Below are 70820 nucleotides of genomic sequence, written 5' to 3' on the forward strand. Positions count from 1 at the left end.
ATAACCTCCTTCCATTTTATCTTTATTCTGTAGATATCTTTCTTTATATGCCGACCCAGGAAAAAGACCAGAAGTATGCCAGGTGCCATTTGTACTTATTTCTTATAAGAGAAAATTTGGGTCAGCTTTGAGGGCCATAAGAGAAATGCACATGTCACAAGATTTATCCCTATAGGTTTAAATATGAATTAGAATATTTTAAGCCTCAAATATATGATCTCTGCTGTACTTTTCCTCTTTTAAGGTCAAGAATGTGGCATTTGGAGAACAAGCTCTTCAGAATATGATTAGGGAGAGCAGAGGAAGTCATTGTTCCCAAGAGACATTGTAGAGGATATAGCTTCATTTGGTCAGCAGAATGTTGCTTTGAACTTATGACAGAAGGAGGAAGTATTTAATTGCATAAATAATATTGAAGACACAGCTTGGATTAAAAGAACATCAAGCTGAACCATGAAGCAAACAAGCTCATAACCCTTTTCATGGATCACTGAAGGAAGAAAAACAATTTATTTTGCAAGATTTCATGCTTGTCTGCCCAACACTGTATAGGGTAGCATTTCCAATAGCTATGTTTTAGCTTTCCAGTATTTACTGCCATGGACATCCCCCATTTTGGATTTAGTTCTGCATGTTCCAAGGGAATTTGAACATCTGTAAGTTACATCAGAGTCTAGCTAGTTATATTCCCCCCTGTAGTTCATCACTCAAAATATATGTATCATATCTTTTCATGAATGCAAATTCATTTACAGCCAAGTGCTTTCACTGTAAGGTAAAAACATAACCTGCTGTAGAAACTGAGGCGGGTTACAAACCGCCATAAAGTCCGTGCTCCGTGCGTACTAGGGTTAGGAAGGGCCGAATTAGGGTTAGGAAGGTTCTTACCTTTCTGACGGCCCTTCCTCCCAGTACGCGCGGAGCGCGTACTTTTTTGCGGTGCCCATCCACATGGGCGCCGCCATGTTGACGTACTGGACGCTGTGCGTCCAGACGTGTCGCGGCGGAAGTGACGTCGCGAGGGCGCACTCCACCCCTCGCGGCGCCACTTCCGCGTTCAAAAAAGGAGCGGCTTTTTGCTGCTCCTTTTTTGCTGCGCAGGGAAGCCTCGCGGTCTGGCAGCTGGGGCTTCCCTGCGCAGCGAATGGCGGAGGCGGGAAAACGGCCCCATGAGGGCAGTTTTTAACCCGCCTGAGATTGTGACTCCCAAAACCTGTTTTGTACAGCATCCTTTAACAATCAGATGGCTACACATCATCTCAAAAATTACAAGGAGATGCAGCTAATTATTACAGATGATGACCAGCCAGTGAATTATGCTGCTGACTGACTAATGTTTCAAGATGATCAGATGATGTTTTGTTGGAGGCAGGGACCAAATAGTTCAAGAGATTTTCCTAGAAGAAAATCTGTTTCCTGCAAAGGAAAGGAAGAGTGCACACTCTGCAGTGAAATTCTTTTATCTTTCTAAATAAGCAGTAAGGAATATGGACCACCACACATTTGCAGTGAACTAGAAGAAGCCTCCAGGAGGAGATATGATTCAGTGTTGAAAGGAGGTTATGGATCAGAAAGTGAGGAACTCAAGGATTTATGGGTATAAACACAGGAATTAGTGTGATCTTCTAGCTCTTTGGCCTAGATCTCAAAGGGAGTTTAGTTTGTTGTTGCCAACTGACATGGAAATTTTATTACTTGGCTTTTACTGCCTTCCTCCTCAATCCACATGGCTATGAACAAGTGGTGTGCCTATCTGCCTCAATCCTCTATCGTGGCCACCTTAAGCACCATCTTAAGCCCATATGATAAGCAAGGTACATGTCTGCAACTCTAATCCCATCACTTTTTTTCTCCTGGGGAAGAGGCAGGGAGAATTTGAAAACTTGTTTACAATGGGGGGGGGGGGGGGGTGGGGGGTGTTCTAGTAAAGGTATATGCATGATGTGTAACTTGCATTGTACCTTGTAGTCTAAAGTTTATATATTGGAAGAAAGGTGGGATATAAATAAATTGAGGAGGAGGAGGAGGAGGAGGAGCGGTGGATGCAGCAGAGGCAGGAATGGCAGCATGGTCCAATAATACATTCTTTATTAGATGAGCTTGAAGGTCAGGAAAAGTAATTAGAGAAAATGACTTAGGACAGAGTGGGCAATTCTGGTGGATGTTCTGCACCCTTTGACACACACACACACCATGACCATTGTTGTTGTGATGGTTGTATGCCTTCAAGTCATTTCTGACCTATGGTGACCCTATCATGGAGTTTTCTTAGAAAGATTTGTCCAGAGGAGGTTTGCCATTGCCATCCGACAGTGTGGCTTGTCCAGCATCATCCAGTGGGCTTCATGAGCTGGGAATTGAACCCTGGCCTCCAGAGTTGTAATCCATCCCTCAAACCTCTATGCCACACTGGGTCTACTGAGGCCTTACACAGTGTCAAAAAATGAAACCTCCCTCCCCCAAAACAGAAGTGTCCAAAGGTCCACTTCTGGCTCTGAAAAATCAAAGTTATCTTCTTTGTTTAATTTAACACAAGCAATGGTGTTTATCAGACGAGCTCTTAAAGAGGTACTACAGTGGTGCCTCGGGTTACGAAATTAATTCGTTCCGCGGCCGCTTTCGTAACCCGAAAAGCGTTCGTTAGAAGAATTGGCAAGAGAAGTTCAGCTCCTTAAAACTGCCAATCCCAGCATGCAACAGGAGGCTGCTAGAGGAGTCACACTGGAATAGTACCTCTTTAAGAGCATAGTGTGATAAACATCAATGACAGAAGTCCTTGCAACCTATTTCAAGGGGGTATTGCCATTGCTGGAGACTTCCAAGAAAGGCAGTCTTCCAGCTGAGATCCTGCATCAAACACCTAGCCACAATGGCATCAGAGTCATCAGAGGTGGGGAACCTGGACTACATCTCCTGTCATCATTGATCATTGGTCATGCTGGCTGGGGATGATGAGAGTTGAAAACATCTGGCATTCCACAGTGTGTCCCTACAGTGCACAGCTATTTTCAGTTCCTCTGAAACAGCTGCTAGTCATCTATCACCCCAATCTGCTTTTAATACATGTTTTTGAAACAGCTGGACAAATTTGGAACCAGGTTTAGAAGGAAAGGAAATGACCTACAATATTTCCACCACAATACATGTTCTTTAATTTTTCTCCAACAATTCTCTCCCTCCCTCCCTCTTTCTGTATGTTATTTGTGTAAATTAAAACTAATTTTGGGGCAAGAAAATTCTTCTTGAGAAACCAGAAGTGCCTGGCTGGTCGCTTCCTGTTTCTTACAAAACACCTGCTTGCCTTTCCTCATAGAAAAATCCTGGAGAAAATGCATATAGAGAGCAGATCACCTTATCAGATACTTTTGGTTGCATGGTATGCCTCAGTTTTCCCCCCAGAGATGGAGTGAAGTCTGCAGAGCTACAAAGGAAAGTGAAAATAGTCCCTGAATATTTTGATGTTTCCCACTGTAGTCCAAGATCGCAGCAATTTAATGTGCACAAATTTACTGCTCTTGATGCTGATCATTTCTGCTATTCATTTGAATAAAATTCCAAACCTTAGAATGTTTTTCCTAGCTTAGAAACATTACCTTCCAGAGCAATGAAAAGTATCCCTTTGGAAAATTACTTTTTGGACTTCAACTCCTAGAAAGTTTCCAACTGTTGTAGTCAAAAAACATTCCAACTTATGGACTGTGACCATTTTCCTAACAGCACTTCCTTCACTTGCTATAAACAAGGAATTTCTCCTTGGCCAGCAGCTTCTGATTCTGGCTAACTCACTGCTTAATTTCACCAGGCAAGAATTGCCTCCAATGAAAGGTCACCCAGCACATGTAAAAACTATCCTGAATTGAAGGTACCCCTCTTGCTTTCAACATTATCATGCCGACTGATCAGAAACAACAGATAGAGAAGAAAAGAACTGCTGTGATTTACTTCATTCCTGAAGGCCAACTCAATATGAAAAGCAAAACAGAACTGTAAATTACCAGTGAACCAGATAGAGAAATCTCAGTCCCAGACCAAAAAAAGAAAGGAAAGAAAAGGTCAGTCATCCACTTACCTTAGCTGAGCTGAGCTCTCAGTGCTATCTGTGGTTTGAGAAATCTTTATAAGCCTAGTCCTTTAAAACTGTGAAGAGCTTGCTAGCACGAGAGCTTCCAAAAAAGAAGAGACCTGCCCTTTTGCCAAATGCATGATCCATTCTAGTATCTACATAACTTCCAGTAAGTTCCACTGGAACCAATGGGACTCACTTATAGGTTTCCACTAATATACAGGACTGCATTGTAAAGGAAATATCCCAGGGCCAAAAAAAGGGGGATAGTTATCAAGCCCATTCCAATTTGCTTCCAAATGATAACCCTTAGAAATTAATAAGATGACTCCATCTGACAAGAAATCTGACTGTATTTTATATCACCCACCTGCCTATGATCACCACTTTTGGAGCATTTGGGAATACAAGACTTGCATCCTCAAAATTAACTTTTTGGGTTTCTTCTCAGAACATTAGTGTGGATTAATCTCCCATCTTCTGCTACTGTGAGAGGCGTCTGGAAAATCCTGCTCCTATATTTGAGTATTTTGATGAGAATGAGTCTGCATGCGTGTGTGCATGCTGCTGAATTCACAGGTGTCAATGACATAGAGTATATGGATATGGGTTCACAGTGGTTTATGCCCTTAAGTGCATGGGCATCCTAATTCTACAAGTGATGTGTGGTTTTCAGGGGGTTTGGTGATTCTCTAGGTTTGGTTGGCTTTGGAAGTAGGTCACAACAGTATAAATAGATGAAGCTCACTATATACACAAAGAGCAATTCCACTAGCAATCACTACCAACAAGAAAACTCCACTTGTAAATATGAGGCTATATTTCTGGCATCCACACATAGTGCTTCCCATGTCAATGGGACAATTAATTTACTCTGGTTTTTGGTTAAACTTTAAAAAGTTTATCCATGGTTCTGAATCTGTTTGGGGGATAGGCTTCAGAATCTTGACTAGGTCCATTAAAACTAAGAGGATTATCGCATTGGTTATTAAAGCGATTTACCTCTATTTGGTTTAAAACTAAATTTGGGCGGTATCCTGATCTTATCAGACATTTTTTTGCCAACAAATCTGCTGCTCGAATACAGCCAGGATCTATCCCAGCTTCCATAGCGGATCCTCCCAGCTCTTTTAGGATCTGATTGTTTTCTGACTTAAGAAAATGGCCAGTGGAGCGGCTCTGGCAGCAGGGATGGAAATGGGCTGTATTCGGGCAGCAAAAAATATCTTATAAGATCAGGATGCTGCCCAAATTCAACTTTAAACCAGATAGAGGTAAATTGATTTAATAACCAATACGATAAACTTATTATTATTATTATTATTATTATTATTATTATTATTTGTATTCTGCTTTTTTACAGAGGAATCAAAGCAGATTACAACAGTATAAATGAAACATCAAACAATTAAAAATTACAATTTAAAAACCCCCAAACCCCAGCCCTCCCCCCAAAACATGGAAACTAACTAACATGGAAACAAACAGCTATTACTAGATCAGAGAATGCTAATGGTATGTTGTTGCTGTTTTTGAAAAAATGATTATTTACAGATATATTGGTTGATCATGGGAAATGGGGCAATACTAGTGCCCTCAGATTTCTAGAGTGTCCACCCAGTGACTTCACATTCTTACACTGAGCAACTCAGCTGTCTGTATCTCTTATTATGATTCCAGTAGCAATCTGAGGATGCAGAGGTTGATGGGTTCACATTTTAATGTGAAACTACCTAATTGTACACTTTCAGTCCAAAATTATGAACCAAAACCTAATTGCCCTTTAACTTTCTCATACTACAATACACATGCAATGCACAGGAACAGGATATACCCAAGACCGAATATATTAGTGAAAATATGTTTAAATGCATTGTATTGGGAACATTTCTTGCAAAAACTGTAAGCAAAAATGCATAGGCACATCATGTATTAATATAAATCTTTTAAAAACTTTGTAAAATGTTTTTTAAAAAATAATTTCAGAGTTAAGGATAAAACTAATTTAAGGTTTTTAAAAATCAGAGAAAATGAAACTGAATTATTGCGTTCCCTTTGGTGGTGGTAGAGAAATGTAATGCCCTGTATCTAGCTAATTCAAAGAACAGACATCATGGATGAATGCAGGAAAGTTTTACTGAATATTAGGTTCAACACAGCAGCAAGTTCATTGCGAGATCTGAGACTAAAGCCTAATTTTCACATTTAAAAACTCACTGCCACTCATCCTGTAGGAAGCCCGCATACCTTCCCACACAGTACCAAGCAATCCCAACCAGCCAAACAACTTTGAGTCCCACAAACATCTTTCTGTATCTGCTTACCCATCCCAGCACACCAGAACCGCTCCAATATGGCTTCAGAGCAAGGTTTTACATGCTGGCGAGGCCTGCATCTGACAGGAATCTCATTGGTTGTTTGGTGGCTATCAGCTTACTAATTTAACCAATCAATAAAATGACTGTGTCATATTTTGTGCTGAAGCAAAACAAGTCCATATTGCAGTTGCCAGGTCAATAATATCCAGACCCTGAGATTTCAGGGCCAAAACCTGAGACCTGGAGATGACCCCTTGTAATGTTGCAAGAGATGGGCCCTGGTGCTGTTATGAGGTTCATGTTACAAAGGGCTGTCTGGTTATTTGATTAAACATGATAAATTAAGCATCAATCAGTTTTCCTTTTAAATATTTTTAATTTTTCTACAAAACATGCACACATACATGCGTACACACTACACTGTACACAAAATTCAAAATATACAAAATATGCCCCAGTACAAACAAAAACTCTAGCCCCCCACTCTCCATTACAAACACAATCTAAAATTGACTTGCCACCCTCCAAACCAATTACATAAATACATACATATTCATTTTCACTTGCTGTAGGTTTAAACTTCTGACCAACAAAGTAAATTAGTTACAACTCAATATACAAATCCAACAAAAGTGTTTATCCCATCTTTCTTCTTTAGAAATGTAATAAATGGCACCCAGTCTTTCAGAAAGATGTCTTGCACCTTGTCTTTCATCAAGATAGAATAGCCTGGCCATTCCAGCAGCTTTTACAGTCTTCAGTATCCACTCATCCTTACAAGGAGTCTCCAGATTCTTCTAGTATTTCACATACAGCAATCTGGCTGCCAAAATCATATAATGCAGGGCTTTGTAATTCAACTCTTTAACCTGTTCATTTGTCAGCATTCTCAAGAATAACTCTGATGTTTTTAATTTTAGTTTTAAACACTTCATGGATCAGCCACTGTAATTGTTTTCCAAAAATTCTTAGGCATGTCACACAGTTCCCACATATGATATGATGATCCTTTATGCGCTTCCAGCAAACATTCTTATACATTTTGGATAGCCTTACTGGAGTCAAGTAGTGGTATTTTGGGGCACAATCTATATTTTTTCTTTCACACTGAGAACTGGAGAAGAGGGTCTAGGTCCTAAGATTCAAGGCCAGGCTTTGAGAGCCGGGAACCCTACAGAAATGTAAACAGAGCAGAGAAACAAGGCTACAGGCAAGAGCCACCAGCCATCAAGCCACTTCCATGTTCCTATGACTGCCACATGTCCTACCACAGAAATCACTATTCCCCCACCACACAGAACCTAGAACAGGGAACCATGGCTGTTGCTTCCCAACAGAAACATGTTCCAGGCAGATGCAATAGTGTGATTCTGCTTCAAAGCCAGGTTCATATTTCCTGGTCACCAGATCTCCTCTCCCTGCATGCCAACAGCTATGGGGAGCACTCTCTAGTAACCCCCACCCCAGGCAATGGCCTATCCATATTTAATCTCCATAATACTCCTGTAAGGAGTAGAAATTGGAGAGAAAGATACTTCACAGAACCCAAGCATTGCACGTGGTATGAATTTGATTCTGAGTTTCCCATATCTAAAAACACAATAGTCTAACTTCCTGCTCAGTGATATTGGCTAAAGACCCTACCTAAAAAAACAACCAATTGCCAATTCTGAATTCACCACAAACTGGTGTTTATCTGTTCTCTCTTCTTTGTTTGTGGAACTGACTATGAGGGAACCAGATTTATGGTGCATTCTTTACAAAACTGGAGAACAGCTTTTGAGCAACAGATTCTTGAAGATAGTATCAAAAGCTGGGTTGATTTTAGCAGGGCTGTAAACATAACTTATCTGTGTCATTTATCTCCCAGAGAAAGACTTGAGATAGTTACTAGTGATGTAGTAATAAATTTTGCCATATGCTAGTTATGTTTTAACAACATTCTGTGCTGCATTTTTTAATCTGGAAGAGAGTTCTTAGTTTTACTTATTTCAAATGCCTTTTTTATATTCAAGGAAAGCAGGAAGGAACAATGCCAAACATTATTTCACCATCAATGACTCCCATTGCTTCTCTTGTGATTTCTGACAATCTGTTCGGTCTTCACTGCCCTCTTTTTTCTCTAGAAGCTTCAGAGAGACATGAGAGAGGCCAGAGCAGTCCCTTCTCACCCCTCACCCCACCAGAAAAGAAAGAAGAAAGTTTTGGGCATGCTCTGCCAAAGTTAATTTTTTACAGATTTGAAATGTAACATTTTCACTTCAGTTCCAAGTCATAGGTGTATTAGTTTGTATCAGTATGCAAAGGGATCTTGAAAGTCCTTTGAGACTAAAGATTTTATCACATGCAGCTAAAAAGTGGAATTTTATAACAGATTAAAAGCTCTTTGGCCAGGCCAGTACTTATCACACAATGTTGTGTCTGTCCTGCTGCTGCCTTGCACTCCATTCATTACTGTTGTGCACCTTTTTATTGATGGGTAAAACCCATCAATAGGCTCTCAATCTTGCCGCTGTTCCATTACTATCTTGCTGTGGTAGGTCCCTTCTACTGCAGTTCCACCTCTCTGCCCTCCCCTCACAGTGATCATGGCTGCTGGTAACTTCCCAAAGCTGGCTGCTGTGTGCTCATTCACACAGCAGCAGGCTTCAAGAATATTTTGGCAGATGCAATCCCTCACTTCATCCCAAAACATGGGGTTGCTGTGTGAATGTGCACACAGCAGCAACAAGCTTCGGGAGGGAGGAGCAGCTTTAGCTGCCAACACCTTCCTGAGGCTGGCTGCTATGTGCACAGTCACACAGCAGGCAGCTTCGAGAGATAGCTGGCTGCTCTTACTACTTGTGCCAACCCCTCTTCTTCCCAGAAGGCAGCACTTGGAAGTGTGGAAAACACATTTTGGAACCATAGATTATCAAAGCACTATCATGTTCAGAAAAGAGTTATAGGACATTATGCCAAACCCATATGCTTTCATTCTTAAACTAGCAGGATTGTAGCAGGACAACAAGCTGGTGTGATAAGGTCATAAGAGAAAGACTTTGTAGCATAATCTTTCACAGTCTCAATCTAATTCATCAGATGCATCTGATGAATCTACAGAAACAGCTTCCCACACCTCTTAATACAAGAGTGGGCAACTTCATAGGATCTGGGTGAGGGCAATTTTCCACCTCCGTTGTTGTTGTTGTTGTTGTTGTTGTTGTTGTTGTTACAACTTATGAGCCTCCAAACTGAAACCAAGTTATGGCAATCCTTTCATGGGGTTGTCTTGCAAGATTTATTCAGAGGATGTTTGCCATTACTTCCCTCTAAGGCTGAAAGAGTATGATTGCGCAAGGCAGTATTTCATTGCTGAGTGTTGTTTCAGATGCTGGTCCTCAAGCCCTAGGCCAACACTCAGTTCACTACACCACTTCCACCCCATGCCATCCCCACCCCCCATGCTCAAAAATAGGAGGAAATAGATCAGATCTGTTTTTAGTTTGGAGGGAGGTTGGAAGGCTTTGCATCCCATTTTACTGCAAATTCATTGCTCCTGAATGGTTGTAGGAGTAGAAAAATAGTTGTTGTTTTTTCCAAAAAGAAATTGGCCAGTCAGAAAGGCACAGGGAATAGGAAAGCTGCAAACAAAACCTCAAGATCCAAATTCAAGTTCACAGGCCACATTTTTCCCACTCCGGTCTTAATATGTTAATCCTTCGTTTTCAATAGTAGGCTATGATATCAACCTCTCAATGCTAAATTCATAAGAATAAAAGGGATGGGAGACCCTCCACGTCACAGATGTTTCTTCAACCAGCTGAATCCTTCCCCTAGTGGAGAAGCCAGTGGGATAAGAAATCCTCCTTTCATTTTGATTCTTAGAAAACAGTGAGGAGAGAAAATCTCACTCCCCCACCCCAGCCTGGTCACTGACACAGATAAAAACAAAGATTCTGCTGTATGCTGGTTATGTAGGGGGATGCCCTACTCTTTTCTCCAAACATTTATCTCACCATAGAATCATAGAATCGTAGAGTTGGAAGAGACCACAAGGGCCATCCAGTCCACCCCCATTCTGCCATGCAGAAATCCAAATCAAAGCAATCCTGACAGATGGCCATCCAACTTCTGTTTAAAGACTTCCAAGGAGGGAGATTCCACTACACTCCAAGGGAGTGTGTTCCTCTGTTGGACAGCTCTTACTGTCAGGAAGTTCTTCCTAATGCTGAGGTGGAATCTCTTTGGTTGTAGCTTCCATCCATTGTTTCGGATCCTAGGGGGTATGGAGATTCAGACTGCACCAGATGAAACCACTGCTCCTCAAAGATCTGCCTTTGGGCAGAAACAGACTATGTCATTTGCCTGTGTCTCTTTAGAATGCTGAAAAGATCGTGTGAGTGGGGTGAAGATCAGTAGGAGGAGAAAGGACAGGTCCCAGTTTGTTTGTTTTTTAAATCAAAATTCAAAATTCTTTTTAAAAGAGTCCAAAATCTCCTCCAGTATATCATATGTAATATATTATAATAAAGAAGCAGAAAATGGGGGGGGGGGGTGAAAAAATAACTGAGGTTATTAAGCACTTAATTGGTTTCTTGTGAAGAATTACCAAACAGGAGTTAAAAGGGTATACACATTCAAAGAGTACTTGACAAGAACTACAGTCCCACAATTTCTGAAGGTTTGCATATTCCCTACAGCTGTTCAAGGCCATCTCTGGCTTGAAAGAATAATAGTCAAAATTTGGCTGAAATCCTATATGATTCAATTTAGCATATTAGAACTACACTCAAGCTGGTCATCCACCCTACTTTATTGCAGAGCTGCTGCAACCCCTCCATAGCCACTGTTATGCCTAGTGGAGTGTCAGGATGATCCGAGAAGCATTTTGCTATGTCTCCATAGCTGGCATGAAATGATTCCATCATTGGCTGAGGTCTGCTGAGGTCAGCTGGGGTCCTTCAGAGGCCTTAGTGGATGGTTATAATCATGCCATGTCTGGCTATGGGGACATAGCCAAATGCCAAAAACCTCTGTTCATCTACCTCTTCCCCACTCTCCACCAGACATGAAATGGCCAAATGGGGGCTAAATCAGCTGACCATGACCTAGGAACTTATCACACTGAGGGATTTACATTGCCAAAACATTGCTGAACTGTGTAGAACAGTGAAGGTGGGATTGTCTGCTGCACTTCTAAAATGTAATCGATTGTTCCTGATTTCCTTCTGGGATATTCCGTTATTCAAAAAATGGCTTCTCCACACATGCTTCATCGATGTAAGGAAAGCGGGAAGCCTCAATTACCCTCCCTCTTTTCCTTTTGCCAACAGGCAAAGACATTTTTATTGAATCAGGCTTTTGATATATAATTGTGTTAAGGAGGCTTTTATACAGGCTGTGTGCTTTAGATATGTTTATTTAACATTTGTATGTTTGTTTTAATGTCATTTTATACTGTTTTTAGTGAGCTGGTTTTAATTGTTTTCAAATTTCAAATTGTTTTCAAGATAGATAGATAGATAGATAATAGACAGACACAGACAGACAGACAGACAGACAGACAGACTCTTGTTGATTAGTGGCATTGAATCAATTGTTGATGGGCTCAGGGAATAATTTAACTAGATCTGATATGTAATACACTATTTTTAGATGCTGTAACCCGTCTTGATTCCCCATGAAAAGACGGCTATAATAAATGATATTATTGTTTTTGTTGTTGTGTGTTGTTGTTGTGTAAGTTTGAGTATTTCATGTACTTCAAAATGTACTTTAAAATGGGCAAGCTACAAAAAGAAGAGACAGGAATGGAATTCCTCAAATGAGCAGACAAACAAAATCATGTGTGAACAGAAACCATCAGACTTGATATTTGGCATTCATGTCAAATCAGCCTCTTGGCCCTCCTCCACACAGCATGCAGATGGTGAGAAAAAGAGGACCATTGCTCCAGATAGTATTCGCTTTAAACCTCAAATGCTCCTCTGAGAAATAGCACATTCTTAAAGTCTGTGAAGTGTGTCCACATCACCAGAAGACTTCTCCAAAGGGGTAGGGGGGCAGTTTGAACTCTACATTGGGCCTCCACCCTCCAGGAGCAGGTCAAGGAGCACTTCCATCTTCTTTCCTGACAGTATATGATTCAGCATGGGAGTCTCATGGGGCTTATCACTGCCAAAACAATAGCCACAAGGCTTTGCAGTTCCACACCAGAAATGACAAATTGCTTTCCCACCAGCAGCATTCACAGCTGTGTATGTGTGGAGCTGCACGAAAGCCATGTGACTGCTTTCTGTTATTTTAAACATAAGTTGCCCCAGCCCTCATTCCTGTCAAACAGGTAGTGGGTGACCTCAGTAAAATCAAACCCTCTGCCAAAATCTAGAGCAGATACAGGCATACTGCAGTTAACAATGCCTCTGACAAGAAGGTCTATTTTACAAAGTCTAGGTGAGGTATTCAAAACTCTCAAAGTCTCAAGTCATAGCCACTTTGAGTCCCTGTACCGGAAGGAAGGCAGGATATACACAATTATTATTGTTGTTGTTGTTGTTGTTGTTGTTGTTGTCTCAAGCTCAGTCTTGAGTCCTTGCTTTCAAGTCAGATCTCAAGTCAAGTCTCAAGTCTTGGAGTCCATTTTAACAGGAAAAAAAGGAGGTGGTATGGAGGGGGTTGAATTTCAATAATTGCACCTCCCTCATCAAGAAGAGGTGCACAGTGTTGGGTTACAAATTAAATTATTACACACAATTTATCAAGATTGCATTTTAGAAAAATCAGATCTACTGACCCTTTAGGCAATGAGCTTGAGGTCTACAGGAAGCCAGGGCTTCCTGCATGTCAAAGTATTATTTCCATCATGAGACCAGTAGGCAAAAAGCCATGAGGTGGATGTGTTATTCAAAAGAGAAAAACTGTTTTCCATTCTGTAACCAGCAATTTGGTTGCTAAAACATATACAAGTCAAGAGTCAAGTCAGTCTGTCATTTATTGCCAAGTCAAGTCTGCTTCACAGCCCATCCCAGAACCCCTTTTCTAGTCTTCTGTATACCTAGAAGTTGTTTGTCTGTTTGTTTGTTTGTTTGTTTGCAGCATTGGCATTAGAAGGATGGTGAAGGAGGACTGGAGAAGCTTTCAGTATTGGGTTACTGCAGCATTTCATAGGTGGTCAAAGTTCTTAGGCCATTTGGTGAACAGGGACTATGGCATGATCTGTCACACATCTTAGATTCACCTGTTCCATTTGGACTTATCTACAATCCCCACAAAAGCTGGAAGAGAAATTAACTTGATCAGATTGGCAGGTCAGCAGTTCGAGGCCCAAGTGCCACACAACAGAGTGAGCTCCCGCCATTAGTCCCGGCTTCTGCCAAGTTAGCAGTTCAAAAGCAGGTAAAAATGCAAGTAGATAAATAGGTACCACTTCAGTGGGAAGGTAACAGCATTCAGTACAATCATGCTGGCCACATATCACAGACTCATCTTTGACAACACTGGCTCCTCAGCTTAGAAACAGAGATGAGCACTGCCCCCTACAGTCGGACATGACCTGACAACCTTGTCAAAGGGGAATGAATACCCTTAACTTTTTTTTTTTAAAACCAATGTACTAATCCTGTTTCTGTCCAAAGTAATTGGGGCTGAGTCACTTTACAAAAGACCTGCTCCTGGTGGAAATGAAAACTGCTAGAAATTGTAGCAAGGTTATATGATAGATGATGATGATGATTTCTCTCTCACACACACACACACACACACACACACCAATTTGGGGCTCAGGGTGGCTTACAACAGTTAAAACAAACATAGCATACAAAAGTTAAAAATTAATTAAACTATCATAAAATTAAAACCAGTTAAACTCATTTTTAAAAAAAACAAATTAAAATGTAGTATATTATAGCTCCATGGTTTCCATAAGAAAATCAACTCTCAAAGGCCTGCAGAATGAAAACATTGTTATCCCCATGCGGAGAAGGTAGAAGACAGTCTAGCTTCTCTGAGAAGGAAATTCCATTACCTGGAGGCAGCCATTGAGAAGGCCCTCTCTTATGTTCCCACCTGCAGGTAGAAGTGGTGGGACAGAGAGCAGGGCCTCCCTGGAAGATCTCAAAACATGGGCAGGTTCATACAGAGAATATGGCCTTTGATATAGGCAGGACATATATCTTTTTTTCCTGTGACACCATAAAGAGAGGGACCTGTCTAGTCCTGTCCAGTCATGGGGCAGCAGAGACTAAAGCATCACCTTCTGTATGTGTATGAGTTGAAGAGGAGTGCTGGACTGAGGAATATGTGGCCCCTTTGATGTTCTTGGGCTACAGTTCCATTCAGTACTAACCAGCAAAGCCAGTAGAGATGAGACCTGTTGTCCAACCACATCTGGAGGGCCACAGTTACCCACACCTGGATGAGTGCATAAGGCAGATTGTTTGGTTAACTGAATTGTGTTTTTATGAAGCTACTTGGTCTCCAGAGCCTGAGATTGTGTTGTGGGATGGGCCATGAAGCCTTTAATTTGAATTGAAAGGATGTGAAATTAATAAAATATAAGTGGAGAGAAGGTCCCCCCTAAGCAGAAGTGCATATGGTTGAGGACAAACTCAGCAGCACACCTTTTCTTCAAAGAATTACCAAAGGTCTCCTGAGTCCAGTCAGGAGCAATGACTTGCAAAAAAAGAAAAGGGGGAAATAAAAAGCTGCAATTTATTATCTTATCAGTCATGATGTCTGACATTGGAACAGACCAAAAAGCCCTGCCTAACCAAATACAATTTTTGTTTAAAAAAGAAAGAAACTGATTACGCTTGGAGTTTGTAAAAGCTGCTTTGGTGCTGTGCAGGAGGAGACTATACTTTCAAAACCACAGCCAGTAGCTATACTTGTTGGGGGATTCTGGGAGTTTCCTAAATACTCAGAGAACTGAACAGCATCTCTCCCCCTCCTACAGCCCCACCTTTGAAATAGAACTGGAGGCATGATTTTAGCCTTATTTACATGTTCTTCTGAACATGTGTGAAGGTTAATGATGAGATGGAGCTGTATATGGGCCTGAATCAGATGGGCCAAAAAACAAAGTCCCCAGCCAATCCAGGCTGCTGCTGTGGTTTTGAACTGAGCCAGCAAAAGGAGCAGCATTTTATTGCTCTTATTTGGCTCGGTTCATTGGGGAAGATGTGGGTCTACAAATGTGTTGTACAGACATTCTTTTAGAAGAAATCACAGAAAAGAGGAGGCTATCTTTGTTAAAATGACAACTGCCATCTGCAAATTTTATCATTTATGCAAAACAGAATTATCAAATGGTACTAATCATGATGGCTAGTCATGATTATGTCTTTCCTGCAGCAGAAATGCAAAAGCAGGTAGATTTCAAATGACACTGTGGGTTAACCCAAACAAAAAGTGGGGAAAACCTGCAAAAGTGGGTAGATTTTCAGACAACATTTCTGGGAAGGCAAAATCATATGACATTAACCCAAATGGAAAGTCACCCAAACCCACTCCTTTTTACTTTCAGAAACTTCCAAAAGTAAAAAGGAATGGGTTTGGGTGACTTTCAGTTTGGGTTAATGTTATGTGATTTCGCTTTTACACAAACACATCTGCTTTTGTGGGTTTTTTTCAGGCTTTTAAATCCTGTTTCTGCATGGGATTTCAGCAATTTGCCTCCATATGATAAACTCCCTGTTCTTCTTCTCTGTATCTTTAATATTCTCTTCTCCTCTGACTTTTCTTTGAGCATTTGATTTCCATTTTTCCCATGCTCCCCTTGGTACATTCCAGTATGAAATACCAGTAGGTGGAGACTAAGCAGTTGCAGGAGCTTTAAATTTTGTCTTCTTCCATGTTTTCTGAACCTTTAGCAGCAAAGCCACTGATTTCTCCATGCCATTATAATTTATTTTATTTTATTTTTTGAATATTGAAAAGTATGTAGGCGAAGTCAGGAAAAGGGGAACTCTGTGTTAGAAAGTCAGATCCTGCAATTCAATTGTGCATTTTTTTTAAAAAACCAAAACCTCATTTGCAGTATACTGCCCCTTAAACTAACTTTTAAAAAAATATTTTCAAATTTATGCAAGCAATATTTTATGACTCCTTGGCTATTAGATAGGTTTAATGCTGGTAGTCATAAAACAGAAAAGGCAGATAGCCTCCCCCAGTTTCATTTTCTATTGATTATCTCCATGCTAACCCTTTACTATGCTTATATTGAATTTCCAGAGTGTCAGGAAAAAGAACCAAAAGCTCTTTAGATGTACTTTTTGAGATAACTTGACAAATAGCCATCAAATTACTGGATCCAAAATGAAGCACTTCAGTGGGATTTCATGTCACCAAGTGTTTCTGACCTAATCTCAGATGAAAAGGTGTCTGTCATCAAAAATTACAATATTCTATATATCTTGGCAGCTCTGTGGTTGCCAGTGGCTAATGATGCGTTATAGATTGTTTTTCAGAAATGGTCTCCAACTGCTTGAGAAAGCACAAAGAATCCCTTAAACTCCATTCAAATGTGGGGAAATCTGACAGACTTCTATTTCTGCATCTCTTCTTGCCGCTCGACAGGGAATGATGACATCTACAATTTGTTTGATTACTCCTTTTGATCATTTATTTATTGCAGCTTCTGGGCTTGATCACTTTGCATTATTGTCTTTGCCACATTTGTGATCTGGAACAATGGTATCAAATATTGTAGAATTCATTGTCTTCAAATTAAAAGCTCTCTAGTCTCTTGGCTGCTATTTTGGCAGTTTGTGATAGCTCCTGCAGTTATTAGTCTTCTCAGAGCTGACTCCAAGAGCCTGTTAAGAAAGTACATGAAGTGTTACAAAATTAGGTCAGATTAATTGTTAGTTTAGTTGTGGTTTGGCAAGAGGACTAACCAAAGATAACAATTCCACATTGAATGCAACCACTTAACAAATGATTCACTCCATTTTCGGTCAAGTTTTACAATATCATTGGATGCAGAGAACCTGACAGAGTAGTGGTATTTCTATAATAACCTCCATTTAAATTTTATTGCGAATGCTCACGTATTTTCTTGTTATCAATGAGAAAGTGCATTCCAAAACATCAAAATACCCCATTTGGGTGGTGGAGGAATGGTCAATTGCCATGATTTTTTTTCTCATTTGGGACCTTCTCTGGGAAAAAATTAATTTGGTCAAAGAATTTGTATATTGAATAAGAGCAATATTTTTGCAAAAAAAAATCTATATTTTGTATGGCATACAGTGTTTTCTGAGCAAAACAAATGTCATTTGACAAATGTCAAAGCCCAAGAGGTTTTGTACAAACACTTTCTTTTTACAAAAGAAAAAGTCACAAAGAGCCAAAAATACACAAAATTTCTTGCAGGCTTGCCCAAAGGAGAAAACATCTGAAACTATGTAAGAATGAAATAAGTTTTTCACCCCTAGAAAAGGTGACCTTGTTGAACAGATTTCTTAAACTTGGGGTGAAACAAACAGGTGGAATGAAGCAGCTTCCAGTAGCTTTGGAGGTATACTGATTAGACAATGCATGCCTCCAAAGCAGCCGGAAGCTGCACCAAAGCCATGCTTTTGTCCTTTGGAGCAGAATAAAAAGAACCTCGAATAATCCAACTCCTATTGGCCCCTGCATGTTGGGGCATGCAGACGAGTTGTGTCTAGCATGCACACATGCCGAGCTGGTGCACGTCGGTAGGAATGTCTAGAAGATGGTCTCTGTGAAGAGTCTGGCTCAGAACAGCACAGGAAAAAATCCTCCCACACCCAGGATGCAGCTTTCACCTTGAAGGAATGAATCTCCATGCAGCAAGACTTCACTCAATGAGGGCTTTTAATTGTTGTTGCAGAATATTTACAAAGATTGCACAGAGTATCAGACAGCTGTCTTGAATACTCACAGCTATACAAACTAACAAAGTGCTTTGCCAACCACCGACCATAACAACCCAACTTTGGAGATTGTAACCTTCTCCCTTATATAGGTGGTCTTCCTGAAGTCATGTGACAGCCATGCCACCAATAAAACCTGGCTGGTTTCATACCCAGTACCTATTGCATCAGAAGACTACCCATGATGCACATCTGGCTGGCTTCACCTACTGTGCGTGTTGCATCAGACTTCCCATGATGCACAGCTCACCAAATGCAGACTCTTGCACCTGCCACTTGAACTGTAGTAACTTCTGCTCCAGTTCCACCTAGTGGCCACATCTATTTCATTTTCCAGTCCAGGGTGCAACATGGTCTTGACACTGCATGCATGGCCCACTTTGGGAATGGGTTGTGTGGTCAGCAGAGTTTGAAACCACTTCTGGCTAGAGTGGACTCGGGCCACTCTTTCTCACCCATCTACTCCAGACCCAGATCTGCTTCCCAGATCTGCTCCCCAGATAACAAATCCAATCATGCCAACAAGTATGGCCACTTAAGCTAATGATGAAGGAAATCAAAGTCCAATATATCGGAAGGGCACCACAGTGGAGACAGCAGAGAGAGAAATTAGGTATGGAAGAAATTTTGGAGCCTTAAAGCTGACAATTAAAAACTGTTTTATCAGCTTTCCCTACAGTGCCCACATATATTGAGGATTTTCCCTTGTGCTAAGAAGGATGGAACTCACTTGTGTGAAAGATGAAAAACAATTAATGGAGGCTTCCTTAGCTTTTTGGTAAATATCCTCAAATGTCTCTTATTATAAACTGGGACATTTCATAATAGAAATTAATTAGCAGATCTGTTAATATTTTTTAGGACTTGAATAAGGATTATAAGCATTATCTCACTACAAAAGTTAAATTATCTCCTATTGTATTTCTGTTGGGTTATTTCTGTATGTTTCTCTTTGCCTGCATGCAGCATCTTTTAATATCAAATGCAAGAAATGTGAATGTATGAAATGTCAGAAACAAACACATACTACATCAAATGCTTTCAAAAAATCAAAGAGCTGAATACATGCTGACCCTTTCTTTTATTTCCTTTTTAGATGTTCATTCAAGGTCCAAACTAATCAGAAGGAAGAAGCATTTTCTACTTTGCTGTGACACAATATCCATAAAGATGATTAAAGACCAAAATGCATGCTATAGCATATTGTTAGCTAAAATCTGTTGATATGTAACTTTTCCCAATAATTTTTGACTTACAAAAATATCCCCCAGCTATTCACAAGCCAAAACAGCAAATGGTGCCTTTGTTGAAACATAATATTGAACCATGAAGCCTGAATTGGCATACTGTATTCAGTACTTATTTCCAAGCCCTAGTTTGTGAACACACATCAGCTCCCTAATTTTTCACACTATAGTCTAGAGGTAAAACACAAATCATAATTTGCCACTTTGCAGTTCAAGGGGAAACTATTTTAATATCAACTAAAAAATGGAGGAGATGATCTGGACTGATAAAGAACATTCTCTCCATCCCATTATAGAAGCCCATTGAACTGGCCCTTCAACCTAACTTCCACTCTTATAGTGGGATATAAACTACTGTGCTACCTGGTAACAATGGTGCAGTACAGACCTCTGAAAAATGGCGGCCTGCCAGTGACTGTTTTTCCTCCAGAGGGAAGCCGCAGTTGCCAAACCATGCGGCTTCCCTCTGGTGGACAAAGAACCCACGAAAAGCGGGTTCTTTTAAAGCTGCAGGTGCGGCATAACAAGTGCACCACTGGCAACATGCAGATGCCATGCAGCGCTTACGTAACAATAGCAGCGCCCATGTATACAGGGTGCCGCCATTATAATGCTGTCACCACATACTTGGGTTGTGGGGCGTACGGTTGCTCTACCCCGTGCAACCCTAGTACATAACCAGGCCAGTGCAAAGTGCTGGTCTGGACCATGCCAATATTACATTTTAAGGTGTGCAGAATAGGCAGAGAAGGGAAAGACCAGGCTGCTTAGGAGGAAAAATTGTTAGACTCCCACTGCTGTCCCCACTCACAGTATCAGCAGCATTTGGCATTGTAGGGGTGTAGCTGAAGAAGGGGGCAAAATGAAGATACTGCTCTTCCAAATAAGAATTTTGCCCTCTTTTGAATTTTTGCTTCTGCTCTCAAATTTCTAGCACTGCACAGTGAGACACTGAAATCATCACACCTAAAATTTGCTATGCTCACATTTCATTAGTAACTTTTGCTTTGATGCCTAAACTGTATTTTGTAGGCTGCATCTACAGTGCAGTATTAATGCAGTTTGACACCACTTTAACTGCCTTGGACAAATACTATGGAATTCTGGGATCTGTAGTTTTGCAAGAGCTTTCTCTGTCAGAAAGCTCTAGTGCCACAACAAACTACAAATCCCAGGATTCCATAGGATGGAGCCATGGCAGTTAAAGTGGTGCCAAACTGCATTAATTTTGCACTGTGGCAGTAACCTAAATGCCCAAGTGATGTTTTAAGTTACTGTAATGCTAAAAACATGGAAACTGGGGGGGGAAAGTTCATTGAGAAAGCAGAATTCTTACTTGGGATAAGGCTCTCACTCTTCCCTGTAGTTACACTCCTGGACAGTTGACTCACCTCAATGGTAGCTTAGTAATAGGGCTAATCCTGCGCAGGATCCACTTGTGAAAAGAGAGGAGGACATGAAACTGCAAAGGTACTACCAGACTGCCAGAATCCCAAAGCCAGCATAGCTAGAGGCTGTGCTGGCAGGGAAATATGGGAACTGTAGTACTAAAAAACAATTTTTCCAAGTTCTGGATACTACCAATAACCAAGATATATTTTGCCATTACATTTTCCTTGAGTCACTAAGAATGGGAGAAGTGCAAAATAACTCATTGGGAACAAAAGTAAAATTGTTTTTCAAACACCAGATTTGTAATCCATTAACAACCCGTGAGATTTTCTGTCCTGTTTCCACAGGTGAGCCATAATCCACACTCATGATAAATAGTCCACAAACAAAACAAGGCCAGGAGAATCATCAATCAGTGAACAAACGGTCTTGGGGTACAGTCTGACCTGTCAAAGATAAGAACACTAAATTATAAAAGTAAGTAAAGGGATAATCTGGTGCTTTGTCCTTCCAAGTGAAAACCAAGATGTGGGGCTTGCTGCTTCTCCTGGGTGCCACATCTGCTTTTGCTGATGCTTCTGTTCACAAATTTGAAGGGTAAGTATAAAGAACATTCTCAACCTGCATATTTTGAGAGATTATACAGGACCTCTGGGGCATATAATTTATTGCTATTATTTTCTTTAGGGAGAAAGTTTTTCGTGTAACACCTCACAATGAAGAACAAATAGGCACCCTTGAATACTTGGCCAGCAACATTCAGGTAAATTAAAATGTGGTAGGATGATGATACTGATTAAAAGTAATTGTCAATCTACATCTTATTGTCTTGATAAATAAGGAAGTTAGCTTTATTCCTACTATAGAACTTGGAAAAGAATGGCCAGCATGGGGATCCTGGATGTTACAGTCCAAAAAAACGGTAACTTATCCCCAGCTCTGTCCCATTATTGATGGAAAATGACAGGCTTACCTGGGAAAAGAAGAACAAGTTGTAACATAACTGATTTCCTCTTCTAAGAACTTTGAAAAGGAAGGACTTTATCAAACAAGGCTATAAAAATGGGATTTTAACAGGCAAAAGTGTCTCTGGCTGGTACTTATCACACAAGCTTATGTCCATCCTGCTGCTGCTGCTGGTGCCTTGCATTCAGTTTATTACTGTAGCATACCTTTTAATTGACAGGCAATACCTGTCAGTAGGTTCTCAGTATCACTGCTATTCCATTATACCTTCATTTTGCCTTCATATGATAATCCCTTTGGTTGCAGTTCCACTTCTCTGGCCATCACATGCCGTGAGTGAGGATGTGTTTGCTCCTCTCACCCTCTCATCCCTCCTCTTCACAGCAATCATGGCAGCCAACACCTTTCCAAGGCTGTTGTGTGAATATTCACACAGCAGCTGGCTTTGGGAAGCAGTTGGCAGCTACAGTGATTTGTTCACTCCCTCCTGAATCACTGTGTGAATGTGCACATAGCAGTCCTGCACTTCGGGAAGGGGCAGGAACAGTGATAAGAAATTATGCCAAACCAGAATGCTTCCATTCTTAAACTAGTATGATTGCAACAGGACATCACATTGGTGTGATAGAAGCCTAAGGCACAGTGATGCTGCCAGCTTAGGAATAGGTTTAGAGAAAAGCCCTGTTGAAATCCTCTTGTGCTGTTTTAGCAGCTGTGAAACACTGATTTCTCTCACTCCCCCTCCCCAACCAACCCTGGGCAGGCTCTTTCTCACCCAACCACCCGCAGCTGCACAGCACATCAACAACCCATTCCCCATCCTGGAAAGCAACAGGGAGAATGAACAAACAGGCACCAAGAGCCATATTTTGACAAACTAACTTTTTTAGACTACCGCTTCCAGAATTGTCCCTAGAACTGCCATTATAATATAATCATATCATTTGTGATGATGTTTCCAGAGGGGTCTTTCAGGTGACCATCTAATTTGGCAGCAATATCAGTATGCTCTGAGGACCCCACCAGACTGGGCATGGTAGTAGACACAAAGTGATGACTGTCAATTGGAACACAAGAATATTAACTGATAGCAAGTGAAAGAATGAGTTGTCCTGAAGGGAAGTATGATTAGTTATCTGGATCCCTGGACATGGGATAGAAGGTAAGGATCAAAGGTTGGCAAAGCTGCATTTTTGAATTATAGTACCTAGAATTCCCCACTCAACTGGCTGGAGTCTGTGAGTCCAAAAAAGTACATTTGTTGAGCTTAGGTGAGAATACAAAGCAATTTTTTTAAAAATTTTTTTTACTAGTACCACTTGTAATGCTATAAAAACAGCAACATGCTCTAAAAACAGGAGCCTGGTGGCACAGTGGTTAAATGGGGCAGTGGTTAGATGCTGGTACTGCAACCACAGGGCTGTGAGTTCAATTCCAGGGCTCCAGTGTTGACTCAGCCTTCCTTCCTTTTGTAGGTCAGTAAAATGAGTACCCAGTTTGTTGTGGGCAATTGGCTTACAGATTGTGAACCGCTTAGAGAGTGATGAGTTTACTGATAAGTGGTAATGAAATGTAAATGCTATTGCTATTGCTATAATACTATCCCCAATTATCACAAAGCCTTTCTAACATATTCATATCTTCTTACCCTTTTCTCTCTGTTTCCTCCCCATTTATCATTGTCATCCCCATCAAGCCAGTAAAGACACTGTAAGCTCCTGGGGGCAGACACCTGTCATTTTGTATTTATGGAGTTACTTTGTAAAGTGCTATGATATACACTCAGCTGAAGAATACAGTGCTAGAAAACATGGCATTGAAGCCAACCTTTATGTTTTCTTTCATTGTTTAATATTATAATACAGTCAAGAAATGCCACTGGAAATGTGTGGGGTGAGTGCCTCACCCCAAAATTGATGTGAGGCTTGTACTGCTGAGTTCATGAGCTGGAGTAAATAAATTTATTTTTAAAAACTCAAATGAGGATTGCAGGACAGAGGCTCTGATCAGTGTTGCTTGCTAAAAGTTTAGGTCTTAATCATCTTCAGCCACCTACCCCCACTTTTCAGTTTCTTCTCTCTCCTGAATGTTCTGTAAACCAGTTGTCCACTCCAAATGTGTGTTTGACCTTGGTGTAGATATATGATGGCATGAGAAAACACAAGCAAAGATAGCAGATCTAGTCTCAATATCTGTGCATGGCTTTGATGTTGAGAAATAGCTGCAAAAGAGGGGAAAGAAACACCCAAAGCTTCACCATGAGTTGTGACAATTGCAATGATAAACAGATGTACAGGGGCTTTTCATTGACCACAGGTCATTGTCAAACTTTCTCCTTTTCTGAGCACTGCTCTTCATTATGTCTTCTTGTGTCCTTCCAAATTAATTAGAGTTTTGCTATTCACATCTATGAGGACATAATTCAGCCAGGTATTATGCTGAATTATTATGATGTTACCATGGTTTTGCTTTTTTATTTTGGATATAGGATTCAAAAAGGACCAAAAAAACATCCCTTAATTCAGCTTTTTCCCAAGTTGATGTCCTTCTACCAACTCTAGCCAATATGGTGCAGATTGTAGACCAGAATAGCACCAGGCTGTAGAAGACTTTAATCCTTGCTGTAAAGTAAGACTACCAACAGTTACATCAGGAATGAGAAATATTAAGTCCTCCAGATGTTGATAGACTGCAGCCCCCATCGTCCTTCAGCATTCTTTATTCTGGTAATGGCTGATGGGAATTGGAATCTTATAACAGTTGGAGGACCCCACATTCCCCATTCCTCTTTACAGTCATCTTAAATATACAGACACTACTAGGTGACCGGCAGAACATATGTTTTGTATGTGCAATGTCTTAAGTTCAGCTATCCACTTAAAGGCCCATGTTTAATGGTATTTTATTCAAATAAATCAGGTGCAGTAGTCAATTATGCAGTTCTATTAGAAAATAACCTTAGCCTGTGATCTTAGAAAGTCACATCAGTCTTAAGTAGATGATAGCAGGCTTGATGAAGCCACTTTGATCCTGGAAATGGTATTCCATAAATGTAACTTTTCCAAGCTTTAGTCATCCACATCACTAAATTTAACATGAAAATCCACTATAATTCCTAACTATATCTTTTTGAAGTTGCAGCATTTTAGAGAAAGGACTAAACAGGTTATTGGTCATGCCAGGAAAATATTCTATTACACATTTAGTTCCTAAAGATCTGTGCTCGTGAATAGCAGCAGTTCAGATATACGTCACAGTGTCTTATATGTCCACAGCAGGCTGGATGAAATGATATCATATGTGTCCAGTAGCAGTTTCCAGTCACCTCTTTCAATTATCACAGAATGATGTACCATGTGTGTGTCTGTGTGGAATGGCAGCTATGAAGGGATTAGCCATGTGTCAAGATATATGACTAAATACTAAAGTTATGATTGTTCATGCCATCGTATTTCCCATTTCTTTGTATGGTTGTGAAAGCTGGATAGTGAATAAAGCTGATTTGAAGAAGTTCTAATCATTTGAAATGTGATTCTGGAGAAGGATACTGTGGATTGCTAAGAAGACAAATAAATGAGTCCTAAGGCAAACCTGAACTCCCTCTAGAACCCAAGATGACTAAACTGTTGTACATTATTAAGCATACTAAAGACTATTGATGACAAAGGCATTATGTAATCTCTGGTGAAAACGATCATGCCTGTGCAACATCAAAAAGTTGGATAGGAGTTCAAGTTCAAGTGTTCTTTCTTTCTTTTTTTCTTTCTGTCTCCTTTAAGTGACAGTTCTTTGGACATCTTCATTCCATCTAATCATTTTTAGCAGAGTATAAACCTCACTATCTGACTACTTTCCCTCCATCATTTCTTGTGTGGCCATTTATCAGACTTTCTAACAAGCAAATGAGGAATCAACTGATATTTCTGAAGGACCTGATTAAAACTTTAAAAACAGGAAGGAGACAGGCCTCAGTGGTTATCTTGATACTTAATTTTATGTGGTTGTGTGAATGCTCTCAAAATGGCATACATATAAATGCATTTTATAGCTCTGTGACTGATGAGCAAATAGTTTTAAATTTAACATTTAAAAATTGCATTCCTATATACACTCACCTGGGAATAAGTACCATTAAATGGTGGGATTTACTTCTGACTAAATATTTATTCAACTGGCCTATTACCCATGATCTCTTTATGGTTCACAGTGAAAACACCTTATATTTGATTTAAATGGAATTCCCCAACTATACATTGTCTCTTCTATAAATTCAGACTAAAGAAAACATAGTTTGTGCTATCTAGCAACTATGTTGCAATAAAAGTACATAATATACAGCACCCATTTAAGGAATGGTATGCTACCCTTGGTGATGTATAAGAGTAAAGCTTAAGTAACTAAAGCAAGACTACAACAAAAACAATTATTTTTACATTCTAAGAAAAGATGTATATGACCAAATGAGAGAATCCTAATTTAGCTTGGTATATTTAGAGGATAGATTTCACTGTTTACAGGATTCTAATCTCAGAGGTAAAAATATTTTGGTCACTGCTTAGAGACGAAGTCAATAGGCACCTTTTAGACAGGCTTACTCACAAAAGTCTCCATGGACCCACTGAGTCAATCCAAATGAAATGAAGCTGCAAATTCCTAACTTTAGAAAAATATGCAAATGTCACTGCCACATCATAAATTCATAAATCATTTGTTTCTTACAAATGATAGTGCTAACATGCCTTTCAACATCCTTGTAAGGCATGTCTGAAGTTTGTCCAAGTCCCACCTGTTCTCCAGCTGATGAAAGATTTAAGTGCTGGGCATATGAGCAGACTGAGCTTTGTAAAGCCAGCAAGATAAGGGGCTTTGGGGGGGGGGAGGGGATAAAGGAAGGCAAGGATAGCTGTTATTATAAACCTACAGCATATCATCCAACATTTCACCAATGAAAATAGGAACATTTTGGGCAAAGAACATTAGAGTGTGGTCAAGATGGCAAAATTTATTAATGATGGACAAAACACAAGCTGGGAGTCTACTGGGGCAAGATTCTGACCCCTCATGTCCTCTTCTCTAGGTGAGTTAACAGAGTGCAAACTAATTTTGCACTTTGAGTTCAGTTTGCATTAAACATAAGTAAATCAAGGACAAAGGAGAAAAATGAGGGGAAGAAAAGAGCAAAATTCAGACATTATTAAAAGCAGCTGAAAAAGTGGGGCAGCAGAGGATTGTTTTGGATTGTCCTTGCCAGATAAGAACATTTGATGATTCAATGATCTTTGTTCATGCAGCTTTGACTCTGGCATGGTACAGACTGCCCCAAAGGGGCGGGCCTGTGGTGCCCCTTTTCGCTCTGGGGTGGGGGCAGGGCAGCACCAATCCTGAGTTTTTCTGGACCACGGAGAAGCGGCAAAATGTTGCTTCTCTGTGGCACAGAAAAGGGGTGTCCTTAGGGCTTCATGCGCTTGGACACCCCGGGAGCAAGAGCTATGGGAGAAAGTGGCCACCTGGCCCTTTCTCCTCAGCATTGTTCCTGCAGCCGTTTGGTTGCTGTGGGAACGATGCATGTGCTCAAAAGGTGCTCTGTTTTGGAGCTCCTTCCCATGCCACAGCCAGGCCACTGCAAGCGGCCTGAGGCGGTGCAGAAACATCACACATGCGCCACGCCATTTGGATGCAGCGCATATATGACATCATCATGGCGGCCCCATGTGGATGGGAGGCCATCATGATTATGCCTCCGCCACATAATAGGGTTGCAGGGCACATGGTCACTCTTCCCCCGCACAACCCTTGTTCATGGCCAGGCCGGTGCAAAGCGCTGGTCTATTCCACACCTCTGAGACTTTTCTGACTCTGTCCTGAGCAAAAACCACCTGATTCTGCCCCTTAACAAGCTTGAGGAGGCTTCTGGTGCTGGAATACCTTGCAAGTTTACACCTTGTTCATTTACATCTTGTTCATTTGCTATTTCTAGTAAAAGCAGATAGTAATCATGGGATCTGCCCAGACTGGTTCCACACAATGCTTTATCCTCTCTGGTGACTTTTCTGGTTACCACACTGCAGAAATAAGGTAGTTCGACACCACTTTAACTGCCATGACTCTAGAAACCCTAGGATTTGTATGTAGAGAGATGTTGTAGCACCTTAGAGTCTAACTCCAAGAAAGAAGTTGGCAGCATGAGCTTTTGTAGACTTCGGTCTATTTTCTTTGATGCATTTGATGGAATAGATACCAGAGACAGATGTATATATGCCATTGGTATGTGAGAATGTCAATTCAAATTCAAAATCCTTTGTGTATGGAAATGAAGTGGCAAGTCCAGTTTCAGCTCTGGTTGTTTGTGAACAAAGGCATTGGGAACTAGTCTTTGCATATGGAAATGAAGTTGCAAATCCAGTTTAACATTGGAAACTACCCTGTAGGTGAGGAGAATAGATAAGTGTAGGATGTACCCATGAGGATGAGGTCAGATAGTGTTGAAATTTCTGGTTTTTGTTCAATCTATTGCTTAGAGACTGTAGTCTGTAGATGAATAGCAGTTCTGCTGCTTCTCTTTCTAATTTACTTTTTGTGTGGTATTCAGTCTGGTCTGTCAGTAAGCTCTGGTGCCTCACCAAACTACAAATCCCAAGAATCACCAGAATAGAATCTTGGCACTCAAAGTGGTATCAAACTGCTTTATTTCTATAGTGTGGCTACACCCTTAGACTGCTTGAGTGTTATCTGAAATCTGATCTGATCTGATCTTCAGGTTCAAATAGAGTTCTTATGACAGTGGAATCAAACTTGTTCTCACTGTCACCACTCTGAGTGTTGAAGCATACCTTGTTTAATTACACTTCTAGTCTCAAGTTCCCATGTATGGTAATTCTTCATAAAGCAGTTAATGCTACCTGTATTTTAACACCTTTCAGGAACATTTCTGGTAACACCTTATATCAAATTTGTTTACAAATGTTCTTAACTGTTACCTCATTGTTTTCCCCAGAAATGAATTTCAGGCCTGTGCATTTAACCTTTACATGGGTAGCACTTTTTACTTAGAATTGTTAACAAATTTTAACTCTTGCTTGTACATGTAGAGCTCAAGCTGTCAAATTTATTGACAGAATTCAATTACACAGAACTGTATGCACAAACAGAATCAATTAATCTTTTTTTAAAAGATTGGTTGGTTGGTTAATTTCATTTTTTCCACCTTTCTCCCAGAAAGGGACTCAAGGCAGTTCACACATAAAAACACTTTAAAAACGCATTACAATAAAAACAATTAAAGCATCAAATAAAAACAATATAAAATTACATACATTAAAAACTACAGTACGCACTCCATATAAAAGCCATTCCATGATAATATAATAAACGTCTGCCTGAATAAAACTGTTTTTGCTCACTGTGAAAGCAAATCAGAAACCTAGCAACAACTAGGAGGTGGAAAGGAGATAATAATTTTCACTATCTAAAACACACACATACTCATAAACAGATTACTATTCAAATTAATAAAATAAGAAAGTCAAATAGAGAATGAGCTAGGCTGTTTGACAAGATAAATTTTTTTTTTTAATTATATGAAAAAATGCCATAGATGACAGTCAAAAACTGTTCAGACTTCCACTCTTTCAAAAAACCTAACAGCTAACTCTGAAAAATTATTGAAGAGACATAGGAGACAACTAACTACATAGTTTCAGTTACATCACACTAATTCCCATATTGGAAACTGACATGAAAATGCATCTTATCCAAATTGTGAATCTAGTCTTTGTCATCATGAATGTTCTCAATAGGACAACAAGGAGCAAAAAGATATCTCTTCATTGGCTAACCAGTCATTTAAAATTATTTTGTAAAAAAAATAATAATTAAGTATTAGCACATAGATATTTCTTCAGAGTGCAATGTATGGGGTGAGGATTAGAGAAGACACTATTACATGCCTAAAACTACACTCTCACTTGCTGGATCAGCAGAATTTGACTTTTGGCTGAATTGGCACAAAGTCTAACTGCAACTGACTTTGACAAAACTTCTTAGTTTTAAGAGATCTGTGAATCACACTGAATATATAATATTAATATATAATAATATATCTTTGAGTTGACCTGTCATCACTTTAGATTAACAGTAGTTCTACTGGGTAAGATGGAGAAATCGCACAGTCCAATCAAATCTACATTTACAGACAAATCCACGAACCTATGAGTATTTGTCACCCATGAACATCTTTGTTCTTTTTCTGTTTAGGTTGATTTCTGGCACCCAGATTCTATTGCTCAAGTGAAAAAAGAAATGATTGTTGATTTACGAGTTGAAGCAGACAAATGTACTGAAGTAGAAAATCTCCTGCAACAGAAAGGATTGGACTATGAGTATGTATATTCTTGGGATATTTGCTTCATTAATATAACAGAGGACAACCCTTTGTTTATTCTGTGTCACAAATTAAAGGTTGCAGTAACATGCCACTTAACTACCATAGAGGCAAGATGGATTGCAGATTATTGAACATGAGCCACAAGACATATAGCTGTGCCTCAGGTCCTAAAGAAAGTCAAGAAGCAATGAGATAGAAATGGTTTTATCCTTACCTTCCTGAATGCTCATGAAGCACTTTTGCTATACAGCTGATGGAGATGATCATAAATGCATGCCTTTTGTCCTGCTGGAAATATTCATCTGGCAAAAGCCATGCGTTTATGACTGGCTCCTTCTGGAGGAATAATGGAAGTACTATGATGTCATGCAGGAACGCTTCTACTGTGCTGCCTCTGGTCTTTTTTCTTTTGGGCAATGTGATAAGGCCCTTAGAGTAACCATAGACTATATCACAACAGGCTTGAAAAGTGGAGTTAGAGCAGGATAGCAGTGCCTGTAGTCATATTTTATCATACGACACTGTGCCTATCCAGCAGCTGTTCTGTAGCATATCTGCCACTAGAGAGGTCCTTTTCATTGATAAGAAAACCCATCAACGCCCCCAATTGTGCTGCTTTTTCACTATTGGGTGAATGTGTAAGTTTCTCCCCAATCAGTTCCAATATACAGGTAGTCACATAGTGTGAGTGGCGTGATTATGCTCCTCCCCCCTCAGTATTCCCAAGCAGGCTGTTTTTTTTATTTTTATTTTTTCAAGTTCTTGTTTTTTCTTTATTTATTTTTACCTAATAGATTGCTGTGATCACAAGATTGCATGAAAAATAAATAAATATAGATATAAATATAAATATAAATCCAGACCAAAAGGCATGCTGAGAATGGGCTAGGGCAGGGAGGTGGGGATATGGATATCAGTATGAGGAGAGCAGAGGCTGGGAAAGAAGCAGCACCATCACACTTTTGAAGAGCTGTGTGATAATTATTGTCTCCAACTGCATTTGTTTGCATTTGCTAGACTAACCAGATTGTAGTGCCTTACAATCCTGGTGTGATAATTCTCCATGTGTCATACTATGCAGAAGACAGTCCTCAGTTTAAACTTAACCTCAATCTGAAGGGCTATCTAATCAAAGGTCAGTTTATAGACAAATGTAAGGAGGAATTTCAGGGGCCCTAATGCTGTTCATGTACAAATACCACCTGGAGAGCAGCAGACTGGGCAGGAAAGGAGGCCACCTTGTCACATTTTTCCCACTCTGATGAGGTATCTTTTATTTTCTCAAAATAATAATAATAATAATAATAATAATGAGTTATATTCATTGTATCACTATATGAAGGGGAAGGCAATGATAAACCTCCTTTGAAAAAATCTTGCCAAGAAAACCCCATGATAGGTTTGTCTTAGGGTTGCCATAAGTCAGAATCTACTTGAAGGCACATATCAAACAAACAGTCACTATATTCTATGCCAATCTGCACCCTTGCTTGTGCTCATTTTTGGCAATGCTTAAATACATGACTCCTGAAACATAGTGCCATACTTTGAGGGATCATATGACATATTTTGTAAAACATAGTGTTGCATATTTAAAGGATGCTGATTAAGACCCCACAGCTCTAGAGGCTTGGGTCTTTTCATGTTTGCGGGTAAGGATGGGTGTTGGTCTGAGAACAAAAAAAGGACAACAGGCACGGAAATGGAAGTTTGTTCAAAGAACCAATGCACAATGGTAAGACAGAGTTGGATAAAGGTAAGTTCAGGATTAGTGCCATAAAGGAATATTTGATATCTATAATAAGCAGTCTGTAACAAGTATTAGCTTGTGGTAGAAACAAGAGTAAATTACTCTGGATGCTTTTGTAAACTCCAGGCATTCCTGGATGAAAAGGATTATTTACATCCATGTCAGTGTAGTTTTACGCCTGGTTAGGGGACAGAAACAGCTTTGGTAGCCTTGGAGGATGACTTACGCAGAGAACTGGACAGGGGGAGTGTGTCCCTGTTGGTTTTGTTGGACCTCTCAGCAGCTTTCAATACCATCAACCATGGTATCCTTCTGAGTCACCTCTCTGGGATGGAGCTTGGAGGTATTTTTCTACAGTGGCTCCATTCTTTCCTAGAGGGGCATTCTCAGAAGGTGGTGTTGGGAGATACCTGTTTGACTCCTTGGCCATTGGTCTGTGGGCTCTCTCAAAGGTCAGTCCTGTCCCTATGCTTTTTAACATCTACATGAAACCACTGGGAGACGTCATCCAGAGTTTTGGAGTAAGGTGTCACCTATATGCTGATGACACCCAGATCTATCATTCCTTTCCACCTAATTCCAAGGAAGCTGTTTCTGTCCTAAAGCAATGTCTGGATGCTGTAATGAACTGGATGAGGGCAAACAAACTGAAGCTTAATCCAAACTTTAAACAAGACAGAGGTACTCCTGGTCAGTTGAAAGACAGATCCAGGAATAGGGATTCAGCCTGTGTTAGATGGGGTTACAAACTACAGGTTCGTAGCTTGGAGGTACTTCTGGATTCAGCGCTGATCCTGTAAGTCCAGGTATCGGCAGTGACATGGAGTGCCTTTGCACAGCTCAAACTCATGCACCAACTGCGCCCATTCCTGGAGACGTCAGACCTGGCCACGGTGGTGCATGACTTGGTTACATTCTGTCTGCACTCTACATGGGGCTGCCTTTGAAAAGTGCTCAGAAACTTCAGCTGGTCCAAAGAGCTGCAGCCAGATTGTTAACTGGAGCTGGTTACAGGGAGCATACAACTCCCTTGTTGCAACAGCTCAGTTGGCTGCCAGTCCATTTCCAGGCACAATTCAAAGTGTTCATTTTGACCTATAAAGCCCTATACAGCTTGGGTCCAGGCTATTTGAAGGACCATATCTCCCTGCACGAGTCCCTCAGAATATTGAGGTCATTAGGAGAGGCCCTTCTCTCTGTCCCACTGCCCTGCCAGGCATGTTTGGTGGGAACATGAGAAAGGGCCTCAGTGGCTGCTCCCAAGCTCTGAAACTTCGTCCCCATGGGAAACCAGGGTGGCTCCATCCCTGATGTCCTTCCAGCAGCAGGTAAAGATATTTTTATGCCACCAGGCTTTCACATGACATGGATGCTGTTTTATTTTTGTTTTTGTTTTTAAGAGTTTTTAACTTTACATTTTAATAATGTAATGTTTTTAATTGTTTGAATTGTTTAATTGTTTTTTAAACTTGTATTTTGCATATTATTGCATATATTGTTTTAACTTGGACTGTTTTAGATTTGTTAGTTGCCTTGAGGGAGGAAGGTTGGATATAAATAAACCTAATAATACTAATTTGTAAATTAAAAAAAGAAAGCTTACTTTTATTGTCTCAGGAAATCCATCTTAGGATAGGAAAGGAAATAGAAAAAGGAAGTTGACCTATACATGGTTACAAGAGCCCCTAAGAACTGGCTCTCATGTATGAGTTTAATCTAGCAGCAGTTATTGAGGCTGGATCATAATTCATTGCCCTCCCCAGACAAAAGGAACAAAGAAACTAATAGCTTGAAGAAAGAAGATTTCTTTCTTCAGATAAGATAGAAGCAACAGGCTTGAGTAGATAGACCCAAACTGATCACACTGGAACAAGATAAGGAAAAAAAATATATGCAGGAAATTTAAACACTTTCTTCTCTCTGTATGAGTACAGTGGGCCTTTGGTATCTGCTGGGTTGTGGTTCCAAGATCCCCCCCATGGATGCCAAAATCTATTAATTACAGTGGCATAATAAAATGGTGTCCCTTAGAATTTATATATTTTTCAAAATATTTTCAAGCCATGGATGCTTGAATCCATGGATTAAAAAATCAGAGGATCTGAGGGGCTAACTGTACTAGCAAGATACCTTATCATTCACTGGTCCCAGATAGCAACCTTCTATAGCCTTTGGTGAAGAAGTTTTGTCTTGATGACAAAGGAAAAGTTACCCTGCCATGAACTGCAACACTTCCTCCACTAATAATGAATGTATATATTTGCCTGCAGAACAGAGCACTTTGAAAGACTGTCCCTGACAAACTTCAGTGAAATGTCCTTGCTACAACCAGAGGAGATACAAGCCTTTGATGTGCAGAGGCAATGCCCTGACATCACGTCAATGCATCCAGTTCAAGTGTTCATTACGAAGGCTGGGGGTGCATTGCAAAGTGGCCTCTCTCACTCGTCTAATGCAGGTCATGGGAATCAAGGGCATAAGTTTGCGCATTTCTTTATCCTAAAGCTATTCTAATCAGAGTTGGGTGAGAGAAAATTATGGATGAGAAGACTTCCTTTGTTCTTAACAATGCATGCTGTTCTACAAGCAGTCTTTAAAGGCCAATGGTGGAGAACAAATAATGTTTGTATGAGATCTCTAAATTGTTTGAGGGGAATTTTTTGCTTTCTATAACACAGCAGTCTTTCCTAAATTCATAAATATCAGATGTTTTAGACTGCAACTTCCATCAGCCCAAACTCATATGGCCATCCTGAGGGGATCGCAAAAGTCAGAAGCATCTTCACATCAGCACAGGGAAGATGGGCAGACTGTATGCACATTTATTATTATTATTATTATTATTATTATTATTATTTCCCTATTGCCATAGGTGGTAAAAAATCACTTCTCCCATTTTTCTATTTTTTTAAAAAATGCAAACCCATTTTGTAGATAGCATATATATTGCCTATCTATCTATTTCCTATATAGACTTATATATTGGGGTAGCCATGTTGGCCACAGAGCAAACTACAACAATTTCCAAAATCCACAAAATAGTGATACCTTTATTGAGCCAAGTAAAAAGCATGAAATACATGCAGGTTTTCAAAGTTTCACTTCTTCATCAGACAAATTGGTTAAAAATCATACTGGAGAAGAAGATAAATATAAGGATGTTAGAGTCACAGGCCTACACTTTGTCTGCAACATCTGCAACATTTTGATGTTACTTCTGTTATCCATTAAAATGGTCACAGCATTATAGTGTTGCAATGGGCCAGGAGGGCCATATACAATCCTCCACTATGCAGGAATATACAGTTAAAGCACTCCTGAAAGATGTCCATTCCTAAATCCTGCAGAGTGACTGCTAGTCAGAGATGACAAGACTAGGATAGATCAATGAATGATCTCATTCAGTATAAAGCAGTTTCCTAAGTCCCTATAACATCTTTTGCAAACAGCCTCCTGGGCTGCATCTGCAGTGCAGAAATAATGTGGTTTGATACCACTTTAACTGCCATAGCTCCATCTTATGGAATCCTGGAAGTCATAGTTTTTTGTGGCACCAGATGACGGAGAAGCCCAAATATCTCATAAAACTACAAATACCAGAATTTCATAGAATGGAGCCATAACAGTTATAGCTGTAAAGCTGCATTATTGCTGCAGTGCAAATTCAGCCTAACTATCTTGAGGAGGGGAAAAACCTCTCTTCTGTCTCCAGCTGAGAGAAGTGTATAGCTATAGTGCATAACTATAGCACATCCAGGCAAAATGAAAAGAAGCAGTGACTAATGTGTTTTTGTGGTCAATTACAAGAGCAGACTTTAAGAAGGCCTCAGATAAAGTGCCAGCAGAGAATGAATTTGTCTGTTTTGACTTCTCCTTACTGTTGCTGTTTTTCAGAGTTTTAATTGAGAACCTTCAATCTGTGCTTGATGGGCAGTTTGACAATCACATTCGAGCTGCTGGTCATAATTATGAAAAATATAACAACTGGGAAATGGTAAATACTCATCTCCTTTACACATGACAGGTTTTGCTCAGACATGTTATTTTTCTGTGTAGGGTCCAAAGTTATGGGGGGAAACAGATTCTTTGTGCATATTCAGGTTGCAGTTCCTGCAATTTCCAGTTAAAAGTCTGTTAAATAGCAAAGCTAGGAAAGTCTCTGTTTCAGGCCATCTCTGCACGGGCCAGCATACTCTGAAGTATTCTGGCCCCAAATTTGCCCTGAAGTCCTCTTGTTACTTGGGCACTCCGGAGTGATGCTGGGCAGCTGTTTGCAATGTGTTCCGCTGCGCCACCTACCACCACCACTGATCTGAGTCGCTTTCTCTGAGGTCAAAAAACAAAGTGCCTAACATTGAGTACATAGCTCATTCTGACCTCAGAGGTAGCATCTTTCTCCAGCAGCAGCGGGTGGCACAGTGGGATGTGTTGTAAACAGCTGCCTGGCATCTCTCTGGAGGGCTCTGGATTTTCTGGGAAGATCCAAAGCAAAAGGTGAGTTTTTATCACCCATGTTAAGGGTGGTAAACTTCGGGTTTGGTGCTGAACTGGTTGTACATTATCCAGACAGTTCACACCAGAACTGAGTTTAGCCCATGCCCTGCACTGCTCCCATTTACAATTATGATTTTAGTCATTACATCCTGCTTTGTTCCTCAGTAACAAAACTAACAGGAGGAACATTTCACAAGTTGGATGCAAGTGTCTTTCTTTCAGTGAAAGAAAGTATACTCACTTACTTACCTCTGCCATTTTTTGCCCTGGCCCTATCCACTGTGGATATAGCCATTACTACAATGCACAACCTGACAGGTTTGACCAATGTAATATGGCCCTTGAAAAAAAAACAGATTTACCATAGCTTGTGGCCTAGTGGTATTAGTTAAACTCATATTGGCTGGTTCTTATATCATTAAATGCTATCATTATTTTTAATTCAACAGATTGAGGCTTGGACAGCTAATATTGCAAATGAGAACCCAACTCTTGTTTCCCGATCACAGATAGGAACAACTTTTGAGGGACGCCCAATGCATCTCCTGAAGGTATTCACTCTTCATTTCCTTATGCAGTCTGTTCTTTCTTGTCTTGTCAGGTAGAAAATAACAAAATTTATGAAGCCCTCAGACTCCAGATTTGTATTTTTATAAAAAAAAAATGCTTTAGGGAACAGAACAGATTTTCTGAATTCTTTTAGGTTGACATTTTTATCCTTTTTGATTGATCATAAACCCTTGCAAAATAGCAGGCCGTAATAAAAACCTTTGACTGTTTGCATGTATAAATTTAACTGCATTCCTGTAAGCAAGGTAAATGGTAATCTACCTTTGTATCACTACATATGCCATCTGTTGTTTGTAAACCTATTTGCTACAAAGTGATCTATAAACTTTTGCCTCTCTGCCCACCTTAAAAAAAATGTCATGGCCTAAATTCTGTTTTTAGTCCTAACTAGAGTAGACCTATTCAATCAAAAGGATTTACCTACATGTTAATTCACAGTTCAACAATTGATTGAATAGGTCTACTATAATAGGGACTAACCAACAGAATGCCAGCCCATTTTTTTAAACGATGTGAAGCAAAATTATTCAGTGTTTCTCTGTTTTAGTAATCTGCACAAGTGATATAAACAAAAAGAAACTGATTAGCCATATTATTATTTTGGAAATCAGGTCAGTTTTTTAGACTACAGTGGTGCCTCGGGTTACGAAAGTAATTCGTTCCGCGGCCGCTTTCGTAACCCGAAAAGCCTTCGTAAGCCGAATTGCCATAGGCGCTAATGGGGAAAAGCCGCGATTCCGTGCGAAAAAGCAGAAAAAAGCACCAAAAGTTTTTTCGTAACCCGAAAAAACATTCGTAACCTGGAACAATGATTCCCTATGGGATTTTTTCGTATCCCGAAAATTTCGTAACCTGGGTATTTCGTATCCCGAGGTACCACTGTATAGTCCTAGGGCCTTTTTCAGGCCACAAAATTGTAGCACAGTGATTCCAGCATGGTGTAATGGTTTGAGCATTGGACTATGACTCTGGAGACCAGAGTTTGAATCCCAGATCAGCCATGAAACCCACTGGGTGACTTTGGGCAAATCACATTTTCTTAGCTTCAGAGGCTAGCAATGGAAAATACCTTCCGCGGGAACTTGCCAGGAAACCCCCATGATGGGTTTGCCATAGAGCCACCATAATTTGGAAATGACTTGAAGGCACACAACCACAACAACAACAAATGATCCCACTTTAATTTCCCTGTCAACATCCTATGGAATCTGAAATTTGTAGCAGGATGAGGCACTAGAATTCTCTGATAATTCTAAACATCTCTCTCTAAATTGCACATCTCAGAATTCCATAGGATCTTGCCATGGCAGCTAAAATAGGATGCTGTAACTGCATAATGTGCAAGGGCTCCAGGTTAGCATACAGTAAAAATATAAGAAGAGCCTGCTTGGCTCAGAGCTAGTAGAATCTGCCAGCCTTAGGATTTGCACACTAAGGAAGCAGCCCTTTGAGGCAAAAAAATCAGAAAGAAAAGATGAAAAAGAATTCAGTTGTGAGCTGCAAACTGGAAAACACCGTAGAACTCTCTGAGAACCTGGGGTAGGGCAGTAGACCTATCAGATATAACAGTATTTGTGCTATTTTCAGTGCTTGGAAAAATCACTTTACTAGTCATGCTGACAAACTGTCTGATTAATAACTACCGGGGGGGGGTCAGTATATTTCTAAATATTGTTCAAAAACATTCTAAGACTCCAACCGTCTCTCCTCCAAAAGGAATCCAAAACCAGACTATGTAGCCTAGAACTCAGGGAAAGGGAGAGGATATCACACCATCCTAAGACAGTCATTTGCTTTTACTAGCATTGGCTGTGGTGGCTGATGACTTCCATATCAGTGAACCTAGTGAACTAGTGAACCTACTGTAGGTTTGATTTAGACTTCAAAGGAGATATCCATGGTGCTGAACTTATTTTAGATAGCTTTTTAAAAGTTCAAGTGAAAACCTGAATTCAGTGTCCCACTGACAAGGAAGTCACCAACCACACTGGTCACATCTTTACATTCTACTTCATTAACAGAAAGATGAAGGATTGGTCTGCAAGCAGAGGCATCAGTAAGGCAGTGTGGGGGATGTGGACTGCACCACTATTGCTCCCCAAACACCTTTTGGCCGAAACAGGCTGTAGTGTTCATCTGTGTCCCTTTAAAATGCTGAAGAGATAGTGTGAGTGGGGCAAGGCTCAGTGAGAGGAGGAGGAAGAAGAGTCCCCAAAATAAAATATATATTTTGAAATTTTCTTTAAAAATATCACCTTACCAGATTTTCATTTTAACCACATGAAGCTATGTATATTTAGGGTATGTGTATGATATTGTCATTTAAAGGTATAATTTTAATTTGCTAGTTGTTTATTTCACAACTAATTCCATTACATTCAGTAATAAACTAGAATTACAATTTATGAGTAACATTAGTACAAAAAACATGACTAAGAATTCTGTATGGTGTGGCATGGGAGGAGGTCAATGGGGGGGGGGGGTTGATACCATGAGTTACCCCACTGGGTGACACCAACCATAGTGATGCCAGTGCACAGGTACATTTAGTCTATTGCTTTTTATTTCTTCTCAAGACAGTCTATATCATAGGATATCCTTACCGCACCACCCAACATCCAAATTTTTGTTGGGATCAGCACCAGTGCAACTACTGTTGCAACAGTTCCCTGGTGGCGCAATGGTTAAATGCCAGTACTGCAGCCACTCACTCACAAACCACAAGGTTGTGAATTCAATACCAGTCTTGCATCCTTCCAAAGTCGCTAAAACGAGTACTCAGCTTGTTGGGGGCAATTAGCTTATACATTGTAAACCGCTTAGAGACTGCTTAGGCAATAGCAGCTTCATATAAATGAAGCTGCTATTGCTATTGCTGCTGTTGGGGATTACAGCATGAGTGATACCATCGCTGATGACACCAGTGCCTGCAAAATCCCCCTCATCCCCATTTGCTTTGCGTGTTGGGACTCCTGTTAAAATGAATGAAAAATTCATAGCACAGGTGCTGACTGGATTCCACTATTAGTTTGCAGAATTCTTCTAAATACAGTTATTAGATGAGGGCCAGAATATCAGGAGATATTCATGTCTTCCCATAATATGTCCAAAATATAACACTCTCGGCTTAGTCATCTTGGCTTCTAGAGAGAATAAAGGCTTGATTTGCTTTCAGACCCATTTAGCTGGAGGGTACCATACTAGAAATAGCTAAGTGATAGTGAGTGAGTGGCTGCCTATTCAGTTAGTCAAAACTCAGTAGCACCTCTGGCACCTAGATTATAGTGTACAAGCAAATGGTTGCATTTTCATTTTAGGCTGAAACAAAATGGCCACAATTAAATTCACTATCCCATTCACAGGTGGTGAATTGGGATTGTTTTTATTGCTACAGTATGGCTTCAAGTTGTTTCAGACTTATGGCAACTCTCTCATGGGGTTTTATTGCCAAGGTTTGTTCAGAATGTTTGCCATTGCCTTCTGAGGCTGAGAGAGAGTGACTTGTCCAAGGTCACCCACTGGGTTTCCATATCTGAATTCTAGCCCAGTGCTCAATAGACCATGGTGACTGCTTAAATTGGGGTAGTGAAGGATTGTAACTATTTTTGGATATGAGTCAAAATGTTTTGAATTAATGATTTTGAAGGATAGACACATGTGACAGTAAGTAGGACTATTTTCTTATTTTCAAAAATGTTTTTATTTTCAGTTTTGGTTACAGTTTTAAAGACTTGCATTTTTCTTGCTCCTTGTAGTAGTGACAAAAACAGCAAAGCTCTTGTTGATATTAGTTCACAATATCCAAAGCTGCACTCAAATGTCTCTGGACTTATACTATGAAAGAACAGAATAGGAAGAGCATGGCTCTTCTTCCCAACATTGCTACCAGAGTTTGAAAAACATAAAGAGAAAGTCATTGATGCTTCCTGCCACTGTAAACAACCCCCAAGAAAAATAACCTTTAACAATCATGCTCCAAACTGACCTCTACACAAGCACACATAGACACACACACACACATGCACACACCTATTTTGCTAAATTTGTAAAAATCAAACCCACAGTCCTATCCTCATTTATTGATTGTGTCATAAAAATAAGACTTGATTAAAATATCTGTGACAGTATCTGTGTCCACTTTCTGATGCGTGGAAGATCATTTAGACAAATGCTATGCAAATTGATGGTCCATGGACCAGTGATAGTCCATGAGTCATTGCAGGAAATTTCCAGAACAGAAAGAAACAGTTGCAGGCAACAGGCATAAATATTGGTGTCAGTTCCAAGTGCATTCCCCTCCCCCCAAAAAACCTGCCAGTCTCCCACATCAGATAGTTTAAGAAGCACCAGTTTGAAAAAACCCAGGAAGAAAATGTATTACTAGGGAGAAATATGGAAATGGCAGAGCTCCTGTATCTTTAATAGATATACATTTCAGCAGATGGAGCTCGTCTCATTCCTGTATGACAAACTTTCTTCTTATGCACAACTGTTAAAGATAAGAGAAACTGACTTGCTTACAGTCACCCTCTATGTTACTATTTATGTAAAAAGGACAGATATAGATATAGATAAGGAATGTAGCACAGTTAACTAGGCTGCTGATAAAGTACAGTTATCAGCAGGGATAAAATATGAATCCAACATGCCTTTTTGAACATGATGATATTTTTCAAAGGTGATAAAATATATCCAACATTGGTATTTTAATTCCCAGTGATGAAACTCTCCCCCTGCTTATCTCTAGTAATGCCTGAGGCTGCAATATGAAGAGAAAATGTTAACTGTTTCTATGCAACATAAGTTGCTACTGCTGTTGCATGATGATGATGATGATGATGATGATGATGATGATGATGATGACGATTTTACAGGTGGGAAAGCCTGGTGTGAACAAAAAGGCCATCTTTATGGATTGTGGTTTCCACGCCAGAGAATGGATCTCACCTGCATTTTGCCAGTGGTTTGTAAGACAGGTTAGTGATCAAAGCATAGTTTCATTAAATCAACAGCAAAAGCTATTGACACAGTTGGAAACGGAATGTATAGTGTGAATTTAAAAAAAATTATTGGGAAGTTTCCAGGTTCCCAAATCTGACACTATATGGATACATAATAATACATTTTAAATTTGAGTTCCACTACTAGATTTCTGCTTCAGTGAAAAATACAGTACTAATATGTAACACACAATGAAAATACACTGAATTAAATCTCCAGAATCTATCACTCCAAACAGAAGAATAAAACAAAAATCTGCCTAATAGCAAATACATAGTGACAAAGTTGTTGTTTTTTAATTTCTAAAGTCTCCCAAGTTGTTATTTATGTTATTAAGAAGCGAAAACTATTCTACTGTACTTGATCCCAGTAATATTTAAGTGGTTCATTCATCACCCCATTAGGTGTTCATTTAAAAAGTTAATTTCTGTAGATTGCCCCAAGTATGAACTTGTTTATCAGTGGCCCCATCCTGACTGCAATACCCATGGCACTCACCACTGAGTTTACTATTACAATCAGTGAATGATATGTGATGCTGTTTCAGAAGCCTAGAGGGGAGAATGTGTGCATGAATTTAGAAGCATGGTTCACAGAAAACCTGTAAGAAGTTCTCTGTTTTATATTTATCCCCTTTCATCCCGTCTGATCTTGCATCAATTCTTTACAACACTACCCCTAACAAATGTATCTTCCTCAGTATTGGTGTTGTTGTTATTTGTGTCCCACATTTTTCCTAATTTGGGACTTACAAAAGTCAAAATAGATAGCAAAAATGCAATTAGTTCATACAATAGTTAAAAAATAGAATGAAGCTACCAATAGACTGAAAACAGTTAAAAACAGACATGTAAAAATAAGAACAAATATAAACAAGGCCTTTTCCCACTGAGTAGTCAGTCCTCAAAGGCCTAAGGAAATATAAAGGTCTTCATTTGCCTACAAAAGAATAATGAGGAGGGCATCAATCTAAGCTCTGTAGGAAGGGAGCAGCAGAGTCTGGCAGCAATCACTGAGAAAACCTCTCCTGTGTTCCACCAGATGTACCTGTGATGGTGGTGGAAAAGAGAAAAGGGCCTAGCTAGGTGAATATAGAGAAATATAGTCCTACAGAGATCATGGACCTAAGCCATATAGGACTTTGTTGATCACAACCAACATTTGTAATTGTGTCCGGAAATAGACTGCCAGTGGAGCTATAGGACTTTGTTGATCATAACCAACATTTGGAATTGTGTACAGAAATAGACTGCCAGTGGAGCTATTGCGACAAAGAAATTGTGTTCTCCCTGTAGGCAGGCCTGGTTAACAATCTGGTTGCAACTCTTTTTACCATTTGAATACATCCAGAGATATATGGATTCAAATGTCATTTAAAACCACTTGTGTACATATCCTAGGTTTCAGCCCAGCTGTTTAATATATTACCTAAAGTCAGACACTGTCCCAAGGGGATAAAAATAAAAGGTAGCATCACATAAAGTGTGTTATAATAATTCAAGTGAGATGTAACTAAGATGTGTCACCATGACCAGATCCAGTGCCTCAAGGGTGCAACTGGCACACAGCCCTTAGCTATGTTAATGCATCCCTGACTACCACCAAAACCTAGGCTTCCATGCTCATGGTTGAATCCAGGAGTATACCCAAGCTGCAAGCCTATGTTTTTGGTGAGGCTCACCCCATCCAGCACAGGATGAATCCTCATTCCTCAATATGCCTTTCAAATGACCAGGAGCACATTTATCTTGCCTGACAGGTAAGGTCTACATCCAATTGTTACTCTAAAGTGGATGTCATTCTTCACCTACTTTCTTCAAGAAAGCAATAAGTCATTTTAGCAATATTCTTCCCATGACATGAAAGCTTTCAAAAATAACAATTTTTAAAGCCCATTTGCAATTTGGTACTTACTCTGTGTAATATATATGGTATATTTGTACTTAAACCTGCTGTTTTCTGTGCAAATCAACCATTTGCCCTGGTGGTGCAGTGGTTAAATGCCTGTACTGCAGCCATTCACTCAAAACCACAAGGTTGTGAGTTCAAGACCAGCAAAAGGGCCCAAGCTCGACTCAGGCTTGCATCCTTCCGAGGTCGCTAAAATGAGTACCCAGACTGTTGGGGGCAAATTAGCTTACTTGCTGTTCACCGCTATGATCTTTGGAATAGCGGTACTGTATATAAATAAAAACAAACAAACAAACATTTGCAAATTTTGTACAGAGTAAACCCACATTTTTTGCATAGGAAACATATTTTTTCTGCATGGAAAATAATATTTCTCTGCAGAAATATTATGTTCTGCACAGAGAATGCTGTTACCTATGTAAAGTGTTGTTTTTTGCACATGATAACCACATGCAAATTTTGCACAGAATAAGTCTCAAACTGTGAAGATTTCCATCAGCCCAGGATTCTTTTCATCAGGGTTTCTCAACAGTATGGTCTTGTTTTTTAATATTATTTCCATCCCTAGTTACAAATGGGGTAGAACCAATGATTCACTATAATTTACATAAGTTGACTCACAAAGCTTTCTTTTATTTAGATAATCTGGTGTTGGTGAAACTAACAATTGGATTTAGAGGGAACTGTATAAAAGATGTATTAGTGTACTAGTAAACTAGTAATGTTAAAAAAAATCTCATCCTTGGCAGAAAATGGTATTTTGACACATGGAGACACCATTGAGAAATTGTCATTTACCACTGAGCAAGAATGGAAACATCAGAAAATGTTTGGGAGGGTGGGGAAGGCAGTAGAAAAAGCAAAACTAAAAAGCAGTTTGTGCAAAGCATAGTCTTTTGATGAAAAATATATATACTTTTTTCAAAAACTATTCTGCACAAAAAAACTTATTTTTGCCCAAAGAAACATCATGAAATGTTAGCAAAACAAAGTAACCTCTCATGTTGTCTAGGAGAGAGAAAACTTTTGAAATATTTAATTCTCATGTGTGAGAACAAAATAAGGAAGTTTTTATTCTTCAACTTTCACTCAGTTATGAAACAGACTGTTTGCTGCTGTGAAGTTCTATGTTTACCTCTGACAGCTTATAACTGTTTTGAGGCTCATGTTTAGTAAAATTCTTACCTCAAAAGTTTTTTTTAATGAACAGTAGCAATAGCATGCAGTTAACAAGCAAATCAAGAAAATAGTTGACTCAGAATGTAAATAGCTACTCAGTGATAACAGAATTCCATGTTTGTCCACTGGAACATGCATGTAGGGACAGACATGGGAACTACAAGTGACACTGCAATCATATCTCTGCAGAGTTTTTTCCAGTATCACAGTGGAAACTGAAATGCTATCTCATTTAGTATTTTTGTTCACTACTACAACTATCAGGGCCTGATTTTTATCCCCTTGGGACAGTGTCAGACTTTAGGAAATATATAAAACAGATTTGAATTAATAAATGCAAAATTTCCAAATGAGAACTGCAATTTAAGGAGAAACATCTTAGTGGAGAATAGTGTTATCAGATGGCCAGACTGGCTGCATAGTCTGTTTTTCATGTTCTGTTAATAGATAGCTTCAAGATCCTGGTCTTCCTTCTTTAAGTCAGATTTGAATTGTACCCTCTTTTAAATAAAGCAAGGGTAGACATAGTGGACCATAATCCATATGGAGACCCTTTCCCTTGCTCTTTATGATATATGTTTTATCTATTACTGTACTTAGGCTGTTCGAACCTATGGAAAAGAAACCATTATGACCCAGCTTCTGGATAACTTGGATTTCTATGTCTTGCCTGTCTTGAATATTGATGGATACGTCTATACTTGGACTAAGGTGAATAACATACTTGTTTTGTGAGGAAAAAGACTGGTGCTTGTGTCAGATATAGTCCTTCAAAAGTAGCACTCACAAATATATTCCATTGTAGAATCGCATGTGGAGGAAGACTCGTTCTGTAAACCCCAATAGTAGTTGCATTGGTACTGATCCCAACAGAAATTTGGATGCTGGGTGGTGCAGTAAGTATATCCTTTGATATAGAATCATGATGGCAAACCTATGGAATGTGTGCCAGAGATGGCACACAATGTCATTTCCCCTGGCATTCTGCAGGGAGGAGGAGGAACAGGCGCACACCTCTTTCTTCTCCTTCCCAACCCTCCCCTGCCTCCAGCTGCCTGTTCAGAGGCAGTTGAAGGCCAGAGACTGCACAGGGAGATGAGGAGGGAGAAGTGCATGCCTGTTCCACTTCTTCTCCTCTCATCCCCCCCCCCCCCCGCCGGGCCTTCAGCTGTCTCTGAGGAAGCAGCTGAAGGTTGGGAGGGCAGGGGAAAGAAGTCCCACCCTGAAAGTCCTGCCCCCAGAGGACAGAAGTCCCCTCCTCCAGCAGCCCATGCCAGAAGGCCTTTTAGTTTGGGCACTTGGCTCTAAAAGGTTCACCATGACTGATATAGACTGTCTTGAGAAGAAATAAAAAGCAATAGACAGAATGGACTGGAGTGCAGCTTTGGCGCAGCTTCTGGCCTCTTAGGACACATGCATCATTTAAACAGCATACCTCCAAAGAGACCCAAAGCAGCTTTATTTTAGCCTGTCTGTATGGGCCCAATGTTGAGGTTCCCCCATCTTACAAACCGTTACTGTAAACATTATTATTATTATTATTATTATTAAAAATATTGCATAATTAAAACGCATCACTCATTAAAAAAAATAAAACGCAATTAAAAACAGATAAACATGCTTCAAAACAGTACAATTAAAACAGTACACCCTTGCCATTCTTTAAACACTGTCTGTTTTAAAAGCCTGTCTGAATAAAAATGTCTTAGCCTGCTGATGGAAGGAGAACAAGGAAGGGGTCATTCTGGCCTCCCTGGGAGGGGAGTTTCAGAGTTAGGGGCAACCCTTGTGTCCCTACCAACTGTGTTTGTGATGGTGGTCAAAGGACATCTTCAAACAATGCATAGTTAAACTGTGGGATGTAGTTGTAATTTGGATTGCTTTCAACAGATAGTAAATAAATTTAGTATTGGCAACTACTAATGAAGAGGAATTGCTTATCACAATAACCCTTGGGGGTGAGGATTGGAAAGTCATGCTTGTAAATCAAGGATTCAGCTTTATTGGGGGAGGAGTATTTATGTCCCACAGTCTCACAGATGAGGATCCAAACAGAATAGAAGCCCTGAACTAGCACTTGTACCCCTTATATGGCATCTGAAAAGTTGTCAGGGCACTCATACATTGTGCATGTATCAAAGTAATGTCCTATCCAGTCAACATTTCTAGTAGAAGTTTGAATTATCTACCCAAGCCACCTTATACAAGGACCAGTATGTGAATGGAATGGGAGCCTAGGTAGCATAGCTCTTCTTCTCATGTCCTTTCTACTGCACACAGCTCTCGGTGCTTCAAAAAGACCATGCGATGATACTTACTGTGGCAGCGCACCTGAATCAGAGAAGGAGACCAAAGCTTTGGCTGACTTCATTCGTCAAAACCTCTCAACCATCAAGGCTTACTTGACCATTCACTCTTACTCTCAGCTGCTGCTGTATCCATATTCGTACACTTATGATGTAACAAAGGACAACGTGGAATTGGTAAGCAGGAACTAAATGGCTGTATTATTCTAAACCCAAAACTAAAAGTGTTGTGGTGAATCTACATTTATTTCATTCCTGTTGCTTGGGTATTATAGCACTGTGAATTTCTGACTCTTTCAGTGCTGAAAAATTTAAAAGATCTAGTAATATAGGCTTATATGGCAACATAAGATAATGCTATTAAAGGGGTAATCTGGTGCATTAGAATAGCAGAGACCAGAAACATTAAAAGATCTATAACATCCAAAATCCACAAAACAGTGATAACTTTATTGAGTCAACTAAAATGCATTAACTATATGTCGCAAGCTTTCAAAGCTGCACTTGGTTTTTTATCAGACAAAAGTGCTAAAAATAATACAGGAGGCTTGCACTTTGTCAAGATGTTGGTAATGGTATTCTGAGTAAAGAAGGATATGTATGCATGCAGGACACTCCTCCTTCTGGCCATATGGTACTGGGAGACAAAGCATTTTAAAGTCCAAGAAGTTTAAATTCCATTGGCAAAACAAAAAAGTACTTCCTATGAGATCTGTGCAAGAACTGAGCTGGGATCCTTCACTAAAGACTTTTGAAGCCTGTTTCTGGGGAGTGAGACTCCCTCCCCCCATTTCTCTTAACTAATTATCTGTTATCATATGAAATTCTTCCTTTATGTTAACCTACATTTTCAATTTTATTTCAAAACAAAATAAAAATTTCAATTTTTTAAGGAAGAAAGAAAAGAAAGAAAAAATCCATCAAGGGGAATCAGTAAAAATTAAAAAGGCATTTAAACATTCTGTGAGGCCACAAAAGTCTTGTGGTACCTTAAAACTTGCTAAGTTCCATTGAGCTCATGAAAATTACATCAGATAAAAACATGTTAGTATTTAAGGTACCAGAGGTCTCTTTGTATACATTCACTTTTTGAAGGAGTACATTTATGGTACATGGCTACTGGGAAGAAAGTCACACCTGGTTCAATAGAATTTTATCAAGTGTGCATGCATAAGACTTCATATTACACCAATGGTTATTGTCACCTTTGCTAGTTAGCACAAATTTGGCTCCAAAAGGGAGATAAATAAGTGTTTGATGATTGTGGAAAATAAAAAAATTGTTTTCAGTTATTTTCCCAACCATGAATGAGTTTGCTAATATAAAGAACAGCTTGAGAACTGGAATTTGCTCTTTAACCATCTCTGGTAATACTGTTAATGTTAGTTGGAATAGTAATGTACAGTTATTTTTGGTTAAGGCATGCTTGAGACATCTGCCTGCAAAACTCAAATCCAGAAAAATAATACATTTGATACATCCTTGTTTTTCTTTGCTAATAGTTTTTCTCCTTTTTTCTTTTCCTTCATCAAAAGAGCAGTAACTTTCTCAGAAGAAATTACTTCAGCGTTGTGGAATATTAAAGAGTAGATATTGCTGGCACTAAACACAACATGATAAACAAACCATTTACAAAAAAACCCAGAAACCAAGAGCATTTTAATTCCCTAATTCAGCTGCCAGAAGTCCAAGGCCAAAACAGAGCTGGCCCTTTGCCTAGAATCCTGACAGATTTATGATGGTTCCCTAGTGGAAATCTCAGGATTTTGAGGCAGAAATGGACAGTAAGGACAGATTAATTGTTTTGCCCTGGACATCTGGCAACATAATCCTCTCATTTTCCATTTTGAAGAACAGAAGATTTTTGTTTTGCACATTGTTACACTATATTGTTTTTCCTCAAGCCACCAAGTTTTAGTTGTGTTTATTCCAGAAAACTAGAGTTGTTTGTGCTTTGTTCTGTTTGCCTTTAATTCTAACAAAAGGATTTCTAACTTCACACATTGTTGTTTGGTCTAAATGAAAAGAGAAACATAGGCTAGGATCCAAAAAGCTACTCTAGGCATACACAAGGATTTCAATATGACCAGTGGGAATTTTAACATTTTTGAATTCTTTTAAACAGATTCCCATGCCTTTTTACAGACTGTACTTAGAAGTGGGTAAACTTTCCAAAGTGCTAGGACATGTGGCTTGATATTAAATAAACACAGGACCAACTTCCTAGGTGTACAGAACTAGTCATATCAGCCTTAGAACTGGACCCTAGCCAAAGCAAAGGAAGAAATGGCATGTGTTTCAGGTTCAGAGGTTCCTTAACATTTTGTACAGTTTGCTATATTGTGCCCAAATGTGACAAAATATACTTCTCTCTCTTCAGATTTCAAATATACAGCTGTTTACATTTTATAGCTGCTATGTGGAAGTCTTTAAAAACCACACCAAAGCATGGCTTAACTCACTGCCAATTTTTATATTAAAACACACATGGTGGATGGGGAATGCAAAGATACATATTGTTTCTGCTCTGTTATCTAGTGCAAATGGACTGAAACTGTTGCTTAGCACCTAGGAAAATCTCTTAGCTCTCTTTTGCTCAAGAACTTCAGAAAGGTAGCTTCATGACCGTTTTGCAAATGTTTGTACATTTAATTGTAGAGCTGAGTAGTTAAAAGACAGTTAAAGCTTTGTTTTTTTAAAAAAAAACTCTTACACTGAAATCAATAAAATACAAGAAAGTGTGTACAGTTCAGTTCTGTAAAGTATCACAGTGATTTATTAACATCGACAATGTAATGAAGGTTGTGCAGAGGAGGGGTGTGGCATATGTTTTGTTTTGTTCCATTTCAGTAATTTTAGAGGTCCTTTTTTTGCTGCACAGCAGTGCTGCCCAATTTGGTTGCAGTGGTGCTACTGTGCAGCAACGAAAGGTGGCCCCAGCCTGCCCTTTTGGGCCCGTCTTTACCAGGCCTATAAGTCTTTCTGTAACTTAAAATATTATTTGTCAAACTGTTATTTATCAAACTGTTGTCTTATTTTTATTTTAATATCTAGTACATTAGAGGTTGTCACATCATTTTTTCTAGATTTGATAAGATGTATGGTCAGATGGCAATCTTAATCTTTCTGGATGAATGATTATCACACCCACCATCCAGGCTATAAACACTCATGTATTCATTTGCAGGTTTCAACAGAGAAGGGATGTAATTCTTTACTAGGTTTCTTCTGAAGAAAGCGATAACTAATTTCAATAATTTACTTCCCACTGCAAGAAAGGCTTGAAGTGCAGTTTTCAAAGAATGTCCTGTACAAAATTTGCACATGGTTGTTTTGTACACCAAATGGTATTTTCCCCGAGATGTGCCCCTCTTCCTCATCTGCACCTCCATTCCAGAAGGTCCATGGAGTAACACAATGAGTTACCACACTGGTTGACTCCAACTCTACTGGCACCACTGGGTGACTGCCTTGAGCTACCTCTTTATGGGATATGTTATAGCTAGAGAGGAGCAGAAGACTGGGCAACGAGTAGAGAGTGAGAGTGAAAAGGAGAGAGAGAGAGAGAGGAAGAGACACTGCCAATGCACATCAGAACAGTCTTGTGGTGCATTAGGATGGTTCTTAAGCACCTCTGCTATGTAACAAATTATGTGTTAATTTGCACAATGTAGAGTTGCAGCCCACATTTTTAGACATTTACCTGTGCTTTTTGTTTCCCTCTATTTTGCTCAAATGAAAGAGAATGCCTCTGCTGCCAAAAAGACAAAGAAAGTGTCAGTGTGAGCGTGGGGAATGTGGGGAGCTGCTTTGCCAGGCTGGCTGCTCCAAACAGTGGCAAAAGGAATGTCCTTGCACTGAATAAGTTGGTGTGACTGTGAGAAAGTGTTTAGAGGATTGGTTGGTATTGCTTTGCATGGCTGAAGACAATCAGAGCAGACATGAGATTCAGAACAACTGTTTGGGAGAGAACGAATTGGGGAAGGATGAGGGAATAAGTGCATCTGTGCATCTTCCCAAAGCAGCAGTGTGCAGTGCACATGGTAGCTGCATGGTCTTCTCTACTTTGCCTGTACCTGTGAATAGGGATTCCAGGCAAGGTAATCCACTCTAAATTATACTGAAACAGATGAGAGAACCAGAGAACTTTATTCTGTAATTTTTTCATTGGCTAAATATTGGTAACCAATGGTTTACTTTCTGGGCAGTAACAACTAATGAATATTTTGTTGAGTGATCAGAGTAATTTATTATTATTATTATTATTATTATTATTATTATTATTATTATTATTAACCTTTATTTATGAAGCGCTGTAAATTTACACAGCACTGTACATGCAATCTTTTTAGTTAGACGGTTCCCTGCCCTCGGGCTTACAATCTAAAAAGACATGACACAGAAGGAGAAGGGAGTGGTGGAGGGAAAGGGTAAGAGGTCCAGCAGTTCCTCTCTACCTCCAAGGCCTGGACCAAGGCAGATGGACTGGAGGGAGGGCTTGGCTTCATAATGGATGGTTAATCATTTTCCAGGGAAATTTAATTAGTTCTGTTCAAAAAGTGACATACTAAGCTTTGTTTCATTCTCTAATTACAAGTGTTAGAGTGGTAAGAATGTAGAGATTGTTGGTTCCTTTGTTTTCTAGCATTTTTTATGTATTGCAGGTTAGAATAACTCTTATAGTCTGAATTCCACAAACATCTACTTTATTGCCAGCTAGTCCAAGATTTAAAGTTGCCAGAATGAATCAACAGATATTTCCCACATATCTTCAGATGTGTTCATTAGAACCATGACTCATGCCTACCAGTCCTTCCAGTAATAGTACATATTTCTATAAAACAATTTTTTGAATATTTTATACATACTTGCTCTAAAAAAGGCTAGGGTCCATGCCGAGTATTGTGCTTATTAGTAAATGTTTATTAGTTGGATAACAAGCTAATAGCACCACCCCACAATCAGAGTGGGAGAAACAAGGTCCACTGCAGAATTCTCACAGATGTTACACAATAGTCTCATGGTAGTTTCTTGGAAGAAATGTGACATTGATGAAAAGTACATTCCCTAGCTTTCACAACCACTTCCACAATTCAGTTTATTGCACCCCTGGTACTTAAATGTGTACAGAAGTATGCATAAGTATGCGTACAGAGGAAAAACATATTCAAAAATTGTTTTTCTAACTAGAAGAAGTAAGCAACCTCCACTTTACAGCACTAGAATAATGAGAATCCACTGTCTGCCTTGTCTTTGCAACTTTCCTTAAGCAATATTTATATTGAGCTAGTAAAAGCTTGTGTAGATGTTACTCTTTCTTTCTCTTAGAAACATTCCATGCTTTAAATTTGCTCATGCTTTGGCTAAAGTTCTTGTTTAGATCATCCTGGTGTACCTTCTGTTCCAGCTAACATTAATCCAACTTGTTCAACCCTTATTTGTGCTTGAATAAGAAAAGAGAATGCTTAGAATATTAGTATGGTGGATACTTGGCTATAAATCTCAGTAGTTTGAAATTCAGCAGTGTCCAATTTCTCTGTACAAACCCAGGTAGAGCTGATGAAGACATTTGCATTCATAAATACTTCACTAGACTATCCCTCCCCTCTCATCCCTTTAACGGGTATTACAGCCCACCCTCCCCAACTGCAGGCTTGCCATCTATGGATTTAAGCATCCACTGATAGCAAGCCCCACTGCCCCTAATGGCTGGGCATGCATGCAGCTGTGGTATAGTGGCCATGTGTGCATGCATCACTATTTGAAGTCCCATAGTTTTTTTCATCAGCTAGGGCTGGGGTCTAGAATGGAACTCCTAAGGACTCTAAGGGCCCCCTATAATGACTTTGTGACATGGATTTTTGGATTATTACTTTTTGCATTTCAGGACTAAAAGTGTGTGTGTGTGTGTGTGTGTGTGTGTGTGTGTGTGTGTGAAAGAGAGAGAGAGAGAGAGGCATAATTTGCAATGAGATTTCAAGAATGGTAGATTCACCCCCACATCCCCTCAGTTTTGCTACCATTTTAATAGGCCTGTATGCTCAAACTGTCTTGATTTGGCAGGGACAGTTCCAATTAATCCTCTGCCATCCCATTTTCCAGCTGCTTTTAAAATGTCCCAGTTTTGCTTTCCTCTTCTCACTTTCTCCCTTTGTCCTCAGTTTACTTCAGTGCTGCAACCTGAGTTGGAAGTACAAAAAATATATTTACACACTGGTTCAAAACATACTATAGAAATAATCCAGTTTGAGATAGCTTTAACTGCCCTGGCTCAGTGCTAGGGAATCGTGGAAACTGTAGTTTCTTGTAGCACCAGAGCTCTCTGACAGAGAAGGCTAAATGTCTCATAAAACTACAGTTTCCAGAATTCCCTAGTATTGAGTCAGGGCAGTTAAAGTGATCTCAAACTGGATTATTTCTGCAGCATGATTTGGACTTCAGTTAACGTAGCAGTGGAGACAGGAGAGAGGGGGAGAGGTGAGGCCAGAATTTGGCCATCCCTGTAGACTCAAAACTTTTGAAGCCTCTGCTATCATTTGTTCTTTCTCTTTATTTGTTTTTCTTGACCACACACTCTGGTGTGTCCCAGGCTTCATCTGTGAAATGTTCAAGGCTATAGTATGTCTATCAGCCTGATATCTACAATGGAGTCTCAGGCCCGATACATGTGGGCGCTTTGGGGTGTGGTGGCGGTGATTCTAGGACTCGGGAGCGTGCACCAACCACAAGCTCCTGAGCCCTAGCATGTGCAGGCAGCACCATTTTTGAGCGGCGCCACCCACATGAGGCATGTATTGATGATGTGTGGCCATCTCAGCGCCCACATGTCTCTAAAAGGAAGTGATGCAGCTCTTACGACATCGCAAAAAAGGACCTGCTCCAGGCGGCTCCTTTTTTACTGCACAGCTCTGCCGCATGGTCTGGTTGCCACGGCAATGCTGCACAGCACAACGGGCCAGCATTTCTTGCCTGTCTGTACTGTGCCTCAGTTTATGGAGACAGTTTATCTATACTTATACTGAAATGAATTGTAACTTTGAGAGCTTAGGGCCTATACAGACCGGCACTTTGTGCTGGCCTGTGGGTGGAGTCAGGGTGCAACATCCTCACAATGGATGCCCTAACTCCACCCCCATGGTGCCAGTATGGTGCACGCCGGTCCACATGGTGCATGCCACCATGACGCACCTCCAGAGATGCAGCACTGAGGGGGCATCATAAAGCCACACCGCCACGGCTATGGCGTATCTTGGAGGGTGCAAAAAGGGGCTGATTTTTGTGGCTGCTTTTTGCGCTCTCCAGAGGCCGGATCAGGGCCATGGGCGGTCTGGAGAACCCCTAAGTTATGTTATGGCTGTACTGAGCAACATTAAACAGCGTTGCATTAAATAGCCATTTTAGTGGCATTTTGATATGAATTTTTCATGTTTTATGACATTCTATCCTGCATTTAAAAAAGAAACAATGAAAAAGTACCATACAATGCAATAGGCTACTTTTTAATATCATAACACTAATTACTTTCTAAATCCTTTATAGAGTAACAGGAATCAAATACTTTGTCTCTCCTGCCTCTATGAGAGATCGTTGGGGACATCTGGGTGACAAAGCTGATGCAAATGTCTGGACTATATGGAACAGATGGCTGGGCTATATGGAACTAGAGTAGAAAAGCATTTTGCATATTCCTATAAGCAGCTCCAAAGTTATCAAGATTAAATTAGAGGAGAGCCATAAAAATCCATGTAGAACAGTTTTACAGGAAATGGAGCCAGATGAGGTCCCATGGCCTAATTAGAAACTGAGTATAGGTGCCAGCTAATATCCCCCCTAGCTAACTATACAACACAGCTGCAGTATTAGGTTGCCAGTTATCAACACTGAACCCATGTAGATGAGTTTGGTGTCATTTTTTCCTCTTCATGATAACTGATGTACTAGATACAACAATGGCAGTTCAACTCAAACATCATCTGACAGATTCAAATCAGTTCCCGAAACAAACATCCAGAAGCAAATCTGAATAGCTAACACTGATGAACCTATTATCTAATCTGTTAACTGTCAGGAAGTGCAAGGCCTGCTATATTATCTTGTACATGTACACTTCAAGAAGTGATATGGGCAACATTAAATAACAACATGTGGGTTTTCATAAAACATATTACTATCTGAAAATATATGTTTCAATAATGTGACTTATAAATCAAGTTTAATGCTATATTAGGCATAAAGTGTCTGTTGCTTTTTTAAATTGCTATGAACAATAGTAGGAAAAAATACAACACCTCATAAGTGTGCCTTGTAAGGGGATCAACCAATGTCTTTGACAACAGATGTTGGTCTGGGAGGCTAAATTGTTACTGAATTTATTCTTGGAATCTTTGAGTTGTGTTTGCACAACCACCAGAAAAACAAGGCTGCAATTTTGTTCATCACAATGGGGGACAACCAGCTTGCTAATATGATTGTTATGCTACTTGGACAAAAGATAAACACAGACAGACATTTTGCAGTAAAGCAAAATGTACAAGTGTATCAGAAGGTTGATCATCTTCCTGCGTAGCACAGTAGGTACAAAGGGACAAAATGAGAGCATTGCCCCACAAATAAGAATTCTCTCCCCAAATGAAATGTTTCTTCAGTCCTCAAACATCTAGCATTACAGTAACCAAAAATTTTAGTTGAGCATTTGGAAATACTGTACAGTTTATGCAGTCAAATAAAAGGGTCAGGCAAAGTTAGCAAGCAAATGTGAAGACATCAGATATGAGTTCTAGGTGTCAGTGAGTTCCCATGTCTCTGAAATACTAGAATTTGAGGACAGGAGAATTTCATTTGGGAGGACATAATTCCTGTTAGGAAGGCAGTACCTTCACTGTGTCTGTGCATGCACACGCACGCACGCATGCACACACAAACACACACACACACACACCATAGCTACAGCCCCCACACTTCCTCCAACATTAACCTAGTTATTAAAATAAATATATCACATCCTTCTCCAGTTTGATGCCCTCCACATGTTTTGAACTAAAGTTTCCAGCATTCTTGACCATTAGTCATGCTAAGGCTGATGTGAATTGAAATACAAACTGCCTGGAAAGTAATACACTGGGAGAAGGTTGGGATATTGAACAGCAGTGTGTGAGTAAAACTTGAATGCCTCATGCAAGCTATTTTCTCTCTTTAGAATAGACTTGCTAAAGCTACCGTTCAAGAGCTAGCTACAGTCCATGGGACAAAATACACATATGGTCCAGGAGCAACAACTATATGTAAGTATTACTCTAATACTACTACTAATAATAATAATACAAACATTATGATAAAGCTGGCAAATTGTTATTGTTATTTCAACCAAATGTCTGTATAGTTGCTTCCCACATTCTTAAATCAGCTTTAGCACTAAACAGTGTGAGAAGTAAGTGACAGGAAAAAAGGAAACAAACAAACCAAGTAAACAAAAATGAATATAGCATGCTGAGTTTTCTGTACAATTACCTTTGATCTAATTTGGGGGTGTTGGGCTCAGCCACAAATGTCCTTTTAGTTGCACCATATTGCTGTGGCATCACTTTTTTCTTTTTAGACTTCATGTGTGCTAAAGAGACAGCCATGTCAGTCTGTTGCAGCAGAAAAGTGTAGGGGGGCATGTTTCTGCACATGTGGAGTTACATGTACATATAGGATCTAGATTGATGTAGTTACTATTAAAGCACCAGGTATATACCACTGACATGGTAACAAATATTTTTTTAAAGATTTTATTGAATTATAAACAAGACAAATATAGACATCAAAGGTCAAAATTATTTGTCAGCCTCTAACGGATCTATTTGAGCACTTTATGGTTTACATCTTTTAGTATTAACAGTAGTAACAAAATCCCAGCTCCCCATTCACGAAAGGAGAGGGGCCACTGGGCTGTTGCACCACTGCAAGGAGTATTCCAGTAGGTCATTCAGATGTGCAGAGGCATCCCAGTGTTTTGCGTGCCCTCATTGCCTACTGCAGAGGCCTGGAAGCCCACTTTGTAGGCTTGTCCAAATTCTAGTTGCCGCAATTGGTGTGGAACTCCCTGAGACAGATTTGGGAGGGATAATCCCTTCCTCTGGCATGGATTTAAAGGCACCCATCCTGCTCCTTGGAGTCTATGCCTTTCCATTTTCCTCTCCTCGTAGTCCTATGGGATTCTTCCCTCTGGCACCTGCTTGGCATTTATGTCATCCTCCAGCTTTTTTAAACTGGAAAGGGATTTTACTTCTCGGCACTCCAGACCCCTCGGCACATTTAATTCTCTATTTATCCATGATTTATTTACTGCCACAACTTTCTCTCACGGAATGTGCAATATTAGAGTAAGCAGGATAGACCTATCTGCTTCCCAAGGGTGAGTCTTTATAAAAGACCTTGGGGAGGACCATGATGCCAGTTTATCTCAGGTAGTGAATGACCAGGTTTTCCCCCAAGAGCAAGAAGGACCCACATATGGGTCCATGCCCTTGTGGGCTCCTACCATGCCACTTGAATTTCCCCAGAAGGTGAGCTGGGCAAGAGAATATCAGAAGGCAGGTAAATTAGCCTGTGGTTGTTGACTTTATTTATTGTTTCTCCAAAATTGGGGCTCAAAGTTGCTTACAAATTAAAATGATTTCAATATAATGAAAAACACACAAAAATATAATTAAATCATTAAGAAAATTAAAATGATTTAAAATTTACAATTTATTCTGAAAAATGTCCATTCCCAGCTCTGTTTCTCTTCCTTCTGCTCTCCCTGTGCCCTTAGCTGCTGGGGTACAAACCCAGAGAAAGAGAACACACTACTCTTAGTTTCAATATGTGATTGATTTGTATAATGTTACAGACCACATAGTCTGTGCCATGCATAAGCAATGGACTGAATTATTCACCTTTGGTAGCTTTGAGCTGAAATTTCAGAACAACTAAATATCAAGTGATAACTTGCCTCAGTATATATGTGACACCCTACCACCCCAATGTGGTAACCTGGTTGTGTGTAGCATCCCAACAAGTAGTGAGCAAAAGTTGGTGGGGTTTTTTGCTGTTTTTGTTAGGTTTTTCCAAAAAAATACATACATGATTATAAATCAGGAGCAAGAAAATTATTCTTACAAGTAAATAAGTAACATTAATATGTATCTCCTGCCCAGTTTGAAAAGGCTTTCTCTCAGAATCTCCCTTGCTCTCAGAATCCCTGGGCAAGCATGGCAACTTTTCCAAACTGAGACACAATGTATTAAACATATGAAAGTCAGCTATATTGGCCTTTGCTCTAGTGTCCAACTGCTGTTCCTTTATCTTTGCAGATCCTGCAGCTGGTGGCTCTGATGACTGGGCATATGACCAGGGCATCAAATATTCTTTCACTTTTGAACTTCGTGACACAGGTCGATATGGTTTTGCTCTTCCTGAATCTCAGATAAAGCCAACCTGTGAAGAGACATTGGTTGCTGTTAAATATATTGCCAGCTATGTCCTTGAACATCTGTACTAAAATAACAATGGGGAGCTACTAAAGAGAACTTGATTCACAACAACATTTCTCTTTTTTTCTTGCTATGGGTTATTTTGGAGTCTTCAAAGATTCAGAACACATTCTTTTACATTAACATCACTGGATCAGTGACAGCCCTTTCTTCCATTTCAGTACATCTCTACCACACAATGGAATATCTGCAGGAGAGGCAGAAAACATTTATATAAACAGCATTAGGACCCTATCTGGTACCCTGTGGGGTACCTTGAGGACCTATTTAGACATACTGCCTATACATAAGTCAATGAAGACTGACTTTTACTTAATAGAAAAAATTTGCATACTCTCTTTAAGCTAAATGTTTCCCTTCTCATTTGCTGGATATAAGCCATCACATCTGGCAGGAAGGCATAGGGTCAGTCTGTCCAAACCACAATCCATTTTCTCCAAACTACCCTGTTATAGTGAAAATAGCTCCAAAGCAAATGGACTGTATAGCTGGCAGGATTGTACGACAGACTGTCAATGAGCTATGGTCACTCAGCCAGTTGTTGTTTTTTTAATGTAGCCAAGGAACAAATTGTGGGTCATAACAGTTTAAGTGAAAGCTCCTAAAAACAAAACAACCCCCTCCAAGGAATCTGATTGGATAGAGTTTTCCATAAGCTTATATCAATGCCCATGCAATTGCCATGTCTGCACTGATGCCGAACATAGGGCTGCTGTAGGAAGGGGGCACCTTGGCACATGGTGAGCACATCAGCTCATGAATTTCGTTATTACATGCATGAAAGTCTCTGATATTCACTGGCATTCTCTGCCTTCCTCTAGAAACAGGCATAGCCTCCTAAGAATTTTTTTTTGGGGGGGGGGAGGAGGGGGAGTTCAGGCTATGTAGCCATGTTCTAGACATAGCCCAAAAACCCCACAAAAAACCTATGGATGCCAGCCATGAAAGCCTTCGATTTCACTCCTGAGAAGTGTTTGTGAAATACAGTTGAGACCTACAGCATTTAAATCCAACCTGCCAGTTTCACAGTAACAGCTCAAACAAAAGATTCTTGTTCTCATGCTTTTTCTGACAAGCAAGTAACCTTCCTACAGATCTTAATTCCATGCCCTCCACCATTACATAAATGAAAACTGGGACATTTCTAGTCAAGCAACATCAAAGTGTAGTCAAGTTGGCAAATATTAATAAAGAAGAACTCAATCTAGGGAAGGCACAGCAGTTTGCTTTTACCTGATTCTGCAGGGAGAGGCAAGATCACATCCCCTTCTCTCTTTCCTACTGAGTTAACTGAATGTGCATTAATTTTGCTCTTGGAACTCAGTTTACAGCAAGAGAAATAAGCTGAGGATAAAAGGAGAAACTAGAAATGCAGAGAAAATTGGCATATGTTAAAAGCAGCTGGTGGGCATGATACAAAATGGGAAAGTGAGGTTTAAACTCCATTCCATGAGCTAGTTCCACTTCAGTTCTACTTCTGTTGTGGGCTGGCACCACCACTACATCTAAGCTGAGATGCGTAGGCTGCACTGACTCTCCCCTATGACTCCCCATAAAGCCTCAACTAATCTTATTTATTTCTTAATTATGACTACAGGGTAATAGTTAATGGAAAGGTGGTTTATTGACAAAGCTTGGAAACATTTGCTTTGAAATTACCAATCCCAGACTCCCCAGCAAGCAATGGCCATGCTGGTAGTTCTGGGAATCCAAAAGGTAATTTTTCCAGTCTGTTCTTAGAATCATAGAGTTGGAAGAGACCCCAAGGGACATCCAGTCCAACCTCCTGCCATGTAGGAATACACAATCAAAGCATTCCCAACAGGTGGTGTCAGAGTGTGGACCAGAATCCTGGACAATCAATCAGTCAGCTTGTTTATTGAAACAACAGAACTTTATTGAAGGCTCCAAAATCAGCGATGTCGCATCACTCAGCTTCTAAGCTGAGACTGACCCCTCCCAGCCAAAGCAATGCATAAGTTTCCCCCGAAGCCAAAGCACTCCACCCCCAGCAAAAGCCCGTGCAGTAGGACCCCTCCTTCCCAGCACTAGTTCCCATCCTCCATCCCTATCCCCTGAGAAATGAAACTGCATTCCAAGTCTCTGCAGGCCAGCCTCTCAAGGACACTAGATAACTCACACCTGGTCCAGCCTAGTACTACATATCACCATCTCTACAAGCTATGCGCAGCGCAACCCATCCCCCCATCATCCACAGTTAGAATACATCTGGTAGAATACTTCAGGATTCTAACAGGTGGCCATCCAGCCCCTGTTTAAAAACCTCCAAAGAAGGACACTCCACTACACGTCTCAAAGACATTTTCTCAGTAATCTCTTTCTTTGAGAAATGATATCTAGCAAGATCAGATTTAGGTGTTTTAAAAATCAGGTTTATTGAAACATTAACAGAAAACCAAAAAATAGTCTACGACATTAAGCTTATTACATGAAACATGGTTACCAATGAGCATATGTATATGTAGATAAAGATATTACACAGATTGGAGGGGCAACAACATGAAGGCATAACATAACTGAGGTCTAGGAGCTGCATTCAAGGGGCTTTTGGATGGCTCAAAATATTCCCAAAAGAGACCCCAATTTCAACCTGCATCTTTGTTGTTTTCTGACTCATGAGATACGTGTGTGTGGCCCAAAACACTTTACTACCTGAGATGAAAGACAAGATAGATCTTTCCCATTCCATTCATAGAAACTGACCACATGGGTAACAGGACAGTGGGCCCATTCACACTACCCAGTTATAGCACTATAATTCCACTTTAACTGCCATGGTTCCATCAAATGGAAGCCTGGGATTTACCATTTAGGGAGGGGTACTTAGAATTGTCAGCCAGAGAGCTCTTGTGCCTTACCAAACTACTAACCCCAGTATTTCAGGATGTAGCCAAGATAGTTAAAGTAGAATTATAGTTCTATTATTGGTTAGTGTGAAAGGGACCAGTGGCTTCCACTAAACATGAATACAGCAAACCAGATGACAGATTGCAAGGCATACCAAGCAGCACACACAGTTTTGTCTTTAAGTACATTGCCACTATTCTCTGTCAGTTCCCAGAACATGCTACGTAAGACTGTTTGAAAGAAAGACCAGTCCTACTTAGTCGTTTTTTCAGTCCCATTCTTACTCTTTCAATACAAGGCTGCTTCTCCTTGTAAACTACCTGGTCCCAACCTCTCAGGGATCCTGTATTTATCTTTACCACCTCTTTGTTAGTGTACATTCTGGTGGCATTAAGGGAAAAAATGTTCTAGCTAGTCTTGAAATAATCTACCGAATATGCTCATTTTCTACTGTCAGGGAATTTTGATTTAGAGTTTAATTTAATTGTGGTTTTCAAACTTGCATTCTGAAATGATATAGTCCTTACAGTACACAGGCAGAGTGAGACAGTCAGTTTGCGATGCAGATTTTGAGTGTCATGAAAGGGCAGCAGATTTTAAATTATTGAGTTTGTTTGTTTGTTTGTTTGACTAAAAGTATTAATTTATGGTTGTTCTGTCCATTGGGGGTATGCATGAGATGCACAATTAAAAAGATCAAAACATTCTTTTAAAGCAGTTTAAAAACAATTTTAAAAGCTAATTGTAAAACCAGAGGCCAAACAAAGCTCAGCAAGGATGAAGCCACTCTAAAGTACTTTCAAAAAGAGTTCTACAATTGATCTTATTTATTTAAAGCTGTAATTTATTATTGTATTTCTATTGACAGAGATGAGTCAAGTTGTTTCTGCCTCCTATGCTGAAATGACTCAGCTGCACTTGCTGAGGAAGGGGAGAGGTGTAAATAACACAAAGGACAACCAATGGGCAAGAAAAAGGTCACAACTTTATTGAATACAGCAACAAGTGAAAAGAAGGTTGGCCTGAAAGCATGAGATCTGGATCTGACACCCACCAACCTCAGTTGGTCGATGAACCAAAATGCCTGGTCATGGCCAGGCTTCGGGATGACAGAGAGGTGACCGGCCTAAAGTGTGCTCACCACTTAATGAGCCGGCTATGCACATAAGCGCATCTTTGCCCCATATCACCGGGGAACACTGAATCAATGTCGCCCCCACACTGGTGACATTGCTAACCCTCAGCACCCCCAAGTCCCAGTGGGACTCCCAAGCCAGTGCTCCTCAGCACAGGAAACCATGCCCATCAGATCCGAGACCTATGCTGCTGCCACAGAAGGCCACCTTCTATGAGAGTTATGACAAAGAGCACAAGCATAAACAAGGGAGGGAAGATGGGGAGCCGGCAGAAAATGGTGCCGAGAGCCAGCGCATCAAGGGCCTATATAGGCCTCCCAGCCAATGGATGGCTGGGAAGCCGGGGTCCCCCCCCCCCCCGGCCTCCCTACCAATCCAGAGCTGCAGTCCTGGGAAACAGCCAATTGGGGCCACTTCTGCCTTCGAAAGGGAGGCTGGGAGTTGTAGTCCCCAGCACGGAAGTGGCCCAGAAACGCGGTGCTTCCCTTCTGCTCCCAGGGGAGTCTGGGAGCTGTAGTCCATGTCCATATGGACCAGAAGTGCCACAGCCAGATGCTGAGGCCGCGTGCCCTCAACCAGGCCAGAGTCCAGTGGGGGCCTCTGGCCCACGTGGCGAGTGGGCCTCCGCACCACCAGGCCCCAGGTAAGCCAGCCCAACATCCCCCGCCCCCCCCCCCCGCTAAAAACTGGACTAGCCCAGTATGTCAAGTGGTCCCAATTTAAGCTGGGTGAAGTGATAAATGTTCTTTAGAAAACTTTGGGAAACAAAATGTCTTAGATTGGTTGTATCTTAAAAGGAGGTGGTGCGTGCTATTTTTCTCAAAATTCTGAACCAAATTTGTCTTGATGAATGTAAAGGTACTAGGACAAACCTTGGCCAAATATTTACAACTTTCTTTCCCCCCCCCCCCCCGTAAATATTTATTTTAGATTTTAATAGCCCATAAAATAATTTCTTTGGGGGCTAATATGTAATATTCTCTTGTGGGCTGTCAAGAATTCTAAAACACATTGGATGCAAAAAAAAATTGTAAATGTTTATCAGAGCTTTGCAGCTCCTTAAATGGGTGTCTTGTGGGTTAGACAGGCAATAAATAACTCATTCCACCAGATGGCAGTCAAGTGATTCTTGTCTGGAATTCACAATTCACAAGGTGAACCTAGAATAATTATGCTGAGTTTTAGCATTAGTAGCAGAAAAGATCATTCTTCTTTAGCCTGTTTTACATTCCCCTAAGTCCAGCACTAGGATGAAGTAGTGTAAATAAATAAATACACCTGATTTCAAAATTAAAACACCCAAACATGAATAAATATGTTTGATTTCAAAATTAAAACACCTAAACATTTTTAAATGCATGTCTGTTTTCTCAGACAGTAGCTATTATAGGGTATTATTTATCTTGTCTAGTATGCAGTACATGTTTGTAACCCAGACTTACATATCCATAACTGCTCTGTACTCAGTGAAAGAAAAGAGAATTCTGAAAAGCACATTAAAAGCAGTGACAGTAAGGAGACAATCTCCACATGGCTTTCTGCCTTAAACAGCTGAGAACACTCTCCAAAATATAGGACTATTGATTAATTGATTGATTAATCAATGGTCCTGTGTCAACTCCAGTGATTTCTGTTGAAGGCCCCTAAAGATGTCCTTTTCTTACTAAGGCCAAAATGCATTGGACTTTATTAAAGAAGTGAATAAACAGTTGACCATCTTAGAGCACATGGAGTTTATTGTCTTCCCATTTTCTCAATTCAGTAAGACTACATAGCCTTAGTGTCAACGTATGGTATATCAATGCCAGCACAATCCACCTTAGGAGCCAGTAGTTGAATCAGGCAAAGCTTCAGTTTGGAGTGCAAAAAGGATGGCATTTTTACTTTGCTCCTGCCACAAGCAAATGTGGCAAATAGAAGTAGCATCTCTGTCCCAAGCCCTTGTCATAGCCTGCCTTACTGGCAGTTCTTGTTGTTGTGTGCCTTTGTTTCCAACTGATTGAGACCTAAGGTGAACCTATCATGGCATTTTCTTGGCAAGACATGTTCAGAGGAGATTTGCCATTGCCTTCCCCTGAGGCTGAGACTTACTCAAAGTCACCCAGTGAGTTTAATGGCCAGACAGGGAATTGAACCCTGGCCTCCAGAGCTGTAGTCCAACACTCAAACCTCTATGCCACACCAACTTTCATTTACAGACAGGCAGGGATAGGAATATCGTCCTCGATTGTGCTCTGATTTAAAGTGAATCAGACCTCATTCACCTGACCCAGCCGCTGGCTCTTAATGTGGGCTGGGTAGGAAGTCAGCCCAAAAGATGTTATTTAGTCACATTCTATAACTTAAGTACCTTATCTTTGATATCAGTAGGGTTTTTCAAAAGAAACAAATGCTTGTTCGCACTTTTAAGTACATGCATTTAAATACAAAACACCAGCCCTGCTGATAAGTTGGAGAGCCAGCATGATGTAGTTGTTTGAGTATTGGACTATGACTGGAGACCAGGGTTCATTTTCCATCTTGACCTTGAAACCCACAGGGTGACCTTGAGTAAGTCACATGCTCTCAGCTTCAAGGGAAAGCAATGGCAAACCTCCTCTGAACATATCTTGCCAAGAAGACCCCATCACCTTGAAGGCACACAACTATAAATGATTTGAAAGAGGCAGCTGCCTCAGGTTGCAGATATATATAGGACTAGGGTGATAGCAGTTCTTTCTTGCACCCACCCTGAACTCTTTAAGGCAGTTTGTTGCTCTCCAGTGAAGGAGAGTCCAATATCCTGCTGTCACTAGTTCTGAAATAAGAATAAATCACCCATCTGTATTGATACTATGGTATTCTGTTGAGATTCCATCTTGCCTGTCACCTCAAGTACCAAAATACCTTGAGGCAGCCTTTTGGATTTGTAAGTAAGCCACACTGGAAACCACGTGAAATAGATCGGAAAGAGAAATAGTACTGAGTGAATCAAAATCAGTCAGGAAACAATTAACTGTACATCACATTATTTCATCCTCCACATGACACTCTGACAATGTCATCTTACAGTCTTTTTGAACTGGTGTTTTTTTAAAAAATTAAAAGCAAAATGGAATGAAAGCCCCAGAGGAAGTCACAGGGTTGCTTGTGGTACTTTCAGAAATGGATATATAGCAAGTGCAGCCATTGCTTTGCCATCAAAAGAGAACCATGAGGTTCCTAGCTTTGTTTTGGGGGCTCCTTGTAACATCTCAGGTTGTGCTCACCCTCCGCTTTGACAGGTAAACGTTTTTTATTCCGTTCAATTTCTGAGGGGCTGTTCACACTGCAGAAATAATCCAGTTTGACACCACTTTAACTATCATTGCTCAGCGCTATAAAATTCTAAGATCTGTAGTTTGTTGTGGCAACAGATCTCTCTGAGAGAGAAGGCTAAATGTCTCACAAAACTACACTTTCCAGAATTCCATAGCATCAAGTCATGATAGTTAAAGTGGTGTCAAACTGGATTATTTCTGCAGTGCAGATGCAGCCTCAAAGAATAATGTTACACAAGCCCATGACTTTTCTAAATGAGTAGAAATACAGACATGCAAGCAGAGAACCCACAGCCCAGCACAATCCTTTGTGAGCCCTATTAAAATGAAAGGGAGCTGTGAAGCCAAACATCTTGTAGTCCTCAACCTGAAAGAATTGAAGATGGGGAGGAGGGAAAATACAGAATGTCAATGTAATTCTTGCTGTTTAGTTCTGTTTTACTTTTACTGAAGGGAAAAAGTGTTTCGGGTGAAACCTCAAAATGAAAACCAAGTGATGTTCCTAAAGGACCTTGCTGCTAAAGTACAGGTATGATAATTCCATTGCATGTTTTTGTTTTTAATTTCGAATTTTTAAATCACTTCCCCCAAATTCTTGCCATTACTCTTCATCTTAAGTATATAGCTTTTGATTAGCAACAATATGTTTTACACTGCGATACAAAGAAATGAAAATACCATGGCCCTAGAAAATTATGGCAGTTGAAACAAATACTTTAAAAATTGTGAAATCTTCAGTTAATTTGCAATCTTAAATTCTGTCTCAGACCTTGAAATGTAGCTCATTAAGTTCATTGGCATTGTTAATTGTTTTGATATTGGCTGCTGTCAGATTTGAAATCCTATAAGGATGCAATGATAACACACCAAAGAAACAGAACTACCAGCTAGTTATGCAGTGTAGCACATTTCCAAGTGTCATTGTACATCAGCCACTAAAATACTTTCAAATATTGAAATCAAATATCATTATCCATCAAATAGGAATATCAACTATGTGTTATGGATTAGTATGTTTTGTAAATATTAAATGTTAACTTTTGCAGAAAAGAATTGTGAGAATATATGGGAGAGCCTCAGAGATCTAAAGTGACATTTTAAAATTCAGTAAATATTTTAAGAATGAGGGTAGGTGTGCGATTTTACACAAAACAGTATAAGCAACATGCGCTAAAATATTGAATGTTTAGAAACATGGATGAAGAAATCCCCCTCCCTACTCACCTGACAATATTTTATTAATAATTGCTTAATAGTCCAATAATGTCCCAAGGCAAGTCTTTTCTCTTCAAAGCATAATTTAAATCTATTTTTTCACATCCTGCTCTTTTCTGCCTAAGTAGACATTGACATGACACATTTGTGAGGAAAGGGAAATAAGGTTATTTCTCCATTGACTGGAATGCCATTACCAGTTCATGGCCTTAATTGCACACATTCTTAATGAAGAATCTCTACCTTTTTGTACAGCTTGATTTTTGGAAACCTGATTCAGTTCATCACATTGGCATCGGAACTGATGTGGATTTCCGAGTCACTTCAGATCAGACAAGCTATGTCCAGACAATGCTGGAGCAGAACAGAACACATTATGAGTATGTGCTTTATAATACATGTTCTTGAGAATTGTCGATTGTGTATGTTATAGGGATTTACTTAGAGAGAAAGCAGCAGTTTAATCAAAACTATTTTTTAATTTATATTCCACTTTTCTCCCAAATAGGATTCAAAGATATGAGTTTAATCAAAATCAGAATTAAACTGGCATCAAAAAGCATACAATTTTTGTAAGAGGCACACTTGCCTCAAGAGAACATTCCAAAGGGTGCCAGCACAAAGGAGGCCCTTTCACTCACATATGTGTAATGTATATATGGAATATGCTGGGGGAAAACAGCTTTGATTATCTTAACGCATAGGCATTCTGGATGAGAAGGTGCTCCTTCATGTATTTGAATTTTTAAAGTTAAACATGAGTGCCACTGGGGTGGGTTGCAAATAGGAAGTCAGGAACTACGGCTCTGGGATACCAGAGTTCATATCCCTGCTTGTGGCCTTGGAGAACCCACTGATGGCTTGAGCAAGTCACACTCTCTCAGCCTAAGAGGAAGCCAGTGGCAAACCCCTTCTGAACAAATGAAAGATATTCCCAAGATAACCTTATGGTGGCCATAAGTCAGAACCAACTGGAAAGTACACAACAACTACTACAATAAGGTGAAGACTAAGGGGTAAAACCAAAGGAAGTAATGTACAGTCCATAGCCAGAGATTTTTTTTTACCAATGGATTCAATCATCCATGGCTTGAAAAAATTCCAAATAAATATAAATTCCAAAAAGCAAACCTTGGCCCAATACAGAACAACACTAAAAACTGCCTTTTTGATGGCATGGGAGCATGGCGTACACACGATGTACGCACTTACACCTCCTGGAAGCCACCAGCCTCATGGGCTGGCTTCACAGCACTCCGGCAGCATGACGTTTACATACCACATGCCACCTGAGCGCAACTAAGCTGGAAGCAGAAAGGTCACCCTTTTGCCAGCTGAAAAAGGAGCGGCATTTTGCCACCTCTTTTTGAGCTGGCAAATAGCTGGATAGGAGCCATGGTGTGCAGTTGCTGTGGCCCTGATCTGGCTCTCTCGGGGCAGCATAACACCACCCCTTTGGGGCTGCCTATTTTACCCCCTTCATTTTGTCATTTTATATAAGGAACACCATTTTACCATGCCACTATATTTAATAGGACATGAGCATCCACAGACTTTAGTATCCACATGGGGTCTTGTAACCAAGGGCCCACTATAATAGAAAAGTCTTGGGCAGAGCAGGCCAAATGTAGGATCTGGTTGTGCTAATGTTCTTTATCCACCACAGAATTTTATTTCATGATCTACAAGAAGAAATTGAAAAGCAGTTTGATGGAGGGATACATTTCCACAAGAAGCACAGCTACACCAGATACAATGACTGGGAAAAGGTACTATTTACTGGAAAAGGAGGGAGACTTATTATGGTTTCAAAAGTAATGTTTTAACATTTAGTGCTTAATATTTCAATCAAGAATATGACAATATCCTGTTACTGCATGCCCCCCCCCCAGATTGCTGCATGGACTGAAAGAATGGCTAAAATTTATCCCAAATTGATTTCCCGGCTAGAGATTGGAAAGACCTATGAAAACCGTACCATGTACCTTCTTAAGGTAAGAATTTTTGTAATAATTGTACCTTAAATCTGAAATATAGTGACTTAAAAATAGTTTTATTGTCAAGCTGGGGTGGCTACAAGCAGAATGATATAATCTAGACTTAACCATGATAGAAAATTTGTCAGGGGAGGTGAAGTATTTATTCATTTAACCTTTCAAACATCAAATAATGGATTTCTAATCTCCACAGTGATCAAAATCTGTACCATGCTGGATACAAAGTCATGATCTTATTAACAAGAGCAGCTGAGTGACTTCAAGCTTGGCAGAATAAACTTCATTTGGGTATGAAGTCATAAAACACAGAGAGAACAGTAAAACAGTACTGAAGTCTATATATAACTTGAGTCTCATGATTATACAGTGTGCCCATGTCATAAGCTTGTAGATTCTTTTTGTACAATATTGCCAAAATCCGACCATATCTCTCCACCTTTACTGCCAAGATCCTGGTCCTTGCCCTAGTGGTCTCACGACTTCATTACTGTAACGTCCTCCTGGCTGGGCTTCCTCTTTCTCACCTCTGTCCTTTAATCTCTGTTCAGCATTCAGCTGCACGCATTATCACTTCCACCCACTGCTCTGACCACATCTCTCCTGTGTTGGCATCCCTTAACTGGCTCCCCCTCCCTTTCCGTATTCAGTACAAGCTCCTGCTGTCGACATTTAAAGCCCTCCATGGACTGGCCCCTCCTTACTTATCAGACCTTCTTTCTCCTCACCTTCCCACCAGGGCCCTCCGTTCTGGTAGTCAAGGTCTGCTGTCTCAGCCCAGGATTTCCTCTGCCCCATCCCGGATTTGCCCTTTTTCACTTGCTGCCCCTCACTCCTGGAACCTTCTTCCCCCACAAGCAAGAGCCATCACTTCTTTAACCAGCTTCAAAACGGAGTTGAAAACCATCCTGTTCAGAGAAGCCTTCCCAGGCATTGCATAATTGTCGCTTACTATTTGATGTTCTTTTGGTGCCTGTTTATCAAACCATTTCCTGTATTGCTATGTACTGTATATGCATTATCCTACTTGAGAGTATGTATTTTCCCTGGAAAATGATTAACCATCCATTATGAAGCCAAGCCCTCCCTCCAGTCCATCTGCCTTGGTCCAGGCCTCGGAGGTAGAGAGGAACTGCTGGACCTCTTACCCTTTCCCTCCACCACTCCCTTCTCCTTCTGTGTCATGTCTTTTTAGATTGTAAGCCAGAGGGCAGGGATCCGTCTAACTAAAAAGATTGCATGTACAGCGCTGTGTAAATTTACAGCGCTTCATAAATAAAGGTTAATAATAATAATAATAATAATAATAATAATAATAATAATAATAATAATA

At 40.0% G+C, this 70820-nt stretch overlaps 2 protein-coding genes across 3 annotated transcripts in view; both read left to right on the forward strand.

Moving 5' to 3' along the window:
• The first annotated feature begins 21094 nt into the window (after positions 1-21094).
• Positions 21095-59026, forward strand: CPB1 (carboxypeptidase B1). Its single transcript, XM_042460462.1, has 11 exons — positions 21095-21496; positions 21587-21662; positions 30119-30243; positions 35893-35992; positions 36942-37043; positions 41937-42038; positions 45754-45864; positions 45959-46049; positions 47434-47636; positions 56656-56740; positions 58796-59026. The coding sequence occupies exons 1-11, from the start codon at positions 21426-21428 to the stop codon at positions 58981-58983; spliced, it is 1254 nt and encodes a 417-aa protein (XP_042316396.1). The 5' UTR covers positions 21095-21425; the 3' UTR covers positions 58984-59026.
• Positions 59027-63492: 4466 nt separating this feature from the next.
• LOC121927003 (mast cell carboxypeptidase A-like) overlaps positions 63493-70820 on the forward strand; it is a 23362-nt gene continuing 16034 nt past the window's right edge. Inside the window, exons 1-5 of one of the 2 annotated variants that reach the window (XM_042460461.1) lie at positions 63493-63622; positions 66732-66807; positions 67749-67873; positions 69160-69262; positions 69386-69487. In XM_042460461.1, the coding sequence (XP_042316395.1) occupies positions 66775-66807; positions 67749-67873; positions 69160-69262; positions 69386-69487 (363 nt within the window). In that variant the 5' untranslated portion in view covers positions 63493-63622; positions 66732-66774. Of the gene's footprint in view, positions 63623-66100; positions 66243-66731; positions 66808-67748; positions 67874-69159; positions 69263-69385; positions 69488-70820 lie in introns of those variants that run through there. The other variant, XM_042460460.1, reaches the window with a different exon arrangement.

The sequence above is a fragment of the Sceloporus undulatus genome, chromosome 3 (assembly GCF_019175285.1).
Source record: "Sceloporus undulatus isolate JIND9_A2432 ecotype Alabama chromosome 3, SceUnd_v1.1, whole genome shotgun sequence".
NCBI lineage: Eukaryota > Metazoa > Chordata > Lepidosauria > Squamata > Phrynosomatidae > Sceloporus > Sceloporus undulatus.

Bases quoted from the DNA above. Each gene is read 5' to 3' on its own strand.
- CPB1 (XM_042460462.1), top strand. From the start codon at position 21,426: ATGTGGGGCTTGCTGCTTCTCCTGGGTGCCACATCTGCTTTTGCTGAT. The intron at 35,993-36,941 runs GTAAATACTCAT...TTAATTCAACAG, and splicing joins AATATAACAACTGGGAAATG to ATTGAGGCTTGGACAGCTAA. The intron at 46,050-47,433 runs GTAAGTATATCC...TACTGCACACAG, and splicing joins TTTGGATGCTGGGTGGTGCA to CTCTCGGTGCTTCAAAAAGA.